Raw genomic sequence first — 72089 nt, 5'->3', positions numbered from 1 at the left:
AACACAAAACTAGGCATATGCATTGGCCTATAGCTATACAAAACATGCATTATTTGAATATGAAGCATAAATACAGAATCAAGGAAGTCCCAAAACATGCATATTTCCAGTTTTAAGCAAGGCCAAAAAGTGAACACAAATAGGGCTAAGTTAACATGCAAAAATGGCCCCAAAAGAGAGATAAAGAAGCAAGTAGCAGCTTCTGGACCCAAACAATGAAGAGCCCTTCAACAAAGTTGAAGAGGGGCTCAAAACAAGACACTTTACAGTTTACATCAAGCCACGAAACAGCTCAAAAATAAGCCTAAAATACCATGCAAAAATAGGCCTAAAAGGGAGTTAAAGAGGCAAGTGATAGTAGAAGACCTCAAACAGCAAAAGGTCCTCAATCAAACATGAAAAGGAGCCCAAAATATGACTATTTAAAGTTTGGGTCGGAGCCCAAAAATGCTTGCAAGAAAGGCTTAGATATAGAGCAAGATAGGAACAAAAAAAGAGGAAAAGAAGCTTACCCTTGAAGACCAATGGACCAGCAGCTCTTGGTCTAAGAAATGGTGCTCCTAAGCTCTGAAAAATAGCTTCAAGTCGTTGGAATGGATGGTGGTGGGGTGTATACCAAAAACCGGAGCAAACGGAGGTGGTTAAGCTGTCCCGAACCGAGGCACACGGCCGACGGTTCCGAAAACCGGGAATCAGGTTCCGAAACGGGAAAAATAGCCTACGACCACGAAACGTAGCCTACGGCCACTGAGAGATGATCTACGAGACCTCTCCCTCCCTTTAGGAAGAGAAGACGGAGAAAACGGGACCTAGTTCGCAAACCGAGGCAAAGCACAAAAGAGTCCGGAAGTCCAGAGGCAAGGCTCACGGCCGAGACTCCGCGACCTCTGAACGAGAACAATATGCAACATCACCGAGTGCTCAATCGGTGACGTCTGAGTCTTAAGGTCAGTCAAAAATGGGGTGTCTACAGTTGCCCCTCTTTGACAGAACTCGAAAGTCGTAAGTGATGGGAGTGAATGTCAAAGCCCAGAGACGACCTATTTTTGACAAGGCCAAAGACTTAGACAAACATACTAGATAACAAAGAAATGTGCCCGCAGGCATGCCCGCAGGCGGGGGGGCAAGATGCAAAATGATATGCAGGAAGATTTTGATAATTGGACTTATACGCTACGCGAAGTCGGTTTGATAATTGGACTTATACGCTACGCGAAGCTGGTTTGAAAATTGAGGACTCATACAATGCACTGCAATGTAGTGGCTAAGAGGCAATGTAATAGCTAAGAGGTAAAGGTATCTTACAGGGGCAATTGGTAATGACTTACCTCGGCAATGTCCTACCTCATGCTGATGTGAGAATCTTCTTCTTCTTCTCAGTTGAACCACAGGTACTACTTTTCTCCCTGACTATGGTTGTAGCTTTCCCTATTCTCCAACAGGGTGACAGACTAGGTTGGATCAGTATCCAGAATTGAGGCGCATACAGATGCTATCTCAATCTATGGGGCTGCCATACAGATTTCAAGCCGAGGATATACCCCTGGGTATTTAAACCAGACTTTAGTCTCGGAAATCCCGAACCTTTGCGTTCTAGGCAAGAGCCATTCAAACTCTAGTTTCCACCGTCTCAGTTGATCTCCTAGGAACTCACTGCTAACATAGGTAGGTGGCTATACCAAACCACTAGGAGTCGTTCGGGCACGACAAATACCAAAGGAATTGCACCTTTAGAGGATTTAAGGTCTCCTGGACCAGGTGAGTGTACAAGACAGTGCGAATAAATGCAAGTGCGATGCGCAAAACAGTGCGAGTGATGATGCAGGATTTAAGGTCTCCTTAGACCGAAGAGTGCATAAGATAGTGCAAATGATGCAAAAATACAATGTGCACAAGACAGTGCGATGCAAAGTGAATGTACAAAACAGTGCTAAACAGATGCACAAAATAGTGCGATGCTAAAGGTGTACAAAACAGTACGAGCAGGGTGAATGCATAAAACAGTGCGATACAGATAAGGTGCGCAAGATAGCGCGATGTAATGCATGCACAATGCAAGTAATGGTCACGGCGCAAGATAGCGCGATGCAATACACTAACAAGTACAGGTGAAATGCGCAAGATAGCGCGATAAAATGCATGCACAATGCAAGTAATGGGCACAAAATAGTGCGATACGCAAAATAGCACGAGTGAAATGTAATGCACTAACAAGTGCAGGTGGGACGCGCAAGATAGCGCGAATGATACAATGCACAAAACAGTGCGATACGCTAAACAGCACGATTGATTTGAAATGCACAAGATAGTGCGAGTGATAAACTGCACAAAACAGTGCGATTGAGGTGCGCAAAATAGCGCGAATGTAAACTGCACAAAACAGTGCGATTGAGATGCACAAAATAGCGCGAATGATAAACTGCACAGAACAGTGCAATTGTGGTGCGCAAAATAGCGCGAGTGATAAATTGCACAAAACAGTGCGATGGCGGTGCGCAAAATAGCGCGAATGATAAACTGCACAAAACAGTGCGATATGCTAAATAGCGTGAGTGATTAGAAATGCACAAAACAGTGCGATACGCTAAACAGCGCGAGTGATTTGAAATGCACAAGACAGTGCGATTGAGATACAACCACAAGATGCACAAGACAGTGCAAGTGAGATACAAGTTGTAAGTGCACAAAACAGTGCAAGTGAGATCAAATGCACAAGAAAGTGCGATACACTAAATAGCGCGAGTGATTTGAAATGCACAAGACAGTGCGATAAAATGCATCTTCTATGCAAGTATGGGGGCATTTTCTATACAAGTATGGAAGCACATTCTATGCAATATTGAAAGCAAGCATATTCTATGCATGAAACAAGCAAAGCATATTCTATGCGGAATCGAAAACAAGCATATTCTATGCATGAATCATAACGATGCGCGGCACGCATGCAACAACAGTGTATATGAAAGTTCACATTCTATGCGGTAGAGGAGCATCAAATATGTACTCGGGTGCCTCTGATTTACCTCTTAAAGGACTTTGCAACACACTCAGCTCAAAAAGGGCACACCCTGTTCATATTGGCGAGAGATAACATCTGCTGCTGCTTTAATTGCCATTCTGACTTGAAGCATGCTTAAGCTTGGAGTAGAGGCACACTCATTCTTCGGAGCACTGACAAGGCCTGAAGAGGTACATATGGAATGCAATCTCAGAATTTTCTGAAGGTGAAACACACTCAGATGCTCAAAATTTTCCCTCTTTTCTTTTCCTTTGCAGTCCGGAACTTATATAGCTTCAGATAGGTCCTTGTTTTACTGTTCACACTTATCGGGGGTGGACCCTGCAGTTTTATGAAAGAACAAATCCTGTTTTGCACAAATGTGGAGAATGGCACAGCACTCTGAGCACAAGATGATTTTTTGAAATTGAGAAATGAGTTCTCGACCGAGTATTGAGCCTACAACTGAACACAGCGAAAAAGACTCAATAATGGAAAACAAAAGGTAAACAACCTAAACACATTGAGACACACTTGGACTGACTCAAAGCAAGAATCGAGACAAAACAAAAGACACAACACTCAAACATGTTACAAAGACGAGAGACCTCTCAGTACGCGAGCAGCTAGTTTCTCCGGGTATTATTTCCCACCCTTTTCTTATTTATGATTCTCACATCACTCGGCCCTCAGGCTCTGTTTTTCTGAAAAAGCCCTTTCCTCACTTTTTCTCTCAGCGCAAACCTCTCTATTCTTCAATCTCTCATTTTAAATCCCTCCCCTAGGCGGTTGATGGATAAACAGAAAGTTGTGGGCTCTTGCCCCTAGCATTCGGCTAGATTCTTCTTCTTCTGCACGCGGCTAGTGAGTTTCTCCCACAGAGGGGCTGTGCTACAACTGGGTGTGTAGCAAATCTGCAACTGACATCGGTTGACGATGCTCTGCTGGGGAGTTTGGACATGATCAGATCTGTCCAAATGAGGGAGTGGGATATCTTGATCCATTCCAGTTCGTGCTTTGCACTTGGCTTGATACCTCGTTGCTTGGAGGATGAGAGAGCTTTCAGCTCCTTTGTTGACAGTTTCAGCTGTGCCCTTTTCTGGCAGGGAGAGTGCCCTTCTTGGCCAGTATGGTGCCTTTTTTGGCAAATGCACTGACAACGGGGAGGAAAGACAGGAAGCCTGACTCAACTGTGCCCCTAGTTCATTATTTTGACCATTTTTTGTTTTTGACGTTCTGCTAAAACAATTTTGACCAACATGAGAGTTAGATTAATACACTTGTTCGATTTTTGATTTGAAATCATGCAAGTCAGGTTATGAGCATTGAAAATTTTTCTTTTTTGGGTCCAAGAAATGGTCTAGTTTGGGAAAATGAAATAATTTTCGAGAAATTAGTCAACCTCAGTAAAAATTTTCAAAACTATTTTTGCAAACGGCCACTGCTCAACGAGCACGGAACCTACTCTTGAGATGCACAACCTCATATCCGAAGGAAAATTGCCCCTTGCCTGAAGGACACTGCATGGCAACGAAAAGTTGCCCCTTGTTTGAATGACGCCGCAGCATACTGAATGGCAACAGAAAGTTACCCCTTGTTTGGATGATGCCGCAGCGCATTGTAATCAGTCATCAGAGTGACGATCATAACCGAACCCTCGGATACAGAGAAGGCAAAGATAATCAAAACTATTACATGGACACAGTCGATTTGGATTGTTTTACGGCTGGACTTCAGAATGAAGTTGCCTACGTATCCCAAAGATGGGAATCAAGCCTTACGTAGTTCGGGGTTAAGGTACACTCGGGTATTTAACCTCTCCTTTTATGCTCAAACTTTTGCCAGGGCCGCCCTTTGCGGGTTTTCAACCTTGCGAGCTATGTTTTTCTTCTTTTCAATTTTTTGTGTTCTTTTCTTTTCTTTTCATTTCTTTTTTGATTTTCTTTTTTTGTTCTTTTCTTTGCATCTTTCTTTCTTGTTCTTTTGTTCTTTTCTTTTTTTTGTTCTTTTTCTTCTTTTCTTGCTCTAACTTTTGCCTGGGCTACCCTTCCGGGTTTTCGGCCCAGCGAGCCTCTCAAGGGTAAAAGTATAGCTTTGTCCATGTCAAATGGTTTTGAGATTCCGAAGTCATCGGAATCTAGGAGAATGGCTGTTGTTCGCTGACGATGCAAGAGTCTATCCAATGGTGGGTGAATTTGCCCCTAGTGTTTGTGGATAAGAACTCGGTTGTCCTTCAACAATGTCTTCTTCTTTCCTCCCTTCTGGGGTTTGGCGTTCTTGCCGATCTTCATCTTGGACTCTTCGAGCACATTTGAAATTCTTGCCCCTAGTTCGAGAGGTGCTCCTGATCTAGCTTCGCAAGCTTCTTGATCTAACTTTGTTGCTGCTAATTCACGAGCTGCTCTGGATCCGGCCACACACCTTACATTGTAGTTGACCTTTGAACTTTCTGAGTTCTAGTCCAAGGTTTGAAAATGAGGGGTCGAGTCTCGAGGCTGAGAGCGATCCTAAGCTGCACAATCTCAAGAGCGATTCCACACAGGTCTTCGCAGGACCGCGTAAAATATTTTTTTTTTTTAAATCTTTTAAGAAAGCGACTAATCGCTCGCGCTGAAGACGGTGTGGGACCAATCTGGATCAAGCTAGGATCCTTCTCAGTACTCACGTTAACAAACATGATTTCATTCATTAAGGGCTTAGCACGCCTCTCTTTCTCTCAATTTGATCAAAGTTTTGCAAATCCCGAGGAATTCCTTCCCCTTTGTTTTCATCACAATGTTCAAAAGGTTTTGAAAAACTTAGGTTAATGCAATGATTTTCAAAGCACAGAAAAGCAGGTGAAAAGCACTGTCGTTTCATTCAGAACTTTTGGCACAACTAGCACACGGCAGAAGCAAACACAAGAGTGCGAAAATCACTACTATTTCAATCAAAATCTGTTGGCACAACTGGCTCCAAGGCAGAAACAGACTCAAAAGAAAACGAAAAGACAAACACAAAAACAAGCAAGTGATGTTCGAGGTAACACCCCCGAAATCACTCGACTCCAACAAAACAGGATTGACTCGATACACCAAGACAGACCCAAAACAAAAAGACTGACTCTATACAAAACGACAAGACTGACTCAATACCCAAGTTAGAAAGCACAAAAACTGGTATTTGCATATTGCTCAGAACAGTGCGTGCCATTCCCACGTCTGGAGTTAATCGAGGGCCACCCCGCACCTAGTTCATGCCCTGATCACATCACATTATCCCCTAAGTTCACCGATCCAGTGCCGATAGACTTTGCTGAGCTCGGCGGGAGGATGACCCCATTGTCAAATAGATCCTGTACTTCATGGCGAAGACGGAAGCAGTCGTCGGTAGTATGGCCAGTTTGCTGATGGTACGCGCAGTACTGGGTAGCATCATGTGTAGCCGGAAGAGGGTTCGGGAGAGGCCGAGGCTCAAGAGGTTTGAGATGGCCTTGTCCAATAAGGATTTGGAGAGCTTTGGACGAAGGCATATAGAAGGCATGGAAGACCCTCTGACCTCGGGGTTGGTACTTCAAAGTTTGTGGATTTTTACTGGGCGCACCAGTAAAGGGATTGGCAGGTGCTGGCCTGGTTTGCTGATCTCTTCCGAGTGGAGGATTAGAGATAACAGGATCGTCTCTGGTATGACAACCCTTCTTCCGATGTTCCCTTTGATTCAGACTGCCCCCAACTTGAGTAGCGAAAGTGTCATCCACAGCTTTTGCAACAACTGCGAGGACTTGCTCTTTGTTCAGTCCCTCGGCTTTCAAAGCCTTAACAGCGAACAGGAGATGTTTATGGGGATCCATGCCCACCCCTACCTTGTTCTTTCCACTCGCCTCCACTTTGCCAAGGGATTGACCTTCCTCAAATGCAGCCCGTCCCAAGATCGAGGAGCCTTTTGACATGAAGTTCCCGGTATGTGGTGTGGTCGATGATGGAGCCAATGTCTCGGAGGCCAGATCTGTCACGGTTCTTTGAAGATCTTTAATCATTCCCATTAACTCAGAAGTAGTGGGTTCACGGGTTTGAGATGGTTGAGGTTCAGGTGCACCCATCATGCATAAGTCCATGCTTTCTGGGATAAACACCTCAGGCTTGGGTAGATAGGCCGGGGTGATGTATATGTTGGGGTCATAGGTGGATGGCAGTATATGGATGAGATTGAGGTAGGCAGGAGATGTTTGGTCATTGGGGTCTGAAGGTGGAGCTATCGTCTAATTGTCGATGAGATTTTGGATCTCATGACGAAGGCGGTAGCAATGGTCGGTGCCATGACCGCGCTGCTGACGGTACATACAGTACTTGGCGGGGTTATGTCTGGCTGGAAGTGGGTCGGGAAGAGGTTGAGGATCGAGGGGTTTGAGATGCCCTTTTTCCATCAAGAGTTTTAGTGCGCTAGTTAGGCTCATATAGAGGGGGGTGAAAGTTCTGCCTTGGGCTCGGGCTGGGCCGACGGTTTGTAGGCTTGGTTTGGCAAAAGGGTTGGTTGTGATGACTGTATTGATTTCAGTGGTTCGGGAATAGTGCTACTTCCAGCATTGGTACTCCTTGAAATCATCCTCATTGTCGGTTCCCTTGTTCTGGGAATGATCCCACTGTTGAACGCATTCTCGATCTGAACCCCCAGTTCATGCAAACTTTTGAAAGTGAATAGCGGAGCGACTATCAACTTTTGCAACATATCATGCTCAAGGTTTCGCACCATCATCTGCACTTGATCCCTCTCAGAAGGGCGGCGATCTGTCATCTGTGCTGCATTTGCTCTCCACCTCGCAATAAATTCCACAAAAGGCTCTGTTGGGTTCTGGCGGGTTGCTTCAAGCTCTTAGATGGTCATTTCAACTTGGGTATTGTAGGAATACTGATTGACAAAGGCCTCAGCCAATTCTTCCCAATTTTGCTTCACCTTGTCCTCCAACTTAGCGTACCAAGTGGCTGCTACACCCGACAGGGTTCTTCCATACAGAGAGAGTTTTTGTGGCTTAGTCAAACCCATCGGCTTCAGGACATCCAAGAAAAGCCGGATATGTACCATTGGATCCCCAGACCTGTCGAAACGGTCAATATATGGCATTTTGAATCTGTCTGGGAGCCGTACGGCAGACTCGGTGTACCCATCCTCAATGTCGGGAATGAAGTTAAGGCCCTGTGTCTTTTTGAATTGCTTCTCAAGGTTTGCAATTTTCACTGCAGTCGGATTGAACTCATCAACATGAAAGGGTTGAGTTCTCTCATTAGGCTGCACCAGGGGTCTAAGCACCTGAGCTTGAGTCAACCTTTCTCGAGGATTCGGACACTGCAAATCTTCAACTGGCGGAAGTGGGTCAAAGTTCGGCTGGGGTCCCAAAGCTGGATGTGAAGCAGATGCCCCAAATGGGCACTGCGTTTCAATACTGGTCTCAGCCTGCATGGCAGTTCCCTGATTTAACCCTACTATCACAGCCACAAATTCTTCCGAACCCTGTGCCATCACGGGTCTGCTGATGATGTGACTGGTGACTGTCGGATCAGATGAACCAATGAGCCCTGTCTGGCCCTTCTTTGCCTTGCCTCAGCGAAAGAACACTGGTTGCCCTTGAATTGAATTTCTGACCTAACAAAGTCTATCAGCACTAGTCCAATGTACCCGGGGGATATCGAAGCTTTCTGAAGCTATAGTTCCCAGACTACCCCTAGCAAAAAAGAAAACATGCAGCATCTCAGCCTAACTTCACAAAACAGATACGAGCATAGTAGGATGACTGTGCCCTCTACTGAATTCTGCTCTCAAAATTTTGCCTCAAATCTGATACCTTGGGTAAAACTGATTCTTCATATTCTGATGCCCGCAGGCCTGATACCCAGACTTGCAAACTAAAATGCATTCCTGTAGAGACGCACTCTAAAAGCACATAGCAAGCAAGTGAGAGCCAAAACAACCCTATGTTGGGGTAGGGTTTTCCTGTCCTATTTTGTCAGGAGCTAGGGTTTCACTACGCACACAGCGGTTTCAAACAACCTATATCGGGTAAGCAACCTGTTCTAGTTTGGAATGGTCACTATGGATTTCGAATATGCACTAGGTCGAATGGTCAAAAGAGTGCCCCGGTAAAACCGGAGTTTGTGTTCCCATACTGGCAGAGCCCACAACCGGTCAGCGTTATGGTCATGCCTTGACAAGACAAGCCTCCGGCAAACCGTTCAGGAATAGCAGATGGCAAACACGGTGTCCTAGGCGCACCAATGCAAATGCAATGCAAAGAAACACATAAGTGTAAACAAAACAAGGTATCATGAGTTCGAGTCAAGTTCTCTAAATCCCCAGCAGAGTCGCCAGAAACTGTAGACGTCCCCGAACGCCCCAGGAGGAACGAGTCCCCCGTTCCGTTTGATATTGGGCTCACTACAGTTCGGACTCTCAATTTGTCACGGTTCTAAATCTGAACCAAAGAGTCCAAATCCGGGAAATGGTTTTGAGAAAACAGATTTTGAAAGAAGTGCCAAACATGGACTGCTTTGCCAGATACAGAGTCGCCACCTAAATATTTTATTTTGGAGAAATTTAGGAAACCCTGACTCGTTTTCCTAAGGCCACGTGTCCGTCATCACCAAAGTTGCCTCGGCTCGGGAACTTGGGTACGATTGGGGAAGGTCACTTCGTGAGCACCCCCGCTCGCCCGATCAAAGATCGGTCTCTACTAACCATGATATCTATTTTTGAAAACATTATGCTTTCTTATTCCGGTTATTAGCCTAGATTTACTCTGTGATGCGCACAGCATACAAGTATAGACTGGATCGCCTGAATTGGAACAAAACATTTCATGTTTGTTTGTTTAAAAATGGTTTGATGGTGCTACTCGCAAGTAGGCTAAGACGTGGATTTGCCGCCCTCAGGTGGGCTTAGAAAACATGATTTTGCCACTATCTAGTGGGCTTAAAACTCACAATTAATGAATTGTTCCAATTCAAATAACCCAACCTTCACCCACAGGCATTCAAGCAGTTTATATCACATAAGAACATAGCCTCATGGTAAGCATGCTATCATGGCATTCACTCACACGCATGCAAGGATGCTAAAGCGTAAAACTTACCGAGTACTCCAAGCCAAAATAAAAACTAATAAGAAATACATGTATGATCCTAATTATACAGAAATACCTAATGCAACACATGCAAAAGTGCAACTATAGCAGGCTCGGCTATTCTAGACATGGCATATGAAATGCTACAGCTAACATGTATTCAACTTGGAATTGAAAATTTAATGCAGTTAGTATGATGCGCCGAGCTCGGTGCATGCAAAACAGATGAATGAATGCAAACATGCTATCATACTGTATGCTAATTGAAATATGCCCTAATCTAACCATCATAAGCTGGTAAATAAAAGGGAGAAAGACGTGGGGTTGGAAGACATACATCACACACATGCACACTTATTACAATATTGCCCTCACGCGGAGGGTCCGAATAAATAATATACAGTCCCGAATGAATATTACAGTCCAAATATGTACAAAACCCTAATTAATTAACAAATTAAATTAGGAAAGCAATAAATTGGCATGCAAGCCAGGGACTGCCTCAACTCTGCTCCGGATGATGGATGATGCATGCTTGAGTTGCCTTGTGCGGAAATCCACTACGATGTCCCAATTAGCCTCTGTTTGCAATTATTCTCGGGATGCGTGCCAAGCTTCGGAAGGCTGCTAATTTCTGATTTGCTGTAACAGAAAGCAACAAAGGGGCATGGCAAAGTATTTTCACATATGTATGCATGACTACTCTTCAGGGAGTGTAGTCCTCGATCCTCGTGCCACCAATCACGCATCTCGATGCATGATGGCCGAGGAGTCGATTTGCACGACTCAATATGAAATGAATGCACATATGGAAACAACAAGGCCTAGACTCCATCATGGATAATCCGGAGCGTCAGCGACCAGGAATTGAGACACGTTCCGTCACTCGGAGTATGAAACGTACCTCGTTTCCCTTGCTTGGGCTAATTCCTGTCCCAAGCATAATGCAATATGCATGACATGCATGAATGCAACTAATATACAACCTAGCATGCACAATGCTATGAAATGACATACACAATACACGATGTAACATGGCATACACGATGCTCTAACATACAACCTAGCATACGCAATGCTATGAATTGAAATGGCGTACACAATGCACAATGGACTTACACCAACATGAATGGACCTCAGCCACACTCACATCGATAGCCATTAGATGAAAATGAGACACTCGAGATGCGTGCACGCATACACGCAAACCGAGGACCGAACCCAAGGCATAGCATGCAACACTAACAAGGCATGGCAAGGCATGAAACATGGTATGCAAACATGCAAATTTCAGTGCTGAAATTTGATGCAAAACAGCCCCGAAACATGGAAACATGGCGCCCGATGCATGGAATGAACCCGAAACACAAAACTAGGCATATGCATTGGCCTATAGCTATACAAAAAATGCATTATTTGAATATGAAGCATAAAGAAAGAATCAAGGAAGTCTCAAAACATGCATATTTCCAGTTTTAATAAAGGCCAAAAAGTGAACACAAATAGGGCTAAGTTAACATGCAAAAATGGCCCCAAAAGAGAGATAAAGAAGAAAGTAGCAGCTTCTGGCCCCAAACAATGAAGAGCCCTTCAACAAAGTTGAAGAGGGGCTCAAAATAAGGTATTTTACAGTTTATGGCCGAGCCCAAAACAGTACACAAGTAAGCTTAAAATACTATGCAAGAAATATGCCTAAAAGAAGGTTTAAACACAAAGTGTAAAAAGGGAGCCTCAAACAGCAAAAAACCCTTGATAAAACATGAAGAGGGGGTCAAAATATGACTATTTTCAGTTCGGGTCGGAGTCCAAAAATACTTGCAAGTAAGGCTTAGATATAGAGCAAGATAGGAACAAAAAAAGAGGAAAAGAAGCTTACCCTTGAAGACCAATGGACCAGCAGCTCTTGGTCTAAGAAATGGTGCTCCTAAGCTCTGAAAAATAGCTCCAAGTCGTTGGAATGGATGGTGGTGGGGTGTATACCAAAAACCGGAGCAAACGGAGGTGGTTAAGCGGTCCTGAACCGAGGCACACGGCCGACGGTTCCGAAAACCGGGAACCGGGCTCCGAAACGGGAAAAACGGCCTACGACCACGAAACGTAGCCTACGGCCACTGAGAGATGATCTACGAGACCTCTCCCTCCCTTTGGGAAGAGAAGACGGAGAAAACGGGACCTGGTTCGCAAACCGAGGCAAAGCACAAAAGAGTCCGGAAGTCCGGAGGCAAGGCTCACAGCCAAGACTCCGCGACCTCTGAATGAGCACAATATGCAACATCACCGAGCGCTCAATCGGTGACGTCTGAGTCTTAAGGTCGGTCAAAAATGGGGTGTCTACATTTAGCCAAAAAGTTACTAAAAGTTGTCACATCACCTCTCTACTTTTCTGCACATTTTTTCGTAAAAAGTTAAAAAATTATTAAAATAGCCTATTCCCAAACGAGTGGTGACCCAATCATTTTTGGGGCCTTAGGCAATATCTCAATTAGCGGCCATTTTAAATACCAACTTTTTAATTTTTCAGATTGTATATATATATATATATTAAAGTCTAAGTTTCAGTTTTTTCTCAATTTTAAGTTGCAAATTACTAATTAAAATGTTATAACCAAGCTTTATTTTATTTTATTTTATTTTTATAGATATTTTTAAAATGATAATTTTATTGATCTATTAAATCGTTCTTGTGACATGATTCATCTTAAATAAGATTTTATTATTTATTATTTTGATTTTTTCTTTTTCTTTTTCTTTTTCTAATAGAAGTAATTACTACAAGTATTGTTGTTGTTATTGTGGCTCCAAAAGATTACAATCAGTGGGGTCAGTGTCCCCCGGTTTTGGATTTTATTTTTTTGCATATGTATATAAGGAAAATATTTTGAATAAAAATTTAAATGAAAAATAATATTCAAAATAAAATATCAATGGCATTTTTAAAATTATGAGAATAATAGTGATTATTTTTATTGAAAATAAAGGGATTACAACAAGCCATATTTTTATATATGAAAGTTCTGTGAAAAAATCTCAATATAACAATAATACCCATCATTATTGACATGCAAATATAATTAATCTTACTATATATATATGTGAAAGTTACTATAATATTAGTTACATTTTCATGTGGGGTTCACCCTTCTTATATTGTTTTACTATTAGTTGGTGATATCATATGTTAATGATGACGTTATATTACTATTTTTATGAGTCGATTTCTGACCACACTGCCAAACAAGTATTCAACTGGAGAGCACTGGCAGAATAGATGGAGCCTGAATAACCTGTAACAGAAAGATGAGATTCTGGCGGTGGTTTGTCCACCCGGGGGCACTCCGACGATCAAGTCAGTTATCTCTCAAAAATAGCAAAAGTGCTTAACTCACTATTCAGAATATAAAAAGCGTACCTTAGACCCACGAAGGTGCCTCATTTTTATAGCCAACACAATCCTAGTCCCAATAGAAACCTAGTTTCAATGGACTTAGAATTACTGCTAATCTTGGACTCCCAGTAAGATTAGGATAAACGCTCTAAGAGTCTTTATCTTTACCCAAACTGAAGTCTTCTCCCATTCTAGGACTCTTGTCCCTTATCTGCTTATCTCGGATTCCAGTATTCTCGCAGATAACCTCGGCCTACCCGAGATCATCTCGGCATCATGACCAGGACACGTGGCACCCCGGCTGGCACTTCGGTGATACCTCGGCCACATGTCGTCATTCAAAATTTATATCCACACACTATTATATAAAAATTTTAGGAAAATTTGGTGAAAATTTTGACCTATATATAGAGTATTTTGGGATGGAGATCCACAATTTGATCTTTTTTGGTTATAAGGACAAACTTGGTTGATAATCCAAATTGTATTTTGTGATAAAAAAAAACTGTAAAATAGCATAACTTGAGTTTTTACAAATCTATTTTTAACAAAATTGATATCTATGGATTTGTCTTTTCTAAATCTTTCAAATAAGATCAATATTGAATATAAATTTTAAAAAAATAATAATAAATTGACTTTTCAGTTAATCAAAATAGCGAAACAACTTTTTTTGAGCTCCTGAAATTGCTTTCGCCAAATTTGTATGGATAGATCTCAAAAAAATATATGGAATAAAAAAAAAGTTCCAAAACGGACTATTGAGCCCAAACTTATGACTTATTGAAGTTTTAACAACATAAACAATTTGAAAAGACAGCTCATTTACTTCCTGTATATATATATATATATATATATGTATATATCAATCCAAATTATTTGAACTTATCTGTTCAAATTATGTAACAATATTATACTGTCTTTGTTCAAATTATTTTAAACTATATGTCCCAAGTAAATGCCCTGTATATACCTATCTCTCCAAATTATTTGAACCTATCTGTTCAAATTATGTCCTAATATTTTTAATCTATCTGTTCATATTATTTTAAACTATCTGTCCCAAGTAAATGACTTGTGTATACCTATATGTCCAAATTATTTGAACCTCTGTCCAAATTATCCAAATAATTTTAGCCTATTTGTGCAAATTATTTTAATCTATTTGTCTAAATTATTTTTAACTAGATTACTAACATATTTGTCTAAATTATTTTAATCCAGTTGTCCCAAATTTTTTAACCTATCTGTCCAAATTGTCTAGCCTATCTGTCTAAATTGTCTAAATTATTTTAATCTATGTATTCAAATTACTTAATCTATCTATGTGTTTAGGTGATTGATATGGTTTCTTTGCAGCAGCGACTTTTTGGTTTTAGTTTTCATACCTCCTTTGTTACATTGTTCCACAAGGAAGAGCTATGGCAAACAATTAAAAAGTCTCTATCAGATATATATCCCAATGAGAGTGTATTTCCGAATATTAGAATTGTATTCTGGGTTCATTCATATCTGTTGTTGTAGCAATGAAAAATCTTTGAAGCAATTGCACAATGGACAGTTTCAGCTTTTGGTTGTGTATCTTGTAAACAGCACTGAACTCATACACGCATGTTGTTTGTTCAAGGGTATACTAAATTTCAGCCTTCTTATTGCACTTTTTATTTAAATATTGCACTTTTTATTTAAATATTATTACAAATTTTAAAGCCAAGAAGGAGGTGATGTGGAGATATGTTAGTTCCGTGATTTTATTTGATTTTTCTTCCAACCATAAACAAGCTATCTATAGTTGATTTCATGAAAGTTTATGGCATTTTTTCAGAAAAAAAAATTCATTTAAAACAGACTACCAAACATTAACATGTTAAAGTTTTTAACACAATATGTAATTGAATATGGAGGTGTAAATAATTTGAACAGATAGTTATCTATAAAATGCATGTCCTTATAGTTATAAAAGGTTAGCGCATGGAACTATTGCCAAATATATTCAAAAATTAAATTTATGGTCTGAACTCCCTAATTTTTACTCAGATTTTGTAAAAGTTTAATGGGCACTTACCAGTAAATCCCATAAACAAAATTCAAAATCCATTTAGTCTCAAAATAAAACGCTTGCACTAATTAGTCCTACATATTTTTAATTATTGCCAAAAAAATCCTCTTTTTTTTATAAATTAAAAAATGCTATTACATCCTATCACCGCCAAACTTTCGTCAGATAGTCACCGAAGACTCGCTGGAATGTTCAACATCACTGGGAATTCGCCAAAGTATCGCCAGAAGTTTGCCGAAGTATCACCGGAGTATTCTGAACGTCACTGAAAGTCGCCGAAATGTCTAAAATATTCGCTGGACGTCAAAAATATCATTGGAGACTCACTAGAATGTACAAGATATTGCCAGAAAAAAAAAATAAATGGAGAAATTATAGTGAAAAAACTTAGCAAAATGTTCTAAATATTCATAAAATGAAAGGAAAGAATAAATAAATAATAACAACAAACAATAACAATAGAAATATATATATATATATATATAATTTTTAAATTTTTGTGGGGTTTAAGCAAATAATCTTCAATATTGATCAAACTGAAAAGTAAGTTTTGAAACTATAAAATGTTGCAGTTTCAAAGTATGATTCTATTAAGTATTTATCTTTATCAATCAAACTAGAAAACACATTATGCAACTGTAAAATTTTACAATTCTAAAGAATGTTATGAAACTATAAAATTTTACTGTTTTAAAACATGATTCATTTCAGCACAAAAATAAAATAAAATAAAAATAAAAATAAAATAAAAACTGAAATTGTAAAATTTTACAGTCTTTACCGCCTGTAACTAAAACTCGAAAACAAATTATTCAAAATTTAAAAATTTTCTTCATTAAAACAGGAAAATAGAAGTGTGTAACAAAGAAAATTTAAAAAAAAAATTGAGAGATCGAATGAGAGAAACAGATATAGAGAGAATTTTGTACTACATCAACTATTTTTTGTTTAAATCTAGTCGGATCTTATATAAATCTACTTGTTGGAATAAATCTTATGTGTACAGTTGTAACATGCAATAATTGCACTAAATATATTACCAAATTATATAAATAAAAAAAATATAAGTTGAATGTAATGTAAATTGTTTGGGTTAAACCAAACCAAACCATATATCGAGAACCAAAAAAATACTTACAAAGAAGTAGAAAACTTACCAACAAATTGTAAAAATCTAGAAACGAAAAACAATTTGATCAAGGCTTGTGTTGGACACAATTTCGTTAAGACAAATTTGTCCCTCGTTATGGTGCTCACGAGTTTTTATTGGACGTTTGTCTCTTAGGATACAACGATCAAACCTTGCAGAAGCAGCATTACCACGGGAAGTCTGGTGAACCTTAATGTGCAGAATTCTCTTACACAAAAGACAAAATGCAATAGAAAATAAACACAAGATGAATTCGATGTTCAATGAATGCAATGGGGGTCTAATTATATAGGTGAAATGGTGTTGCTCTTCAATGAAAAGACACATCTCTTCTCTATGAAGAGACACAACTCTTCCAAGAAATAGGTGCAAAGAACAAATATGGCTGTTCTTTCAAACATATTCGAATTTTGAATTGAATCTGGTTCAATTTTGACCCAAATAAATAACAAATAAATTTAATTTTAAATTAAATAAATTTTGTCTTAAAACCATACTCAAATGGTACACTTTGGAGTTAATTTCTCACTCACCTATTAATGGTTTCCAAACCATTTTTTCAACAATCCTCCACATGAATGAAATGATGGAGAAATATGTAAGACTTAATACAGACTCAAAGAGAATTCAATTGGAAATATTCTGAATGGGGATAGGTAACTTTTAGCTTTGAAACTTCCTTAGTAAAAGACTATTGGACTTACTTGCTAATCAGTGGATGTGATGCCTTGAACTGTTCAGCCGTTTATGTAAGTCAAGACAATAGAATTCACACAGAATATCTCCAAACATAACTTAGTTCTCACAATTGTGCCTATTTTGGCCTTGGGCATGTCCTGGTGTTTCATGAATACTTTAGAGAATTTAGCCTTATCAATTCTCATAGAAGCGGCTCTTTCACACTCATATAGGTGATCTTTATTTCGAGTCTCTTAAATACTCATCTTGAAAGATATCCCTCTAAATTTTTCAAGATATAAGTGATCATTAAAAGCATAACTCACCCTAAGTCCCCTACATACAACACATGTTGCAGATATCACTCTCATTATAGGAATGGATGGGAGATAGACTCCCATAGTGATTTTTGGTGAGTCATCCATAATTTAGTTATCCATTTGAACCTATATCTTGGGATCTCCAGTCAACTAGGTTGGGTTGCTATTGTGGCGACTTGAAATTAACAGGCTCTAATCACATTCCCCTCAATGAACTTTCTCTCATTTGTTCTCTAGTCAAACCTTTTGTTTAGCGACCGTTATTTTTCGTTTAACCTTCTTAATTATATATCATTGAGTAGTTAATAGATCCACTATATTATCCTTAGACAATATTCACAACTGAAAGCAAATATCCTACGGTATTAAGTCTTTGATTACATCAAGACTTATTGTTACTCTATGTCACTCCCATTTTCAAATTTAAATAATAAATATAGAGGTGTTCCTTAGGAGTTAATGAAACCATTTTTTCTTCTACTCCAACTTTGTCCTATAGAAAGAATTGAGATTCTTTGTGCACCTACTATCGAAACCGTTACTTTGGTAACATCCTCCAAGTACCCCCACATTTTAAGTATTCTAAGAAAAATTAATTTTCTTATTAAGATATTATCACACGAAAATATCAATACACCCCCACAATTTTGATATAAATCAGTACATAACATCCATCATTTACTGATTATGATGTGCTTGAATCATAAAATTCCAAATCAAATTTATGAACTAGAAAAATCCAGAATAATTATGACTACACAAGTCGTAATTACGTGAATAACATCATAATCATATCATTTCATCACGAAATAAGAATAAAGAGGATGATATTATTAAAACCAATAACTCAAATACAAAACTATATGTAGAGATTACTATTCATTGTTACAAAACTAAAAATAGACTACAATTATTTTTGCCTAACAACATAGATTTAATTCAGAGACTTCATCAAAAAGAGTCTTCATCTCAATTACATTGGCCTAAAAATACATTTTATTGGAGTTCTCATTGTCCTTACGCGGTCGGCGACAATCCTTAGCACGGTGCCCTTGTATACCACAATCATAGCATTTACCATTGAACCTCTTATTGTCGCCAGCATTAGGTTCATTTTCAGTAAACTTTCTTTTCTTGGTTCTCTGTGATTGTTCTACCAACATTAGCCCTAGCCTTCATAGGATAATCTCCTACTTTCTTCTCAGAAGCCCGATTGTCCTTACAATCAAGTATTCAAGCGACATTTCTTTGTGTTTATGCTTCAGATAATTTTTGAAATCCTTCCATAACGGTGGTAGCTTCTCAATGATAGCAGCCACATGGAAAAACTCACTTAGAAACATTCCTTCAGCATGAATTTCATGAAATAACATTTGAAGTTCCTGTACTTGACTGATGACGGTTTCTGAATCTACCATTAAGTGTTCAAGAAATTTACCGGCAATAAATTTCTTTATGCCAGCATCTTCTATCTTATACTTTTTGTCCAACAATTCCCATAATTCTTTTGTTGTCTTCAGTGGACTATACACGTTATACAAAATGTTGTCCAGTCCATTAAGAATATAGTTCCTGCACAGGAAATTGGCATGCTTCCACTATAGCAACCATTTGCCGATCAGTCTCATTTTCGTTTAAAATAAGAGCATCTTCACCGATGAACCTTGCTAGATTCAAAGTTGTTGTTGTTAGGTTTTTGTTATTGGCAATCCCGTTTGACAAAACTCCTTTCAGTTGTAATTTTATTCCATCTTTTATTTAAGTGAGGCGATGAGTATTTAGATGTGAATCCAACTCGAATTGTGCCTATGCAGAGGAGTTTGTGATCTTAATCCTATCATGTTTTCCACTTCGCTGACTATGTCAAGGATCGAGCTGCTCCGTCAGCTCGCGGGGCTCTAGGGGGCAGCACCCCAGTAGGGTCGAGAGGCAGCGCCCCAGAAGCAAAAAACAAAATTGCAGTCGAAATTGTTTTTCCGCTCGAGTGGAGATCGCAACCTTTCAGAAGTTTCACTCTCTTGCAAAAGTACTGGGAGTTATTTTTTTTCCACTCGAGCGGCCATTCTTGTGCTCGAGCGTAAACCCTGTTTAGTCACACGCGTTTTAGTCACTCCGCTCGAGTGACCATTCTTGCACTCAAGTGGAGATCGCGGATCTGTTTGTTATAAAAGCTGCGATTCAGCCAGGTTTTAGGGTACGGCTTCCAGATCTTCTTTTTGGGTATTTGGGCTTTCATCTAGAGCTTTTTTGCTAGCTTCCTTTGATATTTGTAAGAGTTTAATCATGAATTGAGTGGATTATATCAAAGATTTTGTTTAGTTTGTTTTATTCGTTGTTCTTCGATGGATTTCGTGAAATTTGGGTCTGAAGCTTTGGTGGATTCTGGAATGACTCATCGTTGTGGATTCGACATCGGCGTTGTGGATTCAACGTTGGACAAGACAATTTCGAGGTGAAGACGGGATTGGAAGAGGCACATAGGGGTTGGTTCGATTCAGGCGTGGATTCGCTAGGTAATTCATAGTACACTTGTGTAATTCCTTTGTATTTTCTTAGTGGATTGTTTTGTGGCTTTGGCCTGTAGTTTTTTATCACAATTAGAGATGCTCCAATTGTGATTTTTCCACGTTAAAATGGTTGTGTCGATTTGTTTTGATTGTTTTATTGGGATTGTTATTTACTGCTTAAAATTTATACATAATCACAAATCAATATCTTCAGGATTTTTATATTTTTTCAGTTGTGATATAAAATAACATTTTCTATTGCTATTTTTAAACTCTGTTCCATTAAACTTTTTCGGTTTCTCACCATGGTTAACTGGAACTCTTTCATGAATAGGAGTCAGAGTAGGAACAATAACAGTAGTACTAGAATTAGTATTTCTAATTTCAGAGGCCATTATTTCTGACATATAACCAATAAAAATAAACAATTATTTAAAAGTTCACAACATTTTAAATAAACTTTATTTATAATCCAGACCAAAACTGATGTAAACTAGTTAAAATATAACACATATCGAATAATATTCTCTAAAAATTTTATGGCAACATATAATCCACATCATATAATAGAATAAGTTTTATGAGCAAATTTATCATGCACCCTACCATACATTTAATTTTAAATTTTTAAAAAAAAATGTCAAAACCATATTTCAAGATTTTAAAATGTGCCCGGAAAAATTTTGCATTTATGTATAAATTACTTACAATTGAGATAAGCAAATTACAATTGTGCATTATGTTCAAGAAATTATATAACAAAATGGTCAAGTAATGATATCAATATGATGTCATAATCATACCCCCAAGTTAATTTCAGCCGTGACATGTATAAACAATTATATTGCAATCAATAATTATAAAATTAATAAAATAATTAAACATGCAAACGGAAACTGATATTTAAATAAAACTAAAAATTCATATATATTCTCAATAAAAAAAATATATATTATGCACAACCATATTTAGAATACAGATCAAAAAATTTGTATTTTTAAGAAATACAAAATATGCCGTCTGTATTAATTAAAGCAGAATCATAAAATACACAAAGAAAATATGTTTTAGAAACATAAATATCTTCTATTTTTGCAAAACGAAACAGAGAGAGAAAAAAATTTTGAAATCTGATATCGATCACAATTTTTCTCAGATAACATAAACATACTCTGATATAAACCATAAATATGGAGAAACAAACCAAATTCAAATAGACAAATATAAATGATAAGGAATAGAATCTTTTGCTCTCTCCAAATGGTATAAACGAACCGGGGTTGGCCCTGAGTTATTAGGGGTCTAAGGTGAATTTCTATTGCACTACAATTTAACAAAATTTAGATAACAAATATATATGTATATATATAATAGGTGAATTTCAATTAGTTGAATCGAATCTTTATTTTTTAGCTTACCAATATTATAACAACTAAAATTAATTGGGGGTAAGGATGAAAATTTTCGACATAACTCAAACAATATATAAAATTAGCAAGTTAGGTTGACTATTTTTTAACATTAATCTAAATATGACACAACTAAATAACATGAATTATTAGTTATATATTTTAATGTTCACTAAGGGATGCCATGACATTTTTTAAATTTTTTATTTAACTGTATCTAACTGAATAAAAAAGTACGTAAAATAATAATTAAGCTAATGTCTTTTTTTCATTTAAGATATGTATTTTTTTGTTACCTATTTTAGAGTCAATCTAGTAAAAAATATATAGTAATAAGGTATAATTTTTTTAATTACAAAAATGCAATTGAATTAAAATCAAACATTCTATGGATAATTTCATTTAGTAGAAATAAATTTATAAAATTCAACTTATGGGAAAAATTTTAATCTCTCCATACACTTGCTAAGTTATTTTTAACTAAAAGTGAAAGTTTCCACATTAAACATCAATCGGAAACGAATCAAAATAATACCATACGATAACATGAAAATAAATAAATTTAGTTAATATTGAAGTAACTATGAAATAACAAGACATGGTACACTCCTCTAGTTGGGGGCCCTAAATTTTGTTCAAAATTGGAGACCCGAGGCTACTGCCTTAGTCGTCTCACCTCAGGACCGGCCCTATTGAACAGGCAAACAAGAAAATAATATTCTTATCGAATTTGTCTTAAGATTGTTGTAATAAATCTTATGTGTACAGTTGAAACATGCAATAATTGTACCAAATATATTACCAAATTATATAAAAAATATATAAGTTGAATATAATGTAAATTGTTTTGGTTAAACCAAACCAAACCAAACCATAAACCTAGAACCAAAAAAATACTTACAGAGAAGTAGAAAACTTACCAATAAATTGTAAAAATATGGAAATGAAAAACAATTTGATCGAGGCTTGTGTTGGACACAATTTCCTCAAGACAAATTCGTCTCTCGCTACGGTGCTTACGAGTTTTTATTGAACGGTTGTCTTCTAAGATACAATGATCGAACTTTGCAAAAGTAGCACTACCACGGCAAGTCTAGCGAACTTTACTGTACAGAATTTTCTTATAGAAAAGACAGAGTGCAAAAGAAAATAAACACATGATGAATTTAATGTTTAATGAATGCAATGGGGGTCTAGTTATATAGGTAAAATGGTGGCTCTTCAATAAAAAGAAATATCTCTTTTCTATGAAGAGACACAACTTTTCCATGCAATATGTGCAAAGAATAGATATGATTGTTCTTTCAAATATATTCGAATTTTGAATCGAATCTAGTCCAATTTTAACCCAAATAAATAACAAACAAATTTAATTTTAATTTAAATAAATTTCATCTTAAAACCATACTCTAATGGTACATTTTGGAGTCAATTTCTCATTTATTTATTAATGGTTTCCAAACCATTTTCCAACACTACTCAAATCTGATGTAGATTTGAGTAGATGTACGCATCTTCTTCGTCGGAAACTCGTCTCTTTCGTCGTCGGTGGTCGGTGATTATCAATGAACCCCAATCAATGATAATCGTCAGTTGCTGGGGACTATATATTAGAAAGAGAAAGAGAAGAAGAAGGCATGGTTGCTGACAATCAAGAAGAGAAAGAGGCAGAGAAGAATGAAGAAGAAAATACGTAACGGACTTTTAAGAGTATCCAAAAAGTTGTGGCACTAAATAGACTTCTCCTCTTTTAAATATGACTTTCAAATAATTTGCCAAAATTTAATTTATCTTACCATTATATAATTTATTTTAAGACTTAAATATATGATCTTTTGCATTGACCATAATACATTAATTACAACATAACTAGTGTAAATAACTGCAAAACCATTTTTCATCAAATTGACTGCAAAACCACCTGTTAGTGCACCATTTTTCTTCAATATTCAACTGTAAAACCTCTACGTTCTTGAAAACAGAGGACTGTTTTTCATCAATTTGATTGTAAAATTGACTGTAAAATCACCTCTCTCTTTTTTCTCCCTTTTTTTTTTTTTGGGTTGCTGCAAGGAGACATATAATTCATATGTTTTTGGGTCAGCCTAGTAAAGAGTAATGCGAAAAGCAAAGCAGCCGTTTGTAACATTGGTCGCTTTTAAGAGCAACTCCAAGGAGCATGTCTTGTAAAAATCCACAGAAAAGTTTTTTTTTTATATTTATTTTGCCTAACTAGTTTAGGTAATATATACTCTAACCAATCGTACTCTTCATTTTAGTTAGCCAATTAAATTAACTAAACTAATTTTAAAAGAAAAATGCTATAAACATAAATTAAAAATACAATCTTTTTGTGTGGGTAAAAATCTGACCACACTGCTTGCTTAGTGATCAACTAGAGAGCACAGGCAGAATAGATGGCTTCAGCAACCTGAAACAGAAAGAAAAGGCTCCGGCGGTGGTTCTTCCACCCGGGGGCACTCCGACGATCAAGTCAGTATGTTTCTCAAAGATAATCAAGTGCAAAACTTAACACTTAAAACATAAATTGCATACCTTAGACCCACGGGGGTGCCTCTCTTTTATAATATACTCAATCCAAGTCCTACTAGAAGTATGACTTCTATGAACTCTAATTTACTGCTTACTCTGGACTCTTTAAGAGATAAAGATAAACTCCCTTAAGAATTTTATCTAGGCTAAGTCCCCTCTTTGTCCTAGGACTCTTGTCCCTTATCTGCTTATCTCGGATTCCGATATCTTCGGGGATAACCTCGGCAACTCCGAGATCACCTCGGCTTAACTACCACGACACGTGGCACCTCGGCTGACACGTCGGCGTCACCATACCACGTGTTGGTATTCAGAAAATATATCCCCACAACTGCCCCCTAGGTTCTATTACCACGGCATTCTGAGGTGATGGAACCTATATCGACATTTCAACATTTCTTTTCTGAGTAGTGGCTCAAAAACTGTTTAGCCGAGATAATCCTCTTCCAGCCGACGTGTTCTCTTCGGAGAACAAGGTTTCGATCGTACTTTCCCACGCGCATGAGCTGTCATGCATATCTAACCGTTTCTTTCCACGTGTTTTTTCTTCATTGGAGCGTGTCTGTGACGCGTCTGAAAGCTGTCTGTCATTTGTCTGCGCCGTCTGACGCCTGCGTTGCTCCAGGCGTAATAATTGCCCTAATTTTGCCGCCGTTTCAAATTTTTGACAAAACTCTTTTTTGCCTCTATTTTTCCTTCACTTTTTCATTCTGATTTCTTGCTCTTTCTGTCTCCGAAAGCTCTTTCTTCTTCGAATCTGCAATTGCTTCGATCTCTCTTCTGGAACTGTCCTTAATCTCCCATTCTTGTGAAGCTTTCTTTGCTGTTGCAACCGATTTCTGAGCTCGGCGAACATTGCCCCGGCTTCATTTGTTCTGGTAAGATCCTTTCCTTTCATTCTTAATTTCCTTTATGCGCTTTTATCATTACTGCTTTGTTGCTCGATTTCTCTCATATTTTGAACATTTGTACTGTTTCAATATTTTTCTTGCCATAATTCTTGACCTTTATCCCTTTGTATTCTTCGTATTTCTGATAGTCCATCTTTGTTCTTGAATCTGAAACTTCGTCTTTGTTTTCTCTTTTTTGTATCTGTCCCAGATCTGTGCCTTCGATCTTGATCTTTATAGTTCTTAGGTTTGGGATTTGTGCGTAGAACCTTCAAATTTAGGGAAAACTGAAACAAGCCTTATCAGCCCTTTCCTAGGTCTTTGCCGAGGTTCTTGTAACCCTTTAAAAACGCTCATCTTCTGAAACATATTTTAAGCTGACATAATGGGTATGTGGAGGCATAGGGTAAATACCCCAACAAAACTTGAATACTTTAGGCAGGAATTCTCTATCCCAGCCGATGTTCACCTTAAGCTAGCTGGGGATAATGATACCATCATGCCCACAGATCATACAATGCCTTTTCCTATAGTAGCTTTTACCGAATGTGGACTTCGGCTTCCACTTCACCCCCTTTTTCGTGAAGTTCTTTATTTCTACAGGCTGAACCCCATGCAACTTACTATCAACTCATATAGGGTGATTAACGGTATTATAGCTTTAGCTAGGCAGGAGAATCTTAGAATCACCCTGGCCGACCTTCAGTACTGCTATACCATGTGTCCCCTCAACCTAAAGGATAGGGGCTTCGTTTATTACCTTAAGCCGAGATCCACCCAGTTTAAAATTGTAGCCGACCTTCCAGACTCCAACAAGGGGGCTGGAGATGACTTTGTTATTGCGTCGGGAAATTGGGAATTTGGCCCAGACGAAGATGTCCAACTCTACCCTCTTCCTCGAACAATTTCAGAGGGCAAGGGTAAGAGCCCTGAGCCAACACTTAGTTGTTTTTATTTAAGTCTTTAATACTTCCTGTTTCTGACATCTGTTTCTTTGTCCTGCAGATCTTCATCAGCCACCGAAAAACTTCCGCCAATCCTTCATCCCAGGAACAGATCTGAAAAAACTCCTTGACCTTCCAGTCCACAAACGAAAAGCCCCACTGTTACTAAACTTTATCCCTACATATAAATCCACTTTGCCCGACATCCCAAAAAGAAAGAAAAAGAGTCTCTCTCCACCTACTGCTACAACTGTAACCGCTTCTTCATCCCGAACAGACCAAGGATCCACCTCTGACCCAGCCGATCTTCCATCAACTTCGGCCCCCTACTTAATACCCATTCCGGAACGTAAACGTCGACGAAGACTTGTAAAGACTGCCGAGATGGTTCGTCCAAGGCCTGTCGTTCAAGATCTTCTTGCCGACCTTCCAGCTGACGCTGAGGCTGTACCAACGCAATCAACGCTCCCACCAAAGCCAAAGAGAGTTAAAAAGGCTCAGCCCAAGGCCAAGGCTACAGACGCCGAGGCTGAGGATGCTTTGCCTATTTCTAAGCTGGCAGAAAGCAAAAAATCAACCTCAGCTGCCACCAAAAGATCTGCTGAGGGTCAACCCTCAGGGTCTACACAATCTAAGAGGCCAAGGTCATCGTCCGCAACGACCTCGGCGTCAAAGAGGCCTGACGTTCCATGGGCTCCTGAACTAACTCTGGAGGATAGACCCATCATGGCCAGTGAAAGTGCCGACGATATTAATGTTGGTGTCGCCCTCAGCACTGCTCTTCTCCTTCCAAATGATTTGGAGCGAAATGCTAAGCTTAGCGAGTATGAGAATTACGCTCTCATGCTCCAACACTCCGTTCAAGTAAGTGTTCCTGTTTGCACTTGCGATTTTTTTTTCTGTTTCCTACTGAGAATATTTTCTAACACTTCTGTTTTTCCTTAGGCCATTCAGTATGCCCATTCATTTTCAATGCAATCTTTTGAAAACCAGCAAAGATTGGTTGATATGAAGAGGGAAGCATCTTCCATGAAGAAGGAGATCAGATCTCTTGAATCAAGGATGAAAAAATTGGAAGATCAGGCCGAGGCGGCTACTAAGGCCCAAACTTTAGCTCTTGAGAAGGCCGAATCCGCTGAGGCCGTGAAAAAAGTTGCTGTGGCCGAGAAAAGAGATGCTGAGGCTAAGAAGGCCCAAGCGGAGAAAGAACTTCAGCAAGTTCTGGCCACCAAAGAGGCCGAAGTCAAAGAGGCCGACGAAAAGGCCTATGCCCAGGGCATGGCCGACGTCGCAGAGGACTACAAACTTCAAGTTAGGCAGGCATGCAACAGGGGATTTTCCCTTGGTTGGATGTCCCTGATAAAGATGCTTGATCTTCCTGCTAACTCGCCATTGCGCCAGGCCGACGCTATTCCTTTACCATTTCCTCCACCTCTTCCTGAAGGCGAATCAAAGACTGAGGCAGATGCTGAGGATGAGGATGAGGAGAAAAATGATGAGGAAGCCTTGGTGAGGAAATCCAAGGATGGTGCTGAAGCCAAGTCCCCTCCTCCTGCTGAGCAAGTTATGGACTTAACCTTGGATGAGGAGGGTGATGAGGTTGAGGGGGCAACCAAGGAAATTGTCACTGGGCAGCTATCGTCCGATCTTCTCTTGATAGAAAGAAGTGTTGAGACAACAATCGCAGAGATTGATGCCGAGATACAAGCGGAAAAAGTGGCCGACGAGGTACCACCAGAATTGTCCGAGGTCCCAGTCCCTGTAGCTGCTGATACTGAAGAGTCTTGATTTAAAATGCCTTTCGTACTTTGTTCCTTCTTTTTTCTGTACTTTGTATTTTGTACTTTTTTTAGTTTCCAGACAATGTAAAACTCCTTTTTGTGGCCGATGTAACTTTTTCAATATGTAACTGCAACTGCTCTTTCTATTGATGCTTTTTAATCTTGTGATGTTCTGTTGATTGCTTCTGCATCGTTCTATACTAAGAAATTTTTGTATCCTTCTTCATGTTGCATCCTTTATGTAATCTTGTCGGGGTTACATACCTCGGGTATAACTACAAAACTTTTACTTCGGCAAATACTGTCCTGCAATCTTGTAAATTGCTACAAATTTCAACAAGTGTTAACATATACTGTAGACATTTCTAAGTGTTAAATAAATAAATTTCAACAAGCGTTTAAACAATATACTTAGCCTTTACTTCAACTTGTAAGTTTCTGTATACCTCGGCTGGTGACCATATGTCGGCTTAACATAAACTTGTAAATTGCTAAAATTTCAACAAGTGTTAAGCATCTTCCTTAGGGTTTTAAACAACCACCATATTGCTATGAGAACTTAAGCAATAACCTCGGCTTAACTTCAACTTGTAAATTGCTACAAATTTCAACAAGTGAAGATAAGTAATTAGCTTAATTCCAACTTGTAAATTGCTACAAATTTCAACAAGTGAATTAAGGAATCACCTCGGCTTATCTTCAACTTGTAAATTGCTACAAATTTCAACAAGTGAAGATAAGGAATCAGCTTAATTTCAACTTGTAAATTGCTACAAATTTCAACAAGTGAATTAAGGAATAACCTCGGCTTAACTTCAACTTGTAAATTGCTACAAATTTCAACAAGTGAAGATAAGGAATTAGCTTAATTCCAACTTGTAAATTGCTACAAATTTCAACAAGTGAATTAAGGAATAACCTCGGCTTATCTTCAACTTGTAAATTGCTACAAATTTCAACAAGCGAAGATAAGGAATCAGCTTAATTCCAACTTGTAAATTGCTACAAATTTCAACAAGTGAATTAAGGAATAATCTCAGCTTTTTCTTTGCCCCCAATGTGAACCTGAGTTTGACTTGGGTTCACATTAATTATGTCTTCAATAAATATCAATGCATGACTTTCTTAATCATGTGTGTTGAAAGAATACTGAAAGGACTTTATTGATGATATCGGCCAAAATATGATGTACATCTAATGATAGAAAAATTTCAAATTACAAGTATTCCAAGGTCTGGGCAGTGCTTTGCCCTCATTGTCCTCAAGCTGATATGCTCCATTGCCTAATATTGAAGTAATTCTGTAGGGTCCTTCCCAGTTTGGGCCAAGCTTGCCTTCCCTGGGGTCCTTCTTGCTTCCGACGACTTTTCTCAGGACTAGGTCGCCAACTTGAAAATCTCTTGGATTGACCTTCTTGTTATAGGCTCTGGCAAGCTGTTGCTGGTATACTGCAAGCTGAACGGCAGCTTTCTCTCTTCGTTCTTCCAATAAATCCAGATCTCGGGCTAAGAGTACGTCATTGGTGCCATTCTCTACTCCCTGGTTTCTGATACCTGGGATGCCGATCTCCAATGGGATGACTGCTTCTGTGCCATAAGCCATGGCAAAGGGGGATTCTCCTGTTGATCTTCTCGGTGTAGTCCGATATGCCCAAAGTACATTGGGCAATTCGTCTACCCACTTTCCTTTTGCTGCCTGCAGCCTTTTCTTTATTCCATCAAGAATTACTTTGTTGGATGCCTCTGCTTGCCCATTGCTTTGGGGAAAACTTGGTGTTGAGAAATAATTCTTGATCTTGAATTTTGCACAAAAGTTCTTGATGAGTTTGCTGTCAAATTGTGTTCCATTGTCGGCAACTATTGCTCTTGGAATCCCGAATATGGTGATAATGTTTTTCCATATAAAATTCTTGACGTCCACATCTCGGATTTTGGCAAGAGGTTCTGCCTCTATCCATTTTGTAAAGTAGTCTGTTGCTACCAGCAAGTATTTTCTCTGTCCAGTTGCCTGGGGAAGTTGTCCAACCAGATCCATGCCCCATTGGGCAAATGGCCAAGGGCTGGATACTGGGTTTAGGTCAGCAGCTGGCTGATGTATCAAAGGTGCAAACCTTTGGCATTGTTCGCACTTCTTCACATAGGCTTCGGCATCCTTTTGCATGTAGGGCCACCAATACCCCTGGGTAATGGCCTTGTGGGCTAATGATCTGCCCCCAGCATGGCTTCCACAAATTCCTTCATGGATTTCGTAAAAAAAATCTTCAACCTGCAAAGGGTGTACGCACCTTAAAAGCGGTCCAGTGAAGGACCTTCTGTAGAGATGGCCTTCTGCTGTTAGGCTGAATCTGGCCGACTTCAGTCTGATTTTATGTGCTTCCTTATGGTTTTCTGGCAGCTTCCCCTCTTTTAGGAATGCAATGATTGCATCCATCCAGCTTGGTCCCAAGTCTACGCACATTGCTTCTTGTTCGGTGCTCTGTTTGTCTATGCTCGGGGCCGACATGTAATCGATCATAATTGTCCTTGTTCTTCCAGTTTGAATTGAACTGGCCAGGTTAGCCAACGCGTCGGCGTGGGTGTTGTCATCTCGGCTAACTTGGAGTAATCTGCAGTTCTGAAATAGGGCTGCCAGTCGGATGACTTCCTTTGCATATGCCGACATTCTTTCGTCTCTGGCTGCAAATTCTCCTGTTAACTTGTTAACAATGAGTTGTGAATCACAAAAAACAATTACCTCGTCTGCCTCTGCTGCTGCTGCTAGCTTTAGCCCTGCAATTAATGCTTCATATTCTGCTTCATTGTTGGAGGCTTTGAACCCCAGACGGATGGACTGTTCTACTATTTCTCCATCTGGAGATATCAGCAGTACTCCTGCCCCTGCTCCCTGGCTGTTTGAACTTCCATCGACGAATAGTCTGAATGAATCGCCGATGTAGATGCTGCAGGGTCTGAGCTTCTCTTTCTCTTGCTTTTTTGTCTTTGGCTGGGATTCTTTTTGCTTGTTGGGACAATGCTCATCTTGGCTCGACGGAGCCCGTTGTGTGATGGCCTCAGGTGTGAGTTCTGCGACGAAGTCGGCCAAAACTTGGCCCTTTATTGCTGTTCTCGGCCTAAACTCCAGATCAAACTGGCCCAGTGTTACTGCCCATTTTGCTATCCTTCCTGTTAAATCTCCTTGTTGCAACAAGGACTTCAGTGGGTGCTCTGTTAGGACCACAATCTTGTGTGCCTGAAAGTAATGGCTCAATTTCTTTGAAGCCATTACTAAGGCTAGCATTAATTTTTCCAGTGGTAGGTATCTTGTTTCTGCGTCGGCCAAAGTTTTACTTACATAATAAACAGCCTTTTGTTCTGCTTTTTCCTCTCGGATTAGTACTGCACTGACTGCGTGTTCTGAGACTGCTAAGTACAAAAACAGTTCCTCCCCTGGTACTGGGTTGGAAAGAACCGGAGTTGTGGTCAAGTACTTTTTTAGGTCGGTTAAAGTGGCTTCACATTCCTCTGTCCATAGGAAGTCCGTGGCTTTTTTCACCAGGTTGAAGAAGGGTCTGCACTTATCTGAGCTTCTGCTGATGAATCTGTTTAGGGCTGCGGCCCTTCCAGTAAGCACTTGAACTTGCTTTGCCGATGTCGGGCTTTGTAGGTCTAGGATGGCCTTGATTTGGTCTGGGCTGGCCTCAATGCCCTTTCTTGTTACCAGATATCCTAAGAATTTACCTGATCCAACTCCAAAGGCGCATTTTGAGGCGTTGAGTCGGAGCCGATATCTTTTGAGTATGTGAAAGACCTCTTTTAGGTTGGCAAGATGACCCTTTGATTCCCTTGTCTTTACGACCATATCGTCGATGTAGACTTCTACTGTTTTGCCAATCAGGTGCTTAAACATCTTTGTTACTAACCTCTGATAGGTTGGTCCTGCGTTTTTCAACCCAAAAGGCATTACCTTGTAACAGTACAGGCCTTTAGGGGTGATAAACGCGGTTTTCTCCTCGTCTGGAGGGTACATGGCAATCTGGTGGTACCCTCTGTATGCATCCAAAAAACTCATCCTTTCATGTCCTGAAGTGGCGTCTACCAGTTGGTCGATTTTGGGCAGAGGAAAGCTGTCTTTGGGGCAAGCTTTGTTGAAGCTGGTAAAGTCTACACAAACCCTCCATTTACCATTCTTCTTTTTTACTACTACTGTGTTGGACAGCCATGTTGGGTACTGTACTTCTCGGATGGCCCTGGCCTCCAGGAGTCTGTCTACCTCTTTTTCTACTGCTTCGACGTGCATCAACGTCGGTCTTCTGGCTCGTTGAATCACAGGTTATGCCGATCTGTCGACATTCAGTTTGTGGCAAGTGACCTCGGGGTCAATGCCTGGCATTTCATAAGGTGTCCAGGCGAACACCTCTATGTTTGCCCTTAAGAAATCTTCCAGTTCTTTCTCTTCTTCTCTAGCTAAGCCTGAGCCGAGAAGAAAGAAACGCTCTTCGTTTTCCTCTTGGACGAAAACTTTTTTTAGCGCCTCTTCGCTCTTTTCGGCTGGTTCCTTCCCGACGTCTTCTAGGACCTCCATGTCCTCATCTTCAACTTCTGCGTTCCTTGGCTCCCGTATACTACAGGTGGATTTCATTGCTGTCATGGAGCAATTTTTTGCTTGTAGTTGATCCCCTCTGACTTCTTCAATCCCATGCTCTGTTGGGAACCGTAGTAGTTGATGCAACGTTGAGGGAACTGCCCCCATTGCATGCAACCACGGCCTTCCTAAGATGATGTTGTATGGTGAGGGCGTGTCAATTACCAGGAATTCCGTCTGGATCTTCTTAGTGCCGGCTTGTACCTCCAAGCTTGTTGCACCCAATGGCCATGTCGGCGTTCCATTAAAGCCGACCATCGGGCCGCTGGATTGTTCTAAGTCATCAGGGTGAAGGCCTAGCTCCTTGTAACATCTGACATACATGATGTCACAGGAGCTGCCTTGATCTATTAGGATGCGTTTTACTTGGCACTCCCCAACCTGGAGGGATACTACTAAGGCATCATTATGTGGATGTTGGACCAATTCCAGGTCGGCTTCAGTAAAGGCTATCATCGGCCCTTGGCATTCTTCTGGCCGATGTCTCTTCTCCCCGACTTGGTAGATATGCTGTAAATGTCTTACCCTCTGGGTTTCTCCCCTGACTTCGTTTTCGTTGACCCTAGAGTGGATCACATTAACTACTCTCGGTCCTCCTGCTGGTGGTAGTTGTGCTGGGGGAGGCGGTGCTGCTGGTGCTTGAGGCAACCTTGCCTGTTCTTCCCTGGTCCTGGCCTCATCGACCAGGTCCCTCAGAAGGCCTTGTCTTACCAGGTCCTCCAAGTGTGCTTTCAAGGCTCTGCAACCTTGAGTTGGGTGCCCTTCTTCATTGTGGTAGGCACAACGTCTACCAACGTTCCTTCCCATGAATTCCCCTGGTGCTCTTGCCGGAGCCCTGAAATAGGGTTGATTTCGAATCTGATCTAAGACTTTATGGATTGGGATCCGGAATACTGTTGTTACCGCCTGTTTATTTCTCAACTCTGTTTCTTGTTTGGTCGGTCCATTGTTGCCTCGGCTCCGCTTCGGCGAGCCGTTTCCCTTTTCTTGTTTTATCTCTTTGTTTCCCGATGTATTTTCTTCGGCTCTGGCATACTTCTCGATTCTTGCCATGAGTTCTTCCATGCTTTTTGGCAATGTTTTTGCCAAAGACTTCCGTAGCGGGCAGTCATCTTTCAGGCCGTTCTTGAAAGACACGACCGCTACCTCTTGGTTGCATTCGGGTATTCGGTTGAACACCTCGTAGTACCTCTTCGCATAGGCCCTAAGGCCTTCTTCTTTGGCAATTCTTAGAGCCATCAAAGCATCAACCCTCAGGGGTTGCAGCTTGTTGGTCACGAACCTGGCCACAAACATCTCGGTCAAGCCTTCCCATGTCTTTATGCTTCCCTTTGGTAATTTATGGAACCAATCAGATGCAATTTCCCCAAAGGATGAGGGGAATACTTTGCAGAGCAACGACTCGTTCCCGCTATATAACGCCATTGAATTCAAGTATAGTCCAACATGAAAGTTTGGATCTGACTTGCCATCATAAATTTGGAACCTCGGCATGCTGAATCTCTTTGGTGGTTCGAATTTGTCCAGTTCCACCGAGAAGGCTGTCTTCGGTTTTACTGGGGAGTTTACCTCGGCTTCAGCATTCTGCTGCCTCCTTTTGAGGTAGTCCCTCAGGTCTTCTTTGCTCCTCCCTAGAGCTCGACTGTCTTTGGATTTTAGTCTTTTTGGTACACTGTTTTCGGCCTCATAGTGGGTCCGTTTGGATCTTTCTTCATGGGTTGTGTCAAAGCAGAGTGCTTGCTTTTGAACATGCCGATGTTCTTTGGGCTCTGGATTCTTCGTGGGGTGCGTCCTTCGGGACTCCTCTTGCCTTGGTTCTTCTCGTCCGACTTCCCTGGAAGGCCGATGAGAATGCCTTCCGCTCCTGGTATGCTGAGGGACGTCGGGGATTGTTTTTCTTCCGCCCCTCTAGGCGTTGGTTGCTGGCATCGGCGTATCTTGTAGCGGGTATGGTGGCTGCATAACATTATTTTGCATCATGAAGTTGACGACTGACTGAAGGTCTGCCAGCTTGTTCGCCAATTCTTTTACTTCCTCATCCCTCCGCAGGCACCTGTCCCTCCATACCTGGAGGTTATCTTCATTGTAGTACTTTCCTTGGCCTTGGTTTGTCCTTTTTGATGTGTTGCCTTCCGGGATGACGTCGTTCTCTTTGTGACCCTGGTTGCGGGCTTCTGTATTGTGGTTGTCTCCTTCAATGTCAAGGTCAATTGGTCTGCCACTCCCAGCGGGAGCGTCATCCCCAATATTTTCCTGCTGTCCGTTACTGGCCATCTATTCTTCCTTCGTTCCCACAGACGGCGCCAAATTGTGTGGGTAAAAATCTGACCACACTGCTTGCTTAGTGATCAACTGGAGAGCACAGGCAGAATAGATGGATTCAGCAACCTGAAACAGAAAGAAAAGGCTCCGGTGGTGGTTCTTCCACCCGGGGGCACTCCGACGATCAAGTCAGTATGTTTCTCAAAGATAATCAAGTGCAAAACTTAACACTTAAAACATAAATTGCATACCTTAGACCCACGGGGGTGCCTCTCTTTTATAATATACTCAATCCAAGTCCTACTAGAAGTATGACTTCTATGAACTCCAATTTACTGCTTACTCTGGACTCTTTAAGAGATAAAGATAAACTCTCTTAAGAATTTTATCTAGGCTAAGTCCCCTCTTTGTCCTAGTTCTCTTGTCCCTTATCTGCTTTTCTCGGATTCCGATATCTTCAGGGATAACCTCGGCAACTCCGAGATCACCTCGGCTTAACTACCACGACACGTGGCACCTCGGCTGACACGTCGGCGTCACCATGCCACGTGTTGGTATTCAGAAAATATATCCCCACACTTTTTTATGACATGCTGGATATGCACTTAGTGTTGTTATGGTTACTAATGTAACATCTACAAATATTTATTTTTAAAAAATATTATTAAATTAATTTTAAAAACAATATTTTTAAACGATCATATTTTTTAAACGATAACATTTTCAAACGATCAAATGGGTTAGAGAAAATAAGAAACGACAAATATAGAGTAAGCAGCGATGCAACAAAGATGGAAATAACAGGCAGATATGGATAAAATGGCGGGAAGACCTTTTGCCCAGCAATAGACACTAATTATTTGTGGAGAGTCAAAATAAAAATAAACAATATATCTCTTATGATGAAGAGCCTTTTGGAAGAATACCAAAATAACTTCACTAACAAAAATATCTCATATAGTCCTTTTGCATTTTCTCTTGAAGATGCTCACCTTCAATGTAGATATCCGTTATAAGTGGAGGGAGTCTAAAGATTTTGAAATTCTTTACAAAACGTTGGCACCTCTTCGTGACCTATGTGAGTAGACAACCATTTGAATGGTCATATATACCTTATGAAAAATGATATATAAGTTTACATTTTAAATTTATTTTTATAGACTTAATAATGTATAATGATTAGAGAATATATGATAGAGAATAAGAGAGTTATCTTCAATTATCTAATAGGCTACCACATCATTGAATTTGAACAATAAGTCTAATTTTTTAGTTAAAGTAACATTACTCATTTTTTTAATTTTTTTTTTTTTTTTGAGGACTAGTGTCCAAGTCAATTTACATTCACCTTTATTAATCTTAGGACTCATGCAAAGCGCTCTCTTCATATGGATTGAACAAATCTCAGGTATAGTTCGCAGGTGTGACCCTAAGGAGTTGATATTATCTAATGGAAATTGAATCTGAGAACCAGAAAGAGCACACTTTCAAACCCTAAACTGCACTCACTTGGTCAACCCCTTAGGGGTTAACACTATTCATATTAATTGATTGAAAAGTATATTTCTAGAATTAAAAATAGTCAGAAACACGAAAAATAATGGTAGTAATAGAGATGAACCAAAAATATATATATATTTAAATGAAAAAAAAAATAGATCCATTTAAGGAGTAATTACACCTAAGTGGAATTTTGGAAAAAAAAAATTACATATTTATAAAAACTTTATAATTTTAATTAGGGTAAATTACACTTTATTTTTTTTTTAATGTTTGGTCACTTTCTCACTTTGACCCTTAAAGTTTGTTTTTTCCACTTTGACCCTCATGTTTTAAGTTTTTTTTTTCTAGTTTACTATTAAAACTAATTTATGTTAAAAATTAGACAAAAAATGACACATTAATAGTCACGTAATATAAAAATATTTTATTATATAAAACTCACATTCTTAACATAAACTTAAATTCTAATATAACAATTATATATATATATTACATAACAATTATAATAACCAGTGGCGAACGCAGAAATTTTTACTAGAGGGGGCTAAACTATATGCGCAAGAAATTGATAATAAAATTTTAATTATTTCACTCGTAACGAACATATCATACATAAGTTATATTAAAAGATATTTTAAGTACAAAAACTGTAAAGTGTCATAAAATTCTCTAGTAAAAGAGAATTATAAGTGTCTTTGGTTTTAGTTTTTTGAACTCAATTTTTTAAAAATTGTGTTTTTTGTGCTTCGTATTTTTTTATTTTTAATGAATATTTCTTAAATTTTAAGTAATGTTTTTTATTTTTTTAGATACACATTACTTAGATATATTTAAAGAGTAAAATATTTGTGAACAAATATTTTAAAAAATTAATAAATATACAAAAAATATTTTTAAAAAAAATGTACTTAATTTTTGTATTTTTCTTTTATTTTTTTGGTATTTAAGCCTCGTTTGGGAACCCTCTTTTTTAGCCAAAAAGCCAAAAAGTCACTAAATTAGCCAAAAAGCCAACAACTCATACTAAAAAGTCAAAGATTCTCTTTTCTCTCTACTTTTTACATATCTTTTCGTAAAAAGTCAAAAAACCATCCCAAACATACTAGTTTTTTTAGCTTATATTTTAGCCAAATAACTAAAAAGTTACTAAATTAACCTGTTCCCAAATGAGGCCTTAGTGTATTTTTTAAAGATTTTTTTCACAAATATTATACTTTTTAAGTGTATTTATGTTAGGTGTTTCTAAAATTTTTTAAAAAACATTGCTTAAAATATTTTAAAAATTCATTGAAATCATTAAAATACGAAAAATAAAAAAGTAGATTTTTCTGAAAACTAAAACCAAACTTTTTTTACATTGGGTATATTTGGAAGTGACTTTTTAATGATTTTGTTTATTAAAATATGAGATATTTTTGTTAATGACTTCTTGACTTTTTAAGGAAAAAAAAAAAAGTGTAAAATGTAGTGTAAATAAATAGTAAGGACTGTTTAACTTTTTTTATATGAGTTGATTTTTTATTTTTATTTTTATTTTTTTTTGACTAAAATAGTTATTTGTCAGACGGGCCCATTGTATATAACAAAAAAAATCATATTTATCTTGGTGTTTTATAAAACTTTTATAATAGACGCAAGTAATCATCTCATATATGTTACCAATATTATGACGGAAGTCTATTTGGGAGTAAATTTCAAAATTGATATTATGATGATCATATTTATGTTTCAAAAGTTATCTATCATCTCTCATTTATGATTATTATATCAGTTTAATTAATTTTAATTGTCATATGACTCATATATTATCAAAGCAGTGATAACATATAAAACAATAAAGAATTTTTTACTACATGACCATCATATATATCAGTAATAAAAAATTTATAAGCATTAAAAAAATTTAACATAAAATAATTTTTAGTAACCACCGGGGGTGGTGCCCTGATGGAGAAAGCAATCCATCTCCACAGACTTGACCTAGGGTCGAATCCTAGGGGGTCGAAAGTACTGTCTTTGAGACCCCGCTCTGCACTCCGATTTTAACCATCGGCGCATCGGTGGCATATGGTTGAGCTCTATTGATGCCTTGGTGGTTGGTCCCTTCCTATGGATTGAGTCAAATCAGGCCGGCAATCGATTACCCCATGACCTGGGGTCACAAAGGCAATGGTAAAACTCAGAACTTCCTTTTTCTACAATAAAAAAAAATAAAAATAAAAATAAAAATAAAAATTAGTAACCACATCTTTCATATGGGTATATGCGGAACGTAATTAGGAGACCTCAATTGGCCTCGGCTTTGGGGGCCACTCCTTGATAATATACATGCAAAGAACAAACAAGCTATAAATTGTATGAGATATTGTGAAGCTTAGCAAGGGCCATAGCCCCCCTTGTCCCTTCCCTCCGTCCACTGATGATAATTACATTTTCTATCTAATTTTAAATAGAAATTAGTTTCAAGAGTAAATTTTAAAAAAAAAATTAAAACATAAAAGGCAAAATGAAAAAAAAAAATTTAAGAATCAAAGTAAAAAAGTGACCAAGCATAAAGGAAACAAAGTATAATACTTGTTTAATTATTAATACTTATAAAGTTTCTTATTAATTTATAATTACTTTTTTAAATTTTTATAGCTGTTGAGAGGGAGAGAGACAGCTCGCATAATTTTTTTTGCCATTGTATTGTTTTCTGGATCCTTCCAAAAGGCAGGACCCTCTCTCTCTCTCTCTCTCTCTCTCTCTCTCTCTATACGGCTCTCCCTTCTCTCATACGGTTCTCCCATTCCCTCCTCTCTCCATCTCCATTTTCTCTCAAAATTATTGTCATTTTCATGTTTGGTACGGTAAAATAAAATAAAATGAGAATAGAATACAAAAATGAATTAAATAGAATATTGGGGAGTAATTATTTTAGTCAAAAAGTCAAAAAATCACTATAAATTGTCACATCACTCTCTACTTTTTTACATATTTTTTCATAAAAAACTAAAAAATTACTAAAATAGTCTGTTCTCAAACGAGACCATTCTATTGTTTAGTCATCAATATGAAATAGCATAGGAATAGAATGATAATTTTCATTCTCATATTTGATTATACCTGTTAAATTCAAGGAATGGAATAAGTTTTTATTATTAATTTATTATTTTTTTAACAAATTAGTAACAAATAAATTAAAAAATTATATAGATCATGATAATAATGATAGTTGTAAAAGTGATAGTGTGAGTAATAACAGTGGTGGAGGCAACGACAATGACGACATCAGTGGTGGTGACAGCAACGATAGTGGGGTGCTGGTACTAGACTATTGTGGCCTTCGTGGTGGTGGTAAGGTGGTATTGTAGTTGCTATGGTGATGGTGATGGTGGTTGTGACGACAGCGGCGACAACATCAATAATATGGTGATGTGGTGGTTGTGGAGGGTTTTTGTGAGGGTGATGTGGGTACCACTAAAAAGATTCATTTGGTGAATTAGGACACTGTTTGCCACAGTAAAAAACTAGGTGGCCTTGGTATTAGAAATATCAAGAACCATAACATTATTTTATAAATAAAGATTGAGAGTTCTAATTTTAAAATTCTAAAGAGACCTCTAGTGATGTGACAAAGAGTAGGACTCACATATGATGTGATGTGTGTGCCTATTTTTTTATTTTTTTTATTCTTCTTTTATCACATCATTAAAACTCTTTTTAAAATTTCAAAATTAAAATTGGCTATCATTATTGTTGTTTTATTATCTAAGTTGGGTTGGAAGCTGCTAAATGGGGAGTCTTGTCTCTAGGCTAGTGTTCTTAATGCTAAATACCTCCAAAGGAATCCCTCCTCAATTACTCTAACAGAGAAGGGCTTCTCATACATGGAGGGGCATTCTCAAAATTCGTGATGCTATTGTGGAAGGCAATAAGTGGAGTATAGGCAATGACACCAGTATCTTTATCTTGTATGATTGGTGGTCCTTCCAAAATCACATCTCATTAATTCTAAGATTGATACATTGTTGGATGAGGGATGTAGATGGGATGTTGATGTGATTTCTGAAACATTGCCTACGGAAGCTATGAACCTTATCTTAAAGGTTCAGCTCCCTAGTTTCTTTTTTTTTTGCGTACCTAGATATGTCATATTGGAAGGGCTTATGATTTGGTGACTAAACAGGATGTTGACTCTAGTAATTGGCTTTGGTGGTGGAAACTGAAACTCCCTTAAGATGACATTTTTTATCGATCCCAAAGTGATAGTGTGAGTTCAGATCATCGATCGCATTTTTTTATAATCCTTCCTACCGTACTTGTTAAAATGACATTTTTTTGACCAAAATCACATTGTTTTGTTCATCTCCTTTTCTCTCTCTACAAATTTTGTGAGTATTGTTCTCAATCTCCATTGAACATTCAAACCAAAAAAAGTAAAATAAAAAAGAAAAACAGAGCTGCCAGCACCGACTTCCTTCCTTCCCATCTAATTTCCCTCCTCTGTTTGGTATCAAAGTCATCAACCTCTCACTGAACAACTTCAATGGCAAAGTGAGATTTGGAAATGTGTTTTTCTTCATGTTTACAATTTCAATTTTAACACTTTAAATGTCCAAAATTTCATAAACCCACCTCACAAAATCACCAAAAAAAAAACACAAATCCATGGTTGTGGATATGTATTGCATGTACAGGAAGAGAGAAACATAAAAATCTAGAGAGAAGGAAAAAAATATCAATGGAACAAGGCATTAAGTCTTCAAATCTCTTTATATTTTCTAGATCACATGTACAGGAAGAGAGAGAAACATAGAAATCTAGAGAAAAGGAAAAAAATATCAATAGAACAAGGCAAGTAAGGCTTCAAATCTCTTTATATTTTCTAGATCACAGCTTCAATTTGATCTCACGTGTCAATAATGGCACCGATCAACCTCACCGCCAAGATTCTCCCTCCATCTTCCTCCGGTGAAGATCTCACACATCAATAGGTGACTCGTCAAACTTGCTCGCTGCCGTTCTCTAGCCGATCCGCCGCTTTACTCTTCCCGTCGTCTCCCTCTTTCGACTTCACTGCCGCTATGTTTTCTTGCTAGGACTCAAAAACGAAAAGGTGCTAAATAAGAAGGAAGGAAGGAAGGAAGGGGAAAAAAAAAAAATCATTCAAAACGATATCGTTTTGAAGTGCCGCAGGGTAGTGCAGCCGATGATCCGGACTCTTGTTTGGTTGGCTTTGTACCAAAGGCTGACCAACAGCCTGAGAGTTACGAGGTGTTTGACAGATTCTGCGATGTGTGAGAACTGCGGTGATCCATTAGAAGATTTGGATCACATCTTCAGAAACTGTCCTAAGGCTCAAACTATTTGAATCAATTTGAATTGTGCTACTTGGTTGCTTAATTGTAGAAATTTGTCTTTCAACTGCTGGGTGGTATCCATTTTGAAATCTAATTTTTCCTCAATTATTGGTCCTACTCTTTTTTTGCTAATTTATGGCAAATCTGAAAAAATCGCAACAAAAAAAATTTCGAAAACAAGGATTTACCATGGCAATATAGCACATTTCTCATTCATAATTACGTGTCTAAAATTAAAGAAGCTTTTAAAACTTCTATTGTTAATCTCTCAACTAATCTTCTGGTTGGTTAGATCCATCCTGCTGTAGGTAAGTTGAAGATGAACACTGATGGCAGCTCCAAGGGAGATCCCAGCGGAGGTGGCTTCAAAGGAATGATCCGCAACAAGAAAGGCATATGGCTCTGTGGCTTCTACGGAAAACTCACTGGTTGCACCAGCATTGAGGCAGAGATCTAGGTTATTTATAGAGGACTGACAATTGCCTTCAAAAAAAGCTACAAGGATCTTATCATTGAAACAGACTCCACAACTGCTATTGATATGCTGAATGAGACCGTTGAGGTTATCTCTCCACTTTGAAGCCTAGTGGAGGACTCCAAGTTCCTCATTCAAAGGTGCGACTACACAATTCAACATGTCATAAGGGAGGACAATAAGAGTGCTGATGGATTAGCTAAGATGGGCTCAGCCCAGAATCAAGCGTTGGTTGTCATGGATGATTCCCCAAATGAAATTCGCAACCAAGTAGTGGCTGATATGGTCGGGCAGGGCTACCTCAGGCAGTGACTTACTCTTTTTTTCTTCTTTTCCTTTTTTCTTTTGTGGTTGTTTTCTACTCCAATGCACCCAAAAAAAAAAAAAAGAATATTCCAAATGTGTTCCAAAATTGTTCCTACACTGAAATTGACCGTTGTAGTTGTAGGATTCCCAAAAAATTCTTCAATTTCTTCCGGAAGCTAATGATTAATCATCTGCTTCTCACATTCCGTGAATAATTGGGACATTGAGGAAGAATTAAGAGTAAATGTGGGAACAAAAATACAAAATTCTACTACTACTTTAAAAAGCTTAAATCATGTTGATTGTTTTCTATTTTTTTGCTATTCCGAAAATATCCTCTTTATAACTAAAATTAACTCCCACAAGAATTTGAATGAAAAGGTAGATATGAACGGTTGCCACCTTGATCAAAAGACAGGTATGAGCCGTTGTTTGTCCATCTATCTACTACTATAAAAAGGGGAGAGAATCAAAAAAAATTAGATTGTCCAGTCTTGTGAATGTGATATGCCATTTCATCATTTTGTGCATTTTAACAGTTCAAATTGCATTGAAAAAGAAATGTCGCTGGTCTTGTCTCTAATAAGCGTCATATTCGACTGGCAACGTCCCTTCTCGCTCTTGCCCTTTCCACCCTCACCCATGACCAGCATAGCGCCATTCCTTGCCCATCAGTGACTTTTTAAAAAATTTATTATTGATTCTTGATAAAGTTTATGCTTTTAATTATTAATATTTATAAAATTTACCACTTATTTATAATTACTTTACAAAATTACCGCTGAAAAGAAAAAGTTCCCTAAATTTTATATGTCGGGACTAAATTAACACAAATCAAATATTAAGCACAAAATAACAAAACACATAAATAAACACTCACAACCTTGTCAACTGGATATGCGTGTAAAAGAACAAAAAAGAAACCCTGCATGCATTTCTTAATAAAAATGTTAGGGACATTACGCAAATACACCACCATGTATTGTTCATAATCTTCCATAAGAATGACCGGGATGTCATTGATGTTAGATACTAAGGATCATGAATTTAGATAGAGATTTGAAAAAAAATGTGAATCAAATATAAGTTAAATTTTTTCTTCATTTTTCTTTTTCTTTCTAAACACCTATCTAAATTCATGATTCAAATATAACGCAAGTATAAAAAAAAAATTATGTAGTAAATGTGAAAATGTATGGAGATATATAGTAATAAAAGTTATTTTGAGAATGTGTACAGGTTCGAGAATGTATACAAAATATACAAAAATCAATGACGCTACATGTACTAATTGATATATCAATTAGTCTACTAACATATGCTATAATATTGTCAATTTAAAACTATGAACTCCACCCATTATACAAACTAAAAAGACTCAAAGCTTCTAAAATTATGTCACATCATCCATTAATACACTAATTAGTATACCAATTAATACATATAACTTTATTCAATAATTCATTCTATACGAATAATAACTGTATAATTTCTTTATTTATTTTGATTCTAATTGTATTTACACACCCTTTTTTATTCTATCGGGTTCTCTTACTCAAATACTATGAAACATAGGTACTCAAAAAATAGTCGTCAAATTTAATGAATAGTGTGAGAACTTGCTGACATACTAGAAAGCATGGGTCACACCAATGAGTTTGTGTATTCTCTATATGCATTATCACACCCAAAATAACACTCCAACGAGTTTTTGTATAGTCTCTATGCATTATCACACCCGAAATAACAAGACAACCACCCCTACTGGTATGATCACGTATGTAAAATATGTATCCAATCCTTTATCTTATTTGCTTGAATCTATGAAGAACCAACAATTCGAAATGAGTATTGTGCCCGTGTCAGACACATGGAACACCATGCGGAGAACATGTATATTCACATGTCCTACACACTACGTGGCAAATTAATTTTTTTAATTATTATTTTTTGTAAGACACTTTCAGAACTTTTCATGTACACGCGTGTTCTGTGTTTGAACATGCCTCACAACATTTGTCAGTTTCTTTTTATAATTTTAAGAAACTAGTTGGAGTCAAAATAAAATAAATGAAAATAAAAAAGAGAGAGAGTAAAAGAATGCTTATTTTAAAATTAAGCCTAGTTACGTTGTGTGCCAAGAGGTTGAACAAACATTATTGTGTCTATTAATGACCAAACAGATTTTCTCTAACCCAATATTTTCACTTCAAAAGTGTTGGCACATATTATCGGCAGTTATAGGAATGGCAACGGGCCGGGACAAGGCCGGGGATCACACTCCCCGTCCCCGATCCCCGATGATAAAAATTCCCCCATCCCCAGTCCCGATCCCCGACGGGGAACCTATCACCGACCCCGTCCCCGTCCCCATCCCCATCCCCTAACGGGGATCGGATTTTCCCGACCTTGAAAATTCCCTGGCCCAAAAAACAAAAACAAAAACAAAAACAAAAACAAAACAAAACAAAACAAAAGCAACATCAACATAGATCTGAGACTGAGATCTCATCATCAATATCATCAACAATCAACAAAATCATCAACAGATCTCAGATCTGAGATCAACAATAACATATCTCAGATCTGTGTATCTGAGTGTGTCACAGAGAGAGAGAGAGAGAGGGGACGACGGAGGAAATGGAACTGCGACAAACGACGGAGAAGATCGGCGCGATGGACGACAGAGGAAGTGGAGCGGCGATGCGAGGTAGACAGAGGTGGAGAAGAGGTGCGAGAGTGACGAGGTGGACGGAGGTGGAGAGTCGACGACGGAGGTGAAGCGGCAATGCGAGCTAGATAGCGATGGTGGTGGATTTGGATGAGAGACGCGGTGGTGGTGGTGGTGGTGGGGGTGGTGGTGGGGGTAGGAGTGGTAGTGGTACGAGCTGGACGGCGGTGGTGGTGGATCTCTGAGAGAGAAAGAGGTCAGTGAGGAAGGGAGAGAGAGATGAGAGACGAGGCTGTGAAAGAGAGAGAGAAGTGAAAGTGAGATGAGGGTTTGGTTTATATATATATATATATATATATATATATGTATATAGGGGTAAAATAGTAATTTCACATCGAGGATAAACGGGGCTGAGCCGGGTACAGGACTAGGACACTTATCCCCGTCCCTGGTCCGAAACTGTTCGGGGATTGATTTTTGAATACCATTCTTGTCCCGTCAGGGATATTTTTCGGGGAAGACCCGCTCAATTTGAGGTCAAGGGGTCGGGTCTGTGAGAATATATTGTGAAATATATTGTGAGTCTTACAAATTAAACTTAGAGTCCTAGTAGAGGCATGATTGTATTAGAGTCATGATAGTATTATATTTGTATTTCCTTTTTGGTTTAGGAGTTATGGCTATATATATTCTAAGGTCTAATTGTAATCGACACACATTGAATATATGAAATACAGAAAACTATTCAAAAATCTTGCATGGTATCAGAGCCGTGTTCGAAAACCTAAGGTCGCGATCAATCTTCGCGAACCCTAGCACCGTCGCCTCTCTCAGCCGCCGCCGTCGTCGCTTCAGCCGTCGCCTCTCTCAGTCATCGTCGCTTCTCAGTCATCGTCGCCTAATTTGTAAGACTCACAATATATTTCACAATATATTCTCACACCCCCGCTCCAACTCAAGGTGTTTTAGCAGAAAACACGGTGAGTTTGCTAAGAAGAAACTGAAACCGAGCAGTAGTGTGAGTCTTGGTGAAGAAGTCCGCAAGTTGCAAAACTGAAGGGATGAAAGGAAGCGAGATAGAAGCAGACTGTAGATGTTGACGAACAAAGTGACAATCAATCTCATTGTGTTTTGTCCGCTCATGGAAGACAGTATTGTGGGCAATCTGAACAGCACTGCAGTTGTCACAATAGAGAGAGGTCGGAGAAGACTGAGAGACACCCAAATCAAACAAAAGACAATGAAGCCAAACAATCTCAGCAGTGGCATGAGCCATAGCACGATACTCAGCTTCGACAGTAGAGCGGGCAACGACTGATTGTTTCTTACTTTTCTAAGAGATCAAGGAATCACCAAGAAACATACAGAAACCAAACGTAGACTTGCGATCAGTAACATCACCAGCCCAATCAGAGTCAGCATAGGCCAAAGAGGAAGTAGAGGACAATAGCAAACCTTGAAGTATGGTACCCCTGAGATAGCGAAGAATGCGAACCAAAGCAGAGCCCAATGGATAGAACGAGGAGCAGAAACGAACTGACTAACCACATGAACAGCATAAGCAAGATCAGGGCGAGTGACCGTCAGATAAACTAAACAACCCACAAGCTCGCGATATAAAGTAGGATCATCCAGAGGGACACCATCAGTAGAATTAAGCTTCACATTAAGCTCAATAGGTGTATCAGAAATCTTAGTATCAGTAAAACCAGCACAGTGAATGACTTCATTAGCATACTTAGTCTGAGACAGAAAATAGTCTTTTGGAGAAGAAGCAACCTCAAGACCAAGAAAATACCGTAATGGACCCAGATCTTTCATTTCGAAGGTGCGGAAGAGATACTGCTTGACCTTAGAGATAGTAGAAGAGTCAGAGCCAGTGATGATCATATCATCCACATAGAGTAAGAGAGCAACAAAACTAGCCGATGTATGCCTCAGAAATAATGCTGAGTCGGAAGCAGAACAATGAAACCCAAGCTCGGTAACAGCAGTCTGAAAGCGATCATACCAAACACGAGGAGACTACTTCCGACCATACAGAGCACGCCGAAGACGACAAACTTGGCCAGAGGAATGGAGAAGACCAAGAGGAAGACGCATGTAAACCTCCTCAGTGAGATGACCATTAAGAAAAGCATTCTTAACATCCATCTAATAAAGAGGCCAAAAACGAATAGCAGCGACAAAGATCAAAGTACGGACAGTTGTCAACTTGGCAACAGGAGCAAATGTTTCTTCATAATCAATACCATACTCCTGAGAGAAACCTTTGGCAACCAGGCGAGCTTTGTAGCGCTCAAGAGACCCATCAAAATGGGTCTTGACTTTGTAGACCCATTTGCAACCAACCAAGTTCTTACCAGCAGGTAAAGGAACCAGCTCTCAAGTACTAGTTTTCTGTAGAGCAGACAACTCATCTTCCATAGCGTGAACCCAATGAGGGTCCTAACATGCCTCTTTGTAAGACTGAGATTCTGAAAAAGAATGAATAGCAGACAAAAAAGTACGATAGGAAGCAGAAAAATATGTATTAGACCAACCTAACTTGTTTGGAGGATAACGCGCTCCAGTAGGGTATCGGTGTGCAACAGGATCAGAGTCGGCAGCAGCAGGAGGATCAACAGTAGGGGTAGAGACAACCGGTGAAGGAGGAGCTTTGCTACGAGAATAAACTAACAACGGAGGAGGAGAACAATCTAAAGGAGGAGAAGCAGCCAGAGGTGAAGCAGGAGGAAAAGATGAAACAAGCTCAGGAGGAACTGTAGAGATGTACTCATCAGACGGTACCTCAGAAGGAAATAGATCAATGTGAACCAAATCTTCTTTAGAAACTAGAGCAGTGACAGGAGGAAGCTGAAAGTAAGGTAGACGTTCGAGAAAAGAAACATGAAGGGAGACATAAAGACGACGGAAAACAGGGTCGTAACACTGATAGCCTTTCTGAGTAGGACTATAACCTAAAAAGACACAGAGGACAGACCGTGCACTAAGTTTGATCCTATCTTTGAGGGGAAGAATAACAAAACAGGCAGACCCAAACATACAAAGTTGGGAGTAGTTAGGAAGTTGGGAGAACAAAGCCTCATAAGGAGACCGACCAGAAAGAATGGGAGTAGGCATGTGATTGAGAAGAAAAGCAGCAATAAGAACTGCTTCCCCCCATAATGGAGCCAGCACTGAGGTAGAGAGAAGAAGAGACCTAGCTGTCTCAAGGAGATGACGGCGTTTACGCTCAGCGCGACCATTTTAGGCAGGTGTATCTGTACAGAAGTTTGGTGAATGGTACCCAAATTGGCCAAATACTCACAAAACTCAGTTTTAAAATATTCCCCACCCAAGTCCGACCGTAACACTTTAATGGTAGACCCAAACTATGTAGTAATCATAGACTGAAAGGTACAGTATATCTGATAAAAATCGGACTTATGAGTCATAAGATAAACCCAAGAGTAACGGGTGTAGTCATCAACAAATGACACATAGTATGCAGAACCCCCTTTGGTGAGAACAGGAGAAGGGCCCCAAATATCAATATGAACTAAAGAAAATGGTGTATCAGATATAGAAGTGCTTTTACGAAAAGGTAAGGTTGTCATCTTGGCGAGTTTACGCCTCTGACATTCAATAAGTTCACTAGGAGAAACTTTTCTCAAGATACCTGATTGAGTCAAAGACCGTAAGCGATCAGCAGACAAATGCCCTAATCTAGAATGCCACAAGTAGAAAGGACTGGACAGAGAATCTAACTGAAAAGAGGAAAAAATAGTCGGAGAGGTTGTCAAAGGCAAATGCAAACTCTCTACCACATAGAGGTCCCAACTCTACGACCAGTCCCAATCTACTGTTTAGACATCCGATCCTGCACAGAACAAATAGAAGAGGAAAAAATAACATCAAAACCAGAGGCATCAAGCTGACTGATAGATAATAAACTGACAGATAATTGAGGAACATAAAGAACAGATGGAATAGAGACAACAGACATAGCAGACAGTAAGACAGACCCAACAGATATAACAAACATACCAGACCCATTAGCAACATTGACAGTAATAGGAAAAGGAGGAGGAGTGCTCTTTGGAAGTAAGGAGAGATTGGGAGTCATATGATGAGAGGCACCAGAGTCAAAAAGCCAGACAGACGAAGAAATACCTGAAGAAGACCCAAGCAAACCTGAATGAAAAGAGGAAACAACAGAGGCAGATGGAGATGGCTGGAAGGGAGACAATATATGCTGAAGTTGATTACTCTGAGCAGTCAAGGAAGCCAAGTCAGGATGAGGAGCCGGAGCAGATGTAGTAGAACTGGCAAGAGGCCGAACAGTACTCAGAGAAAGAACGCAGAACTTGATCGAAAATTGCTGAGAAGACAGGGTAGACACAGGCAAAGAAGACAAACATCCTTTCTTGGGACAGTGGTATTTCCAATGACCCTTCTGATGGTAGAAGGCACACTTATCAAAAGCTAGAGACATCGTAATAACTAAAAAACTGAGGGGTTTCCAATACAATCAAACAAAGTAACCAAACCAGGGGTTCAAGTGTAATAATCAAAATGCGATGGGTCACAATATATTCAATTTTTTTTTTTTTTTTTTTAACGCCAAATAACAGGGCTTAAAGACACGATCTCACACACACACAGACAAACAGAGCAGCAAGACAAACCAGTCGATCGAATCAGCCCAACAAACCACGAGGTGTGGTCGATTAGCAGAACCAGAGAGAACCAGAGAGGGAGATAGATCGCGAATCAATCGCGATGCTGAAGCAGACTGAGAGAAACGACGGCGTGAGAGGTGACGGCTGAGAGAGGCGACGATGACTGAGAGAGACGACGGTGCCAGGGTTCACGAAGACTGGTCGCGACCTTAGGTTTTCGAACACGGCTCTGATACCATGTAAGATTTCTGAATAGCTTTCTGTATCTCATATATTCAATGTGTATCGATTACAATCAGACCTTCTAATATATATAGCCCTAACTCCTAAACCAAAAAGGAAATACAATACTATCATGACTCTAATACAATCATGCCTCTAATAGAACTCTAAGTTTAATTTGTAAGACTCACAATATATTTCACAATATATTCTCACAGGATCCCTATCGGGCCGGGTTCAAATTACCATCCCTAGGCAGTTACTAATTGAAGCAAATGCATATGCCCCATATTGTCTCTCAAATACTCAATATAAATGTAATGAATTCTACTATCAAATCTAATCACAACAGAGGAAGGTACCACGTGTCATCTACCTTATTGACACCCAAAAATTCCTCAGGGAGTGGGAAAAGTAACAGACGTTATCCAATTCCATCTACACCAAGGATGTTGTACGCTTTGTAATATAGAACAAATAAGCCTAAATGAACAAACATTTTGTAATGAAAAAAAATAGTACATATTTGTTTTCTTCGTTTTTCATTCACACGAGGAAAATAATGGCTGCCATAACACTGGATCCATGGTTTAAACCTTCAGATCAACACAAAAACTCACCCAGCATGGGCCAGTGGTAAAGGAAATTAACGGGCTCATCAGAGTATACAAAGATGGACACGTGGAAAGACCAAGATTGTTCAATGTGTTATGAGTTCATTGGCCCTGGAGCTCAGTGTGACCTCTAGAGACATGATCATTTATAAGTTCAAAAACATTTGGGCACGTTTTTGTATGTGCCAACATATCATAAGCTATTTCTCATATCAAGGCTAAGAAGAATACTATATAATCAATCACATAACCAATCACAGAAGCACTAGCTAGCATACAATGGGACACAAATTTCAAATAAATAAGCAAAGCAAGAAAATTTGGCAGTGTTATAAATAATAAAGCATATCAATTCAGCGTCCATAAAAAAGACGCTACATATTGGCCACAAAATGCTACCACCCATCAAAGCATCAAGAAAGAACATATAATTGATCAAATTAAAGGATATTAGCAACCCTGCAAAAGGGTCTTTAATCCAAGCACAGGTCAACCAGTGAATTACAAACAGAAATTCACCTGCTTAGCTTGACATCATGACATGATCAATGGACTGAAGTGCTTGGTTGGCAAAGAAACGAACGTCAACGTCTGGATCCTCAGCGAGCTCGACTAAACAAGGACGGATTGTCTTTTCAACCACCTTCATTGCCAAAGGAAATTTTACTCAACAAAACAATATTGAAAATAAAAGCATCAAACTAGAAACCAAGGTACCAACAAACAAAATTGTCAAACTAAACACTTGGTTTGTCTCAACCGAAGAAAATTTTTTTCAGAAAATATTTATAAAAAAATAAAAAAAATAAAAAGACATTTTCTATGTTTGGTTGCGATCTTGAAACTAATGTCTTAATAGTTGCATAAATGATAGTGTATGTGGAGGTGGGGTTGTGTGTGTGTGTGTGTGTGGTGAGGGGAAGAGGGTAGTGGCGGCAGTGGAGCTGGTGGTGTGGTGATGATAGTGGAAGTGGTGGTGTGGAAGTATTGGTAAAATTTCAGTTCAAAAAATGTTTTTCACCAAATAAGCTTTTTTTTTTTTTTGGTGACCACAAAAAACATTTTTCATTGCCTATCGTTTCGCCATACCACATGCCAAAGAATATTGAAAATATTTTCCAAACTTGGTTTTCTACCGAAACAAACGAAACGTGAATGGACTATTTAAATGGGGAAGGAACAGTTACTCACAGATTGGTCAACGATAGAAATGAGGGACTGCAACACCTTTGCTACATTGAACTTGATGTTGGGCACTCTGCGAAAAATGAAATTTAGGCTCAGTACAAAATTACCAAAAACTAGAATTCAGCCAGGTTTGTTTTGATGAACTCCCCAAGAAACTAAGGTACCTGTCTTTTGATGCAATAATTACTACAGGTAACAGCTTTGAACATGTGATTTCTGGGCCCATGACAGGGGCTAGTAAAGAAATTGCACGAAGAATGGTCATCCGATACAAATAATGTGGATTATTAATCATATCCAAAACCTGTCCAGATGAAAAACCAATATTTATTATTCGAGGGGACAGAAAATAAACCATGAAGATCCAGACAGAATGAATGATTCATAAGTTGTGTTTGGTGCGTAAGAGATCCAGAGAAATGAACAATACAAATGAATAGCACACTCTAATGCACATGTCAAAAAACTGAAGCAAAATTAATTAGAATCCAAACAATCCTAATTCCAGTGATATTTGAACCCAGATTCTCAAAAATCTCATTATGAAACCGGTTCTCTGAGTACCGAACCACTGAGATTGACTGCTATAAAACAACATTAATAAATGCCTAACACATTTATCTCATGCAAAACCAGCCAACCTCTGAAATCTGAAAGTCTCCCCATTAATAATTATACAGCAAAATTCTTTTTCAGTAGGCTGCAGTACATATATTAAAATATTTTTAAAAATGTAAAGCCAAAACTTAAGGTCTGAATAAAAATAATAAATATCAATTATCAAATATCAAATATCAAATATTTCAAACTAATTCATTAAGCTTTCAAAAATATTCTGCACAAACTTAAAGTAAAAGATAAAAATAGAACTTCCACTCTGCAAATTCCCTATGAAGTATTTGGTGCCAACCTGTGGAACAATGTGCTGCATTGCCCACTCTGGACCAAATTCTTCTGCAAGCCGCTTTAAATTATTAGCAGCAGCATCACGGATAGAGTAAACCTGCACAAAATACACAAAACAATAAGCTAAAAATAAGTTCTTAAGGTTAGATAAAAGCCACTCATGTTTTGTTGTAATGGTTGTTTCTTTTGAATTATGCATCACCAGGGGATACATAAGATAAACTAAGAAGCACAGACACAATCACACAACACGGACACGGACACGGACATGGACACGCAAATTTTCAAAAAAATATAGGACACGACGCGTTGGGACTCAAGCAAAACACAAAATTTACATATTTATTATGTCATATTTTTAAATATTTTGTATTTATTTTATGTCAAACAAATTCATCAACCTTAGTATGCTATTTTTTTTTTTATTTAAATGATCCTCAGCATGTCCTTAGCTCGTCCCCAACATGTCTTAGTGTGTCCCAAGTGTCCTAGCATTGTCCGATTGTACGTGACCTCCGAAGAGGTGTCCATACTTCATAGAAGATAAACAAAAGATTGATCAGAAACTTCGTCGAAGCCTTCACTAAATTAGCTTATTAGAAATGATATTTCATCCTCAAGTAAAATGGAAAAAACTAATCCTTTAATTTACTGGAACAAGTAATTAAATTGGCTTTGACACAAACACATAGCTATCATACTCCTATCCTACATGCATATCAAAAAAATAATAATTCGATAAACTTTGTAATAAACTAATTTGAAAGAATAAAAAATAAATAAATGACCAAAAGAATAAATATTGAATGTAGCCCTCATATGCTCAACTTGTAGAACAGATTGATCGCATCTCTATCATTCAATTTTACCAACATAACAATGATAATCACCAAACAAAGAAAAGAAAATATGGACTCCCTTGAAAGGTAATCACTTCAAATAAACAAAGCAGCAAATCTATTACATTATATTGAGCCAATAGCTCACTTTCGACTGACAGGCAGTTTTTATGTCAAAGTAAGTTTGTTCTGACTGCTTTAAATTGTTGACAGTTGGCAAAAGTCTAGAGTTTGATACATAGATAAAACTGTCGAGAGTGGGCAACAGCACCGACCTTATCCTGCAACCACTGCATACAGAGAGCACCAAGCTTATCATCAAAAAATCCCACACCCAACTGACTTGCCAATAAAGGTATGTACTCTATTATTGCAAGTCGAACCCTCCAATGCCTATCCTCAGCAAGTTCAACTATAGCCGGCAATAGAGATTGTGACAAAAGATCAATTCCAATAACCTGCAATAATAGCTACTTATCAATATGATTGGAAATAAATATGCATATATTCAGTCTGCAAGTGCATTGCAGAAGAGCATGTAAATATGACAGAAGACATGAACACCTAAACATTTAAAGGCATACATAAGCATGAGTGAGAGATGCATAGGATATAGAATGGTATCAATCGCAACAATTAAACAAAACAAACAGTATGGACAATCATGAGTAAATTGTAAAGATTTGGCAAAGCATAATTAGGGCCAATCTCTATTGTTATTATTATTTTTAAAAAGGCCAAAATAATATACAAAAGTAAATTATCCGGATGAGGTGAAATCAGCCATGCATGAAATACAAATAAAAAGTTGCTTCTGAGAAGATTTTCTGTTTAAAAGACTTTAATAACATTAATTGTATAAAAAGTAAGGATTTGAGGGTGTTGGTGAAGAATGAGATTATGAAAGGAATTGTTAAATGAAAAAATTTAGAAAGATTAGTAGGAGAAGAATATGGAAGATTTGATGGAAACCAATAAATATTTTATTGTCGAATATGAGAGTTTGAGGTGGCATTTGCAGTGAAGAAAATAAAATCAGGTAAGGCACTAGGAACATATTGTATACCTATTATTGAGTCTTGGAAATACTTAGGTAGAGAGGAGTGTCTTGATTAACAAAATTATTTAATGACTATAAAAATGCTTGATGAGTAGAAAACGTATTTCAGGACCTATATATAAAAATAAAATAGATATCCAAAATTGCAACAATTATAGAGGCGTTAAGCTAAGTCAAACAATGAAATTGTGGGCAAAAGTGGATGAGCATTGCCTAAGCGTTACAACAATAATATCACAGAATCAGTTTTTATTTATGCCTGGTAGATCTGTAAGTTTTCTGAATGTATATTAGATTGAATTGATTGACAAAGAATACATCATTTATATAGAACACTAATTCCTAATCCTACATTAATACATCGCTGATATATAGAAGTCTAATAGGACACTAATCCCTAATCCTATAAGGAAAAAGGAGAACACATTCTCACACCCCCGCTCAAACTCAAAGTGTTTTAGTAGAAAACATTGAGAGTTTGTCAAGAAAAAATCAAAATCGAGCAGTGGTGTGAGTCTTGGTGAAAAAATCAGCAAGTTGAAGAGCCAAAGAGACAAGGAAACGAGGTAAAGCCGAACTGCAGATGCTGACGGACGAAGTGATAATCAATCTTAATATGCCTTGTCCGTTCATGAAAGACAGCATTATGAGCAATTTGAATAGCACTTCGGTTGTCACAATAGAGAGAGGTTGGGAAAGAATGAGAGATGCCCAAGTCAGATAAGAGACCATGAAGCCAGACAATTTCAGCAGTAGCATGAGCCATAACACGATACTTAGCTTCCATAGTAGAACAAGCAACGACAGTTTGTTTCTTGTTTTTCCAAGAAATCAAGGAATCGCCAAGAAACATACAAAAACTAGAAGTAGATTTACGATAATTAACATCACCAGCCCAATCAGCATCAACATAAGCCACCAAGTTTAAGGAAGAAGTAGAAGATAATAGCAAGTCTTAGAAGATAGTACTGCGAAGATAGCGAAGAATCCGAAGCAAAGCAGCCCAATGTGTAGAGCGAGGAGCAGAAACAAACTGACTAACCACATGGACAGTATAGGCAAGATCAGGGCCAGGGCTGCAAATGAACCAAGCTGTTCATGAACAAGTTCGTCTCGACTCGTTAAGGGCTCGGTTCGGTTCAGTTCGTTTAGTAAACGAGCCGAGCTCGAGCTCACGTCAGCTCGGCTCGTCAAGCTCGGCTCATTTATCTTTATTTAAATTATATAATAAATATATTATTTATATATTAAACAATATATAAATATATATAAATACATTATTTATATATTAAATAATATAAATAATAATTTTTATTTAAATATTTTTATATAAATAATATAAATAACATTAAAAAAAAATTATCAAGCCGAGCTGGGCCGAGCTCGAGCTTCATTAATGTTAACAAGCTGAGCCGAGCTCGAGCTCAGCAAAGCTCGACTCGGCTCGGCTCGGTTCGTTTGCAGCCCTAATCAGGGCGAGTAACTGTCAGATAGACTAAGCAACCCACAAGCTCGCGATATAACGTAGAATCGTCTAGAGGAACATCATCAGTAGTGTTGAGCTTTACATTAAGCTCAATGGGGTATCAGAAAGCTTAGTGTCAGTAAGTCCGGCACCATGGATAATCTCGTTGGCATATTTAGCCTGGGACAGAAAGGAACTTTTGAGAGAAGAAGCCACCTCAATACCAAGAAAATACCGCAATGCTCCCAGATCCTTCATTTCGAAGGTGTGGAAAAGATACTGCTTGACCTTTTTGGGCAGGTGTATTAGTACAAGAAGTTTGGTGAATGGTACCCAAGTTGGCCAAATATTCACAGAATTCAATTTTAAAGTATTCCCCACCCATGTCAGACCGCAACAATTTAATAGTAGACCCAAATTGTGTAGTGACCATAGACTGGAAAGTACGATATATCTGGTAGAAGTCAAACTTATGAGTCATAAGATAAACTCACGTGTAACGGGTGCAATCATCAACAAAAGACACATAGTATACTGAACCCCCTTCAGTGAGAACAGGAGAGGGTCCCCAGACATCAGTATGCACAAGAGAAAAAAGAGAAACAAAAATGGATGTACTTTTATTAAATGGTAAAGCTGACATTTTGGCAAGTTTACACCCTCGATATTCATCAATTTGACTAGGAGAAATTTTGCCCAACAACCCTGACTGCGCTAAAAACCGTAAGCGATCAATAGACAAATGACCGAGGCGAGAATGTCATAAGTAAAACTGACTCGACTGAGAATCTAACTGAAACAAAAAAAGTGTAGCTGGAGAGGTGGATAAGGGGAGATGCAAGCTTTCAACCATATAGAGATCTCCAACTCTACGGCCGGTCGCAATCTATTTCTTGGACACCTAATCTTGCACACAACAAACAAAAGAAAAAAAGATAACATCAAAACCAGACTAATCAAGTTGACTGATAGATAATAAACTGGCAGATAACTAAGGGATATAAAGAATAGAAGGAATAGTAACAGTAGACATGGCAGAGGTAAGACAAACCCAATAGATAAAATAGACATACCAGACCCATTAGCAGTATTAATAGTAATAGCAACGGGTGGGGGAATACAGTTTTGAAGTAAGGAAATGTGAGGAGTCATATGATGAGAGACACCATAGTCAAAAAGCCAGACAGAAGAATGGATGCTTGAAGAGGACCCAAGCAAACCTGAATGAAGAGAGATAAGAACGGAGGCAAATAGGGATGGCTGAGAGGTGGACAGAATATGCTGAAGTTGTGCAACCTAAGCACTCAAGGAAACCAAGTCAAGATCGGGAGTCGGGAGTAAATGTAGTATAAGGAGCAGGAGGTCAGAGAGGACTGCGGAACTGTGTCTGAGAAGACAGAGCAGGCTAACGTCCCTTCTTGGGACAGTTGTTCTTCCAATGACCCCTCTAATGGCAGAAAGCACACTCATCTGGCCCTAACGGTCCTTTCTTGGGTTTCGCAGTGGCCTGAAGCTGATGAGGAGGTGGGGTCAATAACAAGGAAGGCTTGGCAGGAGCCAAGAAGACAAAATGAGGCAAAGCCTGACTGGCTGTCTTAAGACGAGTTTCCTCGGAGAGGAGCTCACGAACAATAGCATCCACAGATAGAAGAGGAGATCGGTGAAGAATGACACCTCGGAAAGCCTCATACTGAGGGGAGAGCCGTTAAGAATTGCACTAAACGACCCTACTCCCGAAACTAAAGATAAGCGTCCAGTATCTTAAGACTAAGTGGTTCCATAAGAGCCAACTGATCCCAGAGATCTGTCATCTCAATATAGAAGTCTTGAATAGTCAGATCCTGCTGACGAGCATTCTGAATAACTATTTCTAACTCATACCACTTAGCAAAGTTAGATTACTGATAAACACCTAGTAAATAATCTCACACCTCCTTGGCAGTACTGTACTTTGAAAACATCATTCCAATACAATCATCCACAGAGTTATGAAACTAGGTTAGAACTTGGGCATTATCACAATCTCAAGAGTCACAGGAAGTCAGATACCCTTCCGCCTTCGGGTCCAATGGACGAGGAACAAAACCAAAAACATAGCCCCATTTTTTTATGACCAAGAAGAAAATTCTTCATAACACTGGCCCAATAGACATAATTGCCACCAGTGAGTTGGCATTTGATGGCTTGGATTTTAGTATCCGACATTGTAATAAAGCAAAGTTTATGGTGTCCAAGTATAAAACAACTTAATCAGAGGGGTCAAACTGTAATAATCCCAAAGTTAGCACAGTTGGGTCAAATACTGGTGAACTCAGATACTAATAACAATATGAGAGAGAGAGAGAGAGATAACCAGAGAGCTCAATACAAGAGAGAGAGAGAGAGAGAGAGAGAGAGAGAGAGATAACCAGAGGGCTTGATTGCGACGATGTCGAAGCCCTAAGGAGAACCAGCGAGACAGAAAGAGACAGCGAACCAGAAAAGCACAATCCAGCGATGTAAAGAGATGCGCCAAAGCTCACGGATCACACTGGACCAGCAACTCACACTAAGCCATGGATCAAAGGCGACAGAGACCCAGTCGCAAGGGAGAACCAGTCACGAAACAAAGGGAAGAACTATGAACCAGAGCCAACTCAGAGTCAGCAAATAGCAAACAGCTTCTAGGGTTCCGACGGTGGCTCTGATACAATGTAAGTTTTCTAAATGAAACTGTATATTAGATTGAATTGATTGACAAAGAATACATCATTTATATAGAACACTGATTCCTAATCCTACATGAATATATCACTGATATATAGAAGTCTAATAGGACACTAATTCCTAATCCTATAAGGAAAAAAGAAGAACACATTCTCACAAGATCAGCAATAGAAACGATATATTTACTAAGAAGATCAATAAAGAATACACAGAAAGAAAAGTGATCTTCATATGGCTTTTATAGATTTACAAAAAACTTATGATAGAGTTCCTAGAGAAATAATATAGTTAGTGGGTGCTAAAGAGGAGGTGTGACTGAAGAGTATATTAATGCCAAAGGATATGTATGATAGGATTGTGGCTACAATTAGATCACCGCCAGAAGAACTAAGTAAATTTTCAATCACTATAGAAATGCATCAAGAAACAATTTGAGTAATATATTCAACCAAGAACAAGTCTCTTATTTTGTTACCAACCAACTGGAGGTCCAGTTGGTTCTTAATAAAAAAATTATTTCAAGTAATCACGAACTTTAGGAGAGAACATCATGTGCTTAGCAGAGCTCTTAACTGATGTTCCAGTAAATTAGCTAGGGCAGATAATGAATTAAAGTCAGACTCAGATAGCTCAACATGAAAAATGGTTGAGTAAAAGCATATACAAGGCCCAACACCTTATATTACCACAAACCTGATTGACTTGATCAAGTTTGCTAATAATGTTGAGGCGCACATCAGGAAATTCATCCTTTAAAAGGGAAAGGAATATTGGCAGAAGCTGCTCAATCGTTGCATCCTGCATAAACCACCAAACCAAACTTAAAAAACCTACTGCACTGTGTGCAGTGTTAATAGAAATGCATTTTATCTAAATAAGAAATCAGAAAACAATTGTACAAATAAAACCACCACAGTTCAACAATTTAAGCACAAAATTTTGTTTCTCAGATAAGCAAAAGACTTTATTAAATGACAAACACTCCTGGGATGGTAACAGTCCAGTGAAAGGGACCCACAAGAAGATGACAAATTGATTACTAGTGCTAGGGAGTTAGTCTTGTTAAGAACCTTTGATTTAATGTTGATGTATTTTCTTTCTTTTAGGACTTCTAATGGCTTTAGTGATAGCATTTGAGTTTTATTAGGTATCTGTCTTGGGTAGGATTGGTTTGAGCAGGCTTCCATGAGTTTCTAAGATTGTCTACACCCCCTATGAATAGGCTCTATTGCTGTACAATAAATTTGGCCTCCAAGTATGAATGAAATTATGAATTGATATATTGAGCTTGTCCTCTCTTCACCCCTAATCTCTTCCTCTTCTTCTTCACCCCTAATCTCTTCTCTACTTTGCTTCTTTATTTCTTTATTTAATTTTTTTTCCGATAAATAAAGCAAACTTTATTAAAAAAGCATCAAGGCGATGCAAAGAATACAAGAAAATAGCAGCCATAAAGCTAACTAATCATACTTTGCTTCGTTATTTCCTATCTCTATCCTTCCCTCGTCTTATCTTCTATGTTCTTCTATTCTCTTCTCTGTACTTTTCCCCTCTCTGCCTGTTGGTTTATCTCACTTCTTTGTCTCCTTCCATATCTTCTCTACTATTCATACAACTATCTGATCATATCACATATCTACACAAACAAAACTAGCATGCTATGTTTGCCCACAACATGTTTGACAAAAGAGTGTGAAGGCCATGCTTACCAACCACGTGTTCAACAAATTACTATGAAAACCATGATACATCAGATAGATGCATGGACCGAGCGGAGGTTAGTAATAAGAAAAACATACATGTTGCTGAATCTACAGATCTAGTTTAAGGGACAAAAAAGAATGGGGTTAGGGGTAGAAAAGTGAGGAATGATATATTATTGAACCATCTTCATTGAATGGAAACCACATCAAAATTAAGGCACTAATAACATTTCTAGCCCTACACCAAGTGGTCAGAGTCTCGTGGCACTAATTACAATAGTAAAAGAACTGCAGCAGAAAACATAGATGTTAGCAGTGGTTTCTAATGCTGCTGTCAGCAATGCCCTCCGCATTTTTTGCAGCTCATATAACATATACTACAACTAAAAAAGATTCAAATGCTTGCCTACTTATCAGTTTCTTAGACATAATTAAATCAATATGAACATTGATCCAAAGTATGCACTACCATGTAAATATGAACATTGACATCCTCCAAAGTATGCACTATCATATCCCACCTTTGCATGTGTGAATTAGATACGGCTGAATATCTCCCCTCAAATGGAGGCTAATTCTTAGTTTCTTACCTTTCCTAAGACGGGAGCCATTCCCATTATAACGGAAGCCAAAGCAGAGCGAACATGTTGAGAAGAATCTGATGATAATTCCTACAAAATGTAATTGCCAAGTAATGAGCTAGCTGAAGAAATGGCACAACGGGTGAGGAGCGGTTACACAAACTAGCAGGCAATATTGTGTATGCTTTTGGCATTTGTTCTTGTGAGAGACCAAGAGAGGGGAAGATATGCACCTTTACACAAGGAAGAATGTGCTGTATAGCAAGTTCTGGACTAAGAATCCGGCAAAACTTAGTGACTTTGCCAGCAGCTGCTATACGTACTTCAGCTTCATTATCTCGAAGTAAGCGCACATATGCAGGAACCAAATCCGTCCTTCAATAACAATACGATCACATCAATCCAACATTTCAAGACAGATACAGCAACAGAACCATTGACAAAATACTGACATAAAGATAGGATTTGAATTGAAAAGAAATGAGCAAGACACTATATGTATGTCTCTGTGTGACCGTGTGTGTATCAATGAAAAATGGACCAATAATATGACGACTCATAGCACTTAATTTCTTTCACAAGACTTCCCAAGATAGCACATGATCATACTGTGAGTAGAATAAAATATAACTGAAGTCAACCTGACAACCTATGGTGACAGAATAATGGCTGTGTAGCCAAAATAAGGCAATAAGTCAGCTTTAAATTAGATAGGTACCTGGTAGGTTCAGGCCCCACAGCCTCACAAAGCTCATACAATTGATTTGCAACCATGTAGCGAACACGCCAAGACTTATCCTGTTTAAGAATGGTAAAGCAGACAATACATATACAAGTAAGAACATATCTTAAAGTTACAGATTCTTCTAGACATCAAAATTCCTATGCAGTAATTTCAGTCAAAAACTTAGTGATTCTCAGAAGCATTATCAAAAAACAATTAACTACATAAAAACAAGTAAGAAATAACTGTTGAGCAAAGTACACCTGAAAAAGAAATAGTAGGGTTGTCTAGTTTGGAACTGCATGTGTTTAGAACTAGGCAATAAATTGTCATTCAATCTATGCACAAAAAGAAAACATACTAAGACAGTATCACAGTAACAGGCAGATGACCTGGTATGAAGTTATAGTTATCTGAACTTAAGTAGAGTAAGGAAGGGTGTTTGCATCAATTTCAACACATTGAGAAGTATGTTAGGAGAAACTTCCCGTTGAGAATGGTGGACAATAATCAAAGTTGAGAATGGTGGACAATAATCAAGCATGCAACAACTCTTCTAACTGAAAGGTTTTATATGGGATAAAAGGCAATTTGTAAAACATCATCATGCTGTCACTTTTCATTATTGGACAGTTAACACAATGAAAAAATCATTAAACAAGGGTAAAAAAAAAAAAAATCTAAATAATATGTTTCAAGGTAAATTACTCTCCTAAATATCTATAACCAAATAATATGTTTATCAACTCAATGAGAATCTCAAACCTGCAGTTCATAACCGACTCTATGGAAACAAACAGGCTACAGAAAGTTGGCTAATATTAATAGCCATGCATCGTTCTATCCAATGCTTATCATCCAACATGTCTTCTTACACTGCTGCAACTTCAACTTTCCCTGTACTCAGCAGTCTCCGTTGCGTACAATTGGATCATCTTCACAACTACATGTCCCATAGTTATCGAAAAAGTGCTAATACCACATCAATTCTGGTCCCAAACATATTTTTTAAAATATGGTACATCTTGCTCTAACAAAATATGGTTACATTTTTTTTAATAATAATATTAAAAAAAATTATTCATTTGGTTAGGCTTTTTCTTCACAAAGCTAAAATCAAATAATACAATGATTTAAAGGAAAAAGCCATGCAACAACTTAAATATGATGACCTTAGCAGAGCAGTAACTCAACTAATATAGGGTAACTTCTTTAATCAATTCTAAAACAAACAAACTTTATCATCAATCATTCCTCATTAAAAGCAATTAGTAGTCCTCTAGCTTGAAGATATATATCATGCAGAGAAATATAAAGCCTTTTGTAAAGATCCTGATCTTCCTAGTGATATGCAGGACAAACATTGTTATAAATTGTCCAAGTTGACAAGATATAGCTCCTTTGCACAAGTAAGAAACCGATGTATTTTCATGGGTTGCCCTCGTTCAGTATATGAGTTCTTTCGAATTTCTCGTATCATTTTCGTGTATTAGCATGCATGTTTGAATTCTGATCACTTTTACGTGGGAAAGGGGGCCACCCTCTAAGCCTAAGTATTCCTCAATGACCAATAACGTACAAGTGTGAGGGAAAGGTGAAAAGAACCCTATTTAGGGAATGCAATAGAGAACCTGAGATCCGATATGAACAATCAGATGAAGAAGCGGAGCTTAAAGCCTTTACTTTCTGTTATTCCTCACCGTCACTGCCTTCCCACTTGATGACCTGCTATCTCAACCATTCTCACAATGTGATTTTCACCAGCCTAACCCCACCATACCACTTTCAAAGTATATTGTTTACCACATTCATGTTACTATTTATGTAATGATCTATGTTCTAGGTAGCATATAATATTCCAGAAACTAGTACATGAATTACGAATCATCAAGATATGGATTATGAACATAACCAAACCAAACCAAACCAAACCAAGCCTTAAGTCCCATCGAATGGGGTCATATGGATTATGAACATGCAGAAAAATATTGATGCAACACATCATGCTGATAAAACAAATTCACCTCTGCAACATTACTTAATATACCATATAGCCATCAACAAAAAAACAAAAAGTGAATAACAAAATGTAATTGTTGTCCAGAGAATGTCTACCCTACAAGTATATATGACAAGATCTAGAAGAGTACATATGTTAGATAATAATATTCAGCAAACCAGGCCCAACAATGAGAGATTTAAAATTTGGGGGAAAAATACATAATATGTGCTTATACCTGAGAAAAGTTGACAATCACAGGGAGAATATGTTGAACACAATCCTGGGGCTCCAACAATTTGCCCAGAGCAGCACAGCCCTCAACAGCTAACAAGCGAACAGAATCTTGATCTGAATAAAGATGCAGTACAAAACCCGATGCTTAGCAAACTAAATATAAGCAATAAGCAAAACAAATGAACAAAAATAAAAGGCCATTATCTTGAATACAATGACTACCATCTCCATGAGCAGATTTACATTGGGTCAAGTTTGAAAATCATACTGTATTTTTACTGTTTTTACTTCAGATAAATATTGTTTTAAACAATTTGTCCCCACTGAGTTTGTTTATGCCCTCACCCCACCAACTGGAATTTGGACATTTTACATCTCTCCTTTTTCTCAACTTTTTCCCATCTCTCTTGTTGATCTCTCTCATAAAACAGAGTGGTGTAAAAAAATAAGGGACTTGTAACAAAGAGAAAATTTAACTTGCACAAATGTCCCAAAGAAACTCACTACACAATTAAATGAAAATAAGTTGAGGGTTTACTTTGTGCATGACTTAGCAATTGTCATGTTACTATTAATTAACTTAATTGGTGTTGAAATGACCTTTGAAAGATTAGATGACTATAAATTGTGTTGAGATATTGAGTTTTGCTTATTTGCTAAATTTTGTGTATGTTAAGGAAATGACATTGGGAAAAGATCTATATTGGCAATTAGGAAAAAGTTCCATGTATGATTCCATACATGGTTTTGCCCCCGCTGGACCAAAAACCTAGGTTCAGCCCATCTAGTCTTACAATAGCTCCAAAACATCGTATTCCATTTCACTAAACATTTATTTACTTAGAATGGTTATCAATTGTTTGAAAGTTGATAACTCATTTCAACAATAGATCAATTCTCTTCCAACAGACCTATGAAGTAGTAAAACCCATGATCTTTGTTGCCATATATAGCTCAATAATCATTATTTATCTTACGCTTATTCTAAGGAAGTAAAGTTGTCATGAATCCTCAAAGGTTAATGGCTTTCTTGACAAGTTTTGGTATTATCTACTTGATTTCACATGCTACCAAAAGCATTTTCTTCCACTGATAATCTTCTATTTTCAGTTGAGCTTTAATTTTCTGTTTGTATTCTAACAATGCAACTCAAGTCTTTGGCTATACACCAATAAACCTCCATTTCTTGATTCCAAATAACTATTAGCAAACCTTATCTATTTTGCACATCTTAGCTATTTATTGTTTCTACTGTTTCATACTTTGAATAAATATTTTTTATACAATTCGCCCACACTGAATTTGTTTACGCCCTCACCATACCCAGTGGAATTTGGACATTTTCTCTCCCTCTCTTTTTCGTCTAACTTTTTCCATCTCCCTCGTTGATCTCTCTCATAAAACAGAGCGGTGGCAAAAAAATAGGGGACTTAAAATTTTAATTTGTAACCATGGTTGTTAAAATTGCGATCCGGATCGTACGATCCTACGATCCTACTTTGCCAAAACGATCCAAATCGTTGTAGGATCGATGTTACAACAGGATCGCAAGTAGGATCGTGTAGGATTGCATGGGATCATGTAGGATCGTATGGGATCGTATAGGATCACAAGTAGGATCGTAGATTTTATAATTTTTTACCTTATTTTTAATATGTATCATTTTAATTTTAATTTTTATCTTTTTTTTTAATAGAAAGTAGGATCTTACGATCCTCGATCCGATCCTACAATCCGATCCACCAAACCGTCTCACCGATCCTACTTAGGATCCCGATTTTAACAACCTTGATTGTAACAAATGTCCCAAAGAACTCACTAGACGATTAAAATAAAAAAAAAAAAGTTTAGGGTTACTTTGTGCATGATTTAATGATTGTCCTTTTACTATTGATTAACTTAATTGGTGTTAAATTGCCCTTTTAGAAAATTAGTTGACTATAATAAATTGTGTGGACGTGGAGGTTTGCTTATTTGCTAAATTTTGTTATTGTTAAGGGCCTATTTCGTAACATTTATATTTGCAATTTTCTATTTATATTTATAAAATTTTTGAAAATTGTAAACAAAAACTCGCTTGGTTTCTATTTTCATTTCAAAAGTTGTAAACAGTTTATAAAAGTTGGTTTCACTTGTTTTAAAAAAGTTAGTACCACAAAAAAGTTGGTTTCACTTGTTTTATTTTTTTTCATTTCTTCCTCTTTCTCCTACCCTTTCCGACCAATACCCATTGCTCATCATTACCACTGGCTACCATTGCCAATGACTTCCTCCGCCAACCACCGGTAGTGACCACCCTTGACCACTACCTCTTTCAAAAACTACCTCCGGCCACCACCTAAGGCAACAGACCGGCCACCATCTCCGATTGTTGGCAACCACTTCCAACCACCACTTCCCATGACTAGCAACCACCTCCGCCACTGCCAACCAATGTTGCAACCACCTTCGGCCACTATCTTTGGTGGCCGACAACCACCTCCGACCACCATCTCTAACCGTTCAAAACAAAATTTTAAAATATTTATGTATCAAACATGTTTTTTGTTTTTGTTTTTACCCAAAATAAACATAAACATGTATAATGTTTTCTATCAACTGTAAATGTTACCAAACAACAAACGTCACCAAACAGCACCCAAGTGCTTGACATTGGAAATGATTTTCTATTGTCACTTAGGAAAAAGTTTTGTGTAATATAAGGTTTTGCCCATGCTAGACAAAAAATCCTTGGTTCACCCTTGCTAGTCTTACAATACCTCCAAAACATATTGGGTATGTTTGGTTTGGATTTGTAGAGTGATTTTGGGAAAAAATTTCTAAAAAATTTGTTTGGTTTGTAATTTTTCCAAAACAATTTCTAAAATCACTTTTTCTCTCTTCTCTCTCATTCTCAATCACTTTTCTCTCAGACACATCTACTCAATTAAAACAAAATATCAAATCATTCCAAACTTCAAAACTACTTTCAAAATACACAACCAAACAAACCAAAAAAATTTCTGAACTCTCTCCCCAAAACAATTTTTAAAAACTACTCTCTCAAAACCAAACCAAACATACCCATTATTTCTTTCATGTTCCATTTCACTAAACATTTACTTTCATTAAAATTGTTTTCCAATTATTTGAAAGTTGATGGCCCATTTCAACAATAAATCAATTCTCTTCCAACCGACATACGAAGTAGCACACAACTACTAACTCATTGGCATGACAAACCTATGATCTTCATTGCCATATATAGATCAATAATCATTATTATTTTTCTTATGCTTGTTCCCAGGAAGTAAATTTGCCATGAATCTTCAAAGGTTAATAGTTTTTTCAACAGGTTTTGGTATTATCCACTTGAATTCACATGTTATTAAACACATCACCTATTCCATTGGAAATCTTCTATTTTATGTTAAGTTCTAATTTTTTGTATGTATTCTAACAATGCAATTCAAGTCTTCGGCTAAAGACTAACAAACCTTCATTTCTCAAGTCCAAATAACTATTAACAAGCTTTATCTATTTTTTGCATCTTAGGATATTTACTGTTTTATACTCTGAATAATTTTTTTTATACAATTTGGCCCCACTAAGTTTGTTTATGCCCTCGCCCTACCCATCGGAATTTGGACATTTTCCATCTCTCTTCTCTTTCCCCATCTCTCATACAACAGAGCGGTGACAAAAATAGGGACTTAAAATAGAGAACTTTTTTAATTAAAAATAGGGGTCTTTAGATAGGGAATTTTTTTAAATTTGCACCAGTGTACCAAAGAAACTCACAAGACGATTAAAATAAAATACATTTGGGTTTGATTTCTGCATGACTTAATGATTGTCATGTTACTATTAACTAACTTAATTGGCCTTGAATTAATTAGAATATGGAAGTTTGTTAATTGACAATAGACCTATGAAGTAGCAACACAACTACAAACTCACAGGCATGCCAAACCCAAGAACTTTGTTGCCATATAACTCAGAATAATCATTATAATTTTTCTTACTCTAATTCCGAAGAAGTAAATTAGACATGAATCCTCATAGGTTAATGGCTTTCTGGGCAAGTTTTGGTATTATCTCCACTTGATTTTACAGGTTAACAAAAACATCACTTTTTCATTGATAATCTTCTATTTTATGTTTAAGTTTTAATTTTTTGTTTGTATTCTAACAATGCAGCTCAAGTCTTCAGCTAAAGAATAATAAACCCTCATTTCTCGAGTCCAAATAACTATTAACCACCTTTATCTATTTTGCACATCTTGGGATATTTACTTTTTTACTGTTTTGTACTTCAAATAAATATTTTTTATTCAATTTGCCCCCACTAAGTTTGTTTATGCCCTCACCCTAACTCACAGGCATGCCAAACCCATGTTCTTTATTGCCATATATAGCTCAATAATCATTATTATTTTTCTTATGCTTGTTCCGAGGAAATAAATTAATCACAGTTTCTCTGAGGCTAATAGCTTTGTCAACAAGTTTTGGTATTACCCACTTGATTTTACATGTTACCAAAAGCAACAATTTTCCATTGATAATCTTTTACTTTCTGTTAGGCTTCAATTTTCAGTTTGTAATGCAACCCAGGTCTTCGGCTATAGACTACTAACCTTCATTTCTTGAGTCCAAATACTTATTAGTACGATTTTATCTATTTTGTGCATCTTGGGATATTTGCTGGTTTCTCTTTGTGAAGATTTCACCATCTGAGCTAGCTGGCATCTACACCTACAACTATCCATCCCTCTTCCCCATTCTTCATCTCATCCACATTTAGATTGCCTACTACAGTTACATATTCAGTTATTGTGGTCCTAATTCATCACATCCACCATTATCATATGGTTCCAATAAATATTCCCGCTTTGAATGTTCCAAGCATGGGTAAAAAATCACCTCCGCTGCTAGAGGTTTGCAATCTGCTAACTAAAGCTTGCCAAATGTTTATCACAGTTGGACCAATCCATGCATCCCTCAATATGTACCTGATCATACATTGGAAAATTAAGACTGCTGTGGCCTAGCGTATAAAAGTGCACTTACCATCCTGTGTAAGATCCTCAAACATTGACATGATGTCAGTCTTGAGATGAGCAGGTTCAACAGTTGCAGCAAACTTCCCCAAGTTTGTTGCAGCAGACCTCCTCACCATAGGCATGTCATCCTGACACAACTGGCTGTATATTGACCGTAATTCTGTCTTTAACATCTCTGAGGCACTGGGGTAAGCAATATGAAATAGTCCACAAGCAGAGACTCGGGCTGTAAACCATTCACCTGCTGCCAGTCTCTATAGAAGGGAACTTACATGAGAAAAGGAATATTTCTTTGGTAAGAAGAATAATATATCATGAGGATATAAATCAGAAATACTGTAAGCCATTTATAAACACGGAGCAATCCCATAATTAAAATAAATCCAGAGGAAACCTAAAGGAGCAACATGCATATTTCAAGCTAGCAAAATGTACACTTCCATTTTCCAAAATAACACCATCATGGCATCACGCTGTCGAGTAGCCAATAGTAAAGAGAACAACAATGTAACAGGTAGATTTTTTGTTGTGGTAACCATGACGTTAACAATTCAATGTGGGCTCAGAGCTTTTTGAGAACACTTAGACATGCAGACACATAAAATGTTCTTCTAGATGAACGTACTTGTAACAGCAGTAGAAAGTAACAGAAAGAGAAAAAAAAAAAATACCATAGCAAAATCTAACCTTGACCAGTGGAATAAACCAGTCAACCAAATCACTCTCCCTCATCTGAGATCCAATTCTACACAATGACTCAACAGCTTTGTCCCTCACACAGGTTTCCTCAACAGTGCAAAGAGTTTCCAAAGGCGGGAGCAAAACATGTGCATGCTCCACTCCGCCAACATAAGGAATAAACACACCCAACTCTTCTGCCATAGCAAGAAGCACTTCATCATCGTCATCGTTGTTTTCGCTCAGAAATGGAATTAATTCCTTGCGCGTCCGCTCCTCCCCAAGAGCACGTGCAATTGTTGACAGCCTCCGAATAGAATTCAACCGAAGTTGAATGTCATCATTCTTAAGCTCATCTATCAGAACAGCTATTGGGTACAGTGGCTCATCACCCATTGACATTGTATCTATCAATATCTTGCAACTCCAAACTATTAACCAAAAGAACAGTCAGCTCATAGCAAACTCCAAATTACTATGTAAGCATCAATCACAAAGTACACAAATAAATACTAGATTTTGAACCAACCCATTTCCACAAATTTATTATATAAAAAATTTTTAAAAAAAAAACAAAGGAAATCGAAGCTTCATAGTTTCCGAGAAAAAACCCACTAAACTGAATCAGCTTAGTTCAATTGAGTCAGTAAAGTTGTCAGATTCCTGCGTTTTCTATGCAACCACAAGGGAGAGAAATTGCAAATAACGGATCGGAAGAGACTCTGAGATCCAGAACCAACCCTAGAACCGAAATCCAGAAAATTGCAGAGGTATTGGGGAAATGAAAGGAGGCTTCTTGAAAACTTAAATTGCAAAGCATAAAACCCTAGGTATTCGACACCATTTTTATATAGTGTTTTGAAAGTAAAACACTAAAGAATTGTATATTTGTAGTGTTCAAACAAATTCATGCAAGTAACATACATATATGCACACACACACACACATATATATATATATGAATGAATGTATATGTATATGTATGTGTGTGTATATTTAGAGAGAGAGAGAAGGAATCGTATATCATCTAACCGACTGCAATTGCTTCCTGCCGGCTTCCTCTGCTTCAGGGGTCTGGTTCGAGAGAGAGAGATATTTGTTCCCGTAAGTGTGTATTTGCCGATCAGAGAGGCCGATTATAAGCCGGTGCTCTTTTTTTTTTTAAATATCTATCCAATATATTAAGCAAAAAGAAATTTCTAATTGCTGAGGTTTGTGAGAGCTCTAATATGTCAATCTTAATTTTTTAATTTTTTATTTTTAAAAAAAAATTAATCTCAGCATTTATTAATTTCTCTCAACTCACAAAACTTTTTCACTTCTCTCATAATTACTGCAGTATCTTTTCCAAAACAAATAATTCGTATATTAAAAAATTTTAAAACAAATATAAATATCTATATCTATATCTATTTATTTATTTATATCTGTCTCTAACCCACAAGTTTTGTGGAAGTTTCAATATCTGAACCTTAATTTCTTAATTTTTTTGATTTTTTTTTTTTTAAAACTTAGCACTTATTAAATTCTTTCAAGTCTTTTAACTTCTCCAATACACACTGAACCATAAATAAACATAAACACTCACAAAGAAAAAAATTTGATTGTAATGTAATGTAATTGTAGTTTGAATTTTCTAATCCCTGAATTAAAAGATTAAAGTGTGATGATTGTAAAAAGATTTGTTTGAATTTAATAAGTGGCATAGTAAAAACTTTTGAATTTAAAAAATCAAAGAAAGTCAAAAAAGACTTGGAAGAATTTAATATTTATCACATTTTAAATTCAAACGATCACATTTTTTAACATTTTTTGAATTTAATATGACTTGGAAGATTTTAACATTTTTTTAACATTTATTAACGATAAAAAAAGACTTGAAATAATTTAATATTTATCACATTTTAAATTCAAACGATCACATTTTTTAACATTTTTTGAATTTAATATGACTTGGAAGATTTTAACATTTTTAACGATAAAAAAATACTCAGAAGAATTTAATATTTATCACATTTTAAATTCAAACGATCACTTCTCCAAGTCTTTTTTAAAAAGTTTGAATTTACAATCACACTTTAATTTTTTACAATCGTTTGAATTTAAATTCAAAAGACTTTATCAGATTTTAAATTCAAATATTTATCACATTACATTACAATTACATTTTTTTTTAATTGTAATGTAATGTGATCATGGATCTAATATTTATCACATTTTTTGACTTGGAAGAAAGTCAAAAAAGACTTCTTTCAAGTCAAAAAAGACTTAGAAGAATTTAAAGAAGTTAAAAAAACTTGGAAGAATTTAATAAGTGCTAAGTTTTTTTGAAAAAAAAAATCAAAAAAATTAAGAAATTAAGGTTCAGATATTGGAACTCCCACAAAACTTGTGGGTTAGAGATAGATATAAATAAATAAATAGATATAGATTTAGATATTTATATTTGTTTTAATTTTTTTTTAATATACAAATGATTTGTTTTGGAAAAGGTATTGCAGTAATTATGAAAAAAGTC

The 72089-nt window shown here is 37.7% G+C and overlaps 1 protein-coding gene across 10 annotated transcripts; it reads right to left on the bottom strand.

Annotated features, from left to right (window-relative positions):
- Nucleotides 1-37954: 37954 nt before the first annotated feature.
- Nucleotides 37955-70738, bottom strand: LOC114286024 (uncharacterized). Of its 10 annotated transcripts, none has more exons than XM_082892623.1 (14): nt 70604-70738; nt 69581-70002; nt 68901-69147; nt 63853-63965; nt 61610-61689; nt 61125-61266; nt 60901-60981; nt 59301-59405; nt 53652-53834; nt 52542-52634; nt 51796-51935; nt 51635-51701; nt 50963-51086; nt 37955-38301 (listed from the first exon to the last, which is right to left on the bottom strand). In XM_082892623.1, the coding sequence occupies exons 2-13, from the start codon at nt 69971-69973 to the stop codon at nt 50967-50969; spliced, it is 1764 nt and encodes a 587-aa protein (XP_082748749.1). In that variant the 5' UTR covers nt 69974-70002; nt 70604-70738; the 3' UTR covers nt 37955-38301; nt 50963-50966. The 10 variants fall into 10 exon arrangements, with proteins under 10 accessions (XP_082748749.1, XP_082748747.1, XP_082748751.1 ...); XM_082892621.1 differs by having other exon boundaries at nt 37955-38344; nt 70604-70732; XM_082892622.1 differs by lacking the exon at nt 37955-38301 and adding an exon at nt 40886-41232 and having other exon boundaries at nt 70604-70732.
- Between the last annotated feature and the right edge of the window lie 1351 nt (nt 70739-72089).

Source organism: Camellia sinensis, chromosome 10 (assembly GCF_055761805.1).
Source record: "Camellia sinensis isolate YWXY chromosome 10, ASM5576180v1, whole genome shotgun sequence".
Classification (NCBI taxonomy): Eukaryota; Viridiplantae; Streptophyta; class Magnoliopsida; order Ericales; family Theaceae; genus Camellia; species Camellia sinensis.
Note: the sequence above shows the minus strand (reverse complement) of the source record. Positions and strands in the feature narration are given on the sequence as shown.

Coding starts and splice junctions, on each gene's coding strand:
- LOC114286024 (XM_082892623.1), bottom strand. CDS start 69,973: ATGTCAATGGGTGATGAGCCACTGTACCCAATAGCTGTTCTGATAGAT. Junction 63,966..68,900: donor TGAGGATCTTACACAGGATG/GTAAGTGCACTT, acceptor ATCTTTATTCAG/ATCAAGATTCTGTTCGCTTG. Junction 51,936..52,541: donor TGCAGCACATTGTTCCACAG/GTTGGCACCAAA, acceptor TCATCTGGACAG/GTTTTGGATATGATTAATAA.